We start from the raw sequence: 72,089 nt of genomic DNA, 5'->3' as shown, positions 1-72,089 counted from the left end.
ACGATCCTTACCTTAGGAATCTGTCCGTTCTGTTAAATTCTCAGATTACTCTCCTTCAGCGTTTTGCCGTAAGTGTACAAACATCTAACTGCGGAAATATTAAACAAGTCTAACATTTCAAATTGTTTTTTTTAATTCTAATTGCACAATGTCGTTTGATTTTACTAAAGACCAGCACTCACGTTTGCCGCTCTTAATCGACGTTTTATTCTCCAGATATACTTCCAGTCTTTTAGATTCCCTTGTTGAATCTACCGTAATTATGGCCTACGTATTTTCATATTCATTAATTTTCCCTCATAAAACTTTCAATATGTTTTAATTTACGATCAAATTTACATTTTCCTTGTATTTTCTGATAGATCTCATTGAAGAAAATTAAATTACACCTCAGTCGTCTCTGCGTGACATCTACATGCCAAGTTACAACGCGCGGTAATTGACTTTCGACCGTCAAAAATATAGGGTTACCTTAAATGGGCGGCCATCATGTGATGACGTCATTCACATTACATCAGCTACATTGGTCACGTCACGTCTTGTGCATACATCTTTCTACTTTAAAATAAGACACAAACAATTCTCGCAAATATAATACTTTTTGAGCTATGATCATTTCTTCATTTTACATGAAACTTATCATATCAATTTTTCACCAGTTTAAATGACCTTTCACTTCATAAGGGTTCAGAACAACTACACTGCTCGTCTTTCCTTCTCTTTACTGTGTCGTAAATCTGGTCAGTCTTCATCTTAAAGGCTGGTTGATCCTCAAATAGTAGCTCTAAATGTTGTCCTGTGTTAGGGAAAGCATATAAACTGATGATGGCACCATCATAAACCGTACAAGACATAATGAGGAGTAAGGTAGTTTACCATTGTCTTCCTATTTGGCCAAAAAGAAGTGTTATTTTAGCATCGCCGGCCGCACAAGTAGCGCCTTTCATAACTTCCAGACGCACCAGTCGTGTTCCGAATGACTACACCACTCATACCCAGTGCTGCCAACTTATATTTTCAAGTTCCGCTAAATACTACTAAAAATCCGCTAAAATTCCGTCAAGAAATCCGATATCAAATAATGAGCAATAAAAATGAGCAATAATAATAATAATAATAATAATAATAATAATAATAATAATAATAATAATAATAATAATAATAATAATAATAATAATAATAATAATAATAATAATAATAATAAAAGTAAATGTCTGCACTCACCTGATCTGTGAGTTTCACTGGGATTAACCCCCTGCCTGCGAGCAGTGTTGCCAACTTATATTTTCAAGTTCCGCTCAATACTACTAAAAATCCGCTAAAATTCCGCCAAGAAATGCGATCTCAAATAATGAGCAATAAAAATGAGCAATAATAATAATAATAATAATAATAATAATAATAATAATAATAATAATAATAATAATAATAATAATAATAATAAAAGTAAATGTCTGCACTCACCTGATCTGTGAGTGTCACTGGGATTAACCCCCTGTCTGCGAGCCGGCGAGCTAAAACTTGTAGGCGTTTTACTGCCGGGTGCAAACTAGGTGAATCCCCTACCGCAAGGGCCACACACAGAACAGACCAGTTCATTACGGTCTTCCTTCATAGCATAAATATAAATGCTACTCTCTCTTTTTCTCACACTTTCATTATTTGTCGTCATTCGTCAAACTTAGATAAGTACCCTTTCCCCACACATTACAAATTTATAATACCGTGGTCTCATAACATCACATCCGAATAACATATTTTCTTTATGTGACCGCTAGCTCCTGAAAAGAAATACGGAATAGCTCGGAGACAGAATGGAGTTCAAATTTAAAAAACGTAAAATGGATAACAACACTAAATTCCGCTATAATAAATCTAGAACTCCACCAAAAAATCTGCTGTCCGCTAAATGATATATTTCTCCGCCGACAGTCTTGTAAGAAAACCTACAACCTGTTTTCCAGTCATTGACCGGGTCAGGGATGTAATGAATGAAACATATATAGGCTGTTATTACAATGGGGTCACCACTCCCAAGGTGATTTTTATTAATGAGTGACAAATGCGATGAAATGATAATGGAGAGTGTTGCTGGAATGAAATATGACAGGGAAAACCGGAGTATCCGGAGAAAAACCTGTCCCACCTCCGCTTTGTCCAGCACAAATCTCACATGGTGTCACCGGGATTTGAACCACGGTATCCAGCGGTGAGAGGCCGACGCGCCGACAGTCTTGTAATTCCGCCAAATTTAGCGGAAAATCCGCCAAGTTGGCAACACTGCTCATACCTGACCAACTTCCATATTGTCACAGCCATAAATAGGACTGAGACTTCGGTGGAAGCTACATTTTGCTGTGGGTTGAACCCAGAAACATAGACCCCTATACAAAAAATACCGAATTCATCAAGAAACGGCCACACTGCACATATTGACCTGAATTGTAAATTTGAAACGTGTAACATACGTTTCCTCTACAATGAACTTGAGTGTGAAAACTCTTGTCTTTCGTAGTGTTGCAATTTTAATGACCGCCTGTGTATTTTAGCAAGTTCGCATACCATTGTTGAGTTAACTGGAAGTTCGCCATTGAAGCAAGGTAAAAATCTGTGAAAGGTTGCTCTGTGTTCGAATCCTGGCTTGGAACCTCGTGAGGAGCAATGACCGCAGCCCAGCGGACGATGCATCTCAATGTATGCTGCACGAAGTTTCGTGATCACCTGGCAACATCTGACTTACTTTTCTGTTGAACGCTCTTCCTTCAAACTCTCTTCAAGAATCCGTGAGGTGATTCGATAATACGATGCATTTTAAGAAAGTTTCTTTGAGCGGTGAAAACGGAACGAAGAAAAGGAAGCTCGTAAAACAACTCATGTTAAGAAACGCAGGAAATAGGTAAACTTAGTTTTATTCGCCTACTTCTTCAAATACCAAAAATATTAAGGATGAGATCTTTATTAAAGGCCTTGCTAGTCTGTGTTCCACTTCAGGCGCGTCCGATATCTACTCACATTTCAAGTCTGTCTCATCACGTGTTACTGCTATTATTATTATTATTATTATTATTATTATTATTATTATTATTATTATTATCATTATTATTACTATTATCATTATTATTATTACTACGACTACGACGCGCAGGTCGCCTGTGGGAGTCAAATTAAAAGACCTGCACCTGGCGAGCCGAAGTCCTCGGACACCTCCTGGCACTAAAATCCATACGTCATTTCATTTCGTTATTTCATTATTATTATTATTATTATTATTATTATTATTATTATTATTATTATTATTATTATTATTATGGACTTATCCGTAGTTCAGAGAGGGAAGGAACGTGACGGGTGAATGGCTGAGCAAAGCATACATCAAAGTTTGAGAAAACCTTATAAAATTTGAGAAATTTGCTTTTTCTTCTCAACAGGATAAAATATTTAAAACCAATATAGCAATCTAATAGACTATAATAGTGTGAGAGCAGGACCCTCAGACAACAAGCTGAGTATAAATACTCAATAATCTTTACAAACTGTAACTCATAAACACCAAAAGGAAAGCTCGTCAACTCTGAGCCAATTTACACAAAAGAAGCTCGAAATCTAGTGGAGATTATTTACAACATAGAGCTCAGGAGCTCAAGGTAAATTATATTTGATGAGCGCAGAAGCTCAGAATAATTTATTACAGATGAACACGAAAGCCCGGACCCTTACAGTTTGACAGTCACAGTTTTCTGACCCTTACAAAGTCGTCACATATTTGGGGTTAGGCTAGCCTGTACAGCTTTTCATTGTTAAGCCTAATACCACACAAGACAGAAGCCGTAGCTTCTGGAACCTATTACATCTCGCGTCACGTATCCTGGAGTTCAGTCATAAAAGTTTACAAAATGGGCTGGTAGTTTATATTAATACGGGTAAAGCAATAACACATTGCATGAAAAGTAGCACACCGAGCTCGATAGCTGCAGTCGCTTAATTGCGGCCAGTATCCAGTATTCGGGAGATAGTAGGTTCGAACCCCACTATCGGCAGCCCTGAAAATGGTTTTCCGTGGTTTCCCATTTTCACACCAAGCAAATGCTGGGGCTGTACCTTAATTAAGGCCACGGCCGATTCCTTCCCACTCCTAGCCCTATCCTGTCCCATCGTCGCCATAAGGCCTATCTGAGTCGGTGCGACGTAAAGCAACTAGCAAGAAAAGTAGCACGTACCTTCAATATTCATAAGTATAGGGGAGCACACTAGAATAAGGATCTATTGATTCATAATTAACAGAGGCAGAAAGCCCACGCTACACGGCCTTAAAAGTTCAGAAAGAATAAACAAATGTTACATTTATAAGGTCGTAAACAAAAATGGAATGGAGGAAAAACACAAGAACTCCAAAATAAATTTACATCCTACCTAACTGGGCATAAGGCCCGCGGAAACAGAGATAGCCATGCTACGAGGTGACTAAGTGATGAATGAATTAAAGGCCAAACAGGTGAAATGTAACTGTAATGTTTATAAAACTTAGTCAGCAATAAACGAAGTTGAAAGGAACTTTAACGGGAGTACCCACTCGTGCTTCCTTATATGTTACAAGTTCCCATTGGGGAAATAAATTTGTAAGTCCGAAGACAGGGAAGGCCTACATTAATTAAATTTACAGGAGAAAGCCCTATATTTAAAATTTTAAAGAGACTTGAAACTGACAATTACATTGTAAAAGGGGTGGATTGTAGAAATCTTCCGTAAGTACACACGCAGATATTTTACATAATTAGTATTCTGCCCTACTTCATAACTGCCTCGTTACACCTGCCGCTCGCACATCTTCAGCATTTCCTCTTTCAGAGGTACTCTCCTTCCCGTAGCACTATCAAGATTTCATTGCCGCAAGACATTAGTTTCAGAAAAAGACACCCCTTAAATAATAAATAGGTGCCGATGACCTCAGTGTTAGGCCCCTTTAAACAACAAGCATCACCATCAAGCATCATCAAATAATAAATAGACAGAGTTTTCCAGAAGGAATAAGAATAGACGTTGGAGGATAGGGATTTAAGAGAGAAGCGATATGATTGAAGGATCAGTCTAATAATAGGGACGGTAACAGACAAACACATGAAGGCACACATGACCACCTTGAAAACAAAAACTATTTCCACGGTCGACTGGATCCCTCGTTACGCTCATAGTAGTTAAAGTCTTTATATATGTACACTAGGCTACGCTAGTAATTAGATACTAGAGACCTGTGGTCTCCATCGATGAAACTTCTTCAATCTGATAGTTCATTTGGTATGACAGAGATTACATCGCCGTAGAGCTGGCGGAATCTTTGAACAGCCGGGGAGGCCTAACGTATCTTCTATTATTATTATTATTGTTATTATTATTAACATTAATATATCGTTTAATGAATGATAGCGTGCTTAATATATTTAAGGAATAAGAAGTAGTAGGATTTCGTATGGCTATTGCTAGCCTAGTGCTTAATTGAATTGAATTGAATTTATTGATAATGATGATATACATGCCACTGAGGCTGAAAAGCCCCTTTATGTAGCGTCTACTTATAACACAATACAAGTTTATGAATATACTAACTACATTTTAGAATATTAAAATATCAAATTAAACATTAAACTTAAAATTAAACCTAAAATTAAAATACAGATACCAATTCCAATAAAGTTAAAATATAAATCATATAAGAAGTAGAAAAGCATATCATTCGATTTTTTAATATTTTTTAATATTTTAGGCTACAAGAATCTCAGGAATATAAAAAAACAGAAACAATTTTCTTAGAAATATACATATTTCTTATTATTGAACACAAGAATACCTGATCTCAGCCCCTTGCGTACTCCTCCAGGAAGATAGATGTTAAGGACTGCTTTAGTTGGGTGCAGTTCCTGTCATTTGCGAAACGGTGAAGGTTAAAGACATTGAAGATACGGGATGCAGTGCAAACAAAAGATTTGTTAAATTTAGTGGTACGATGAAGGGGAATTTGAAGGGTAGTTTTTTGTAAACCTATTATCTCTGTTATGTACTGACTCCATAGATTTAAATGCATTATATAGGTAGGGTGGGGTCTTCAGTTTGAGAATTTTGTGCGTAGCAACGGCTACTGAGATTTCCCGTCGTTCATGGAGTTTCAACCATTGCAGCTGAATGTAATAGGGTGTTATGTGTTCATCACGCCTGGCATTTGTCACGTAACGAACACATGCGTTTTGCACCCTCTGTAGTTGTATGTTCAAAGTTTCGGATAAGTCGTTGTATACGACTGATCCATAGTCAATTATGGGGAATATAAGACTTTGAACAAGTAGTTTCCGCATAAAAGGTGGTGTACATGACACGTTACGTTTCAAAATATGCATGGATGACACAACTTTTCTGATCACATTTGACGTACGATCAGACCAGGATAGGGTTCTGTCGAAAATGAGTCCTAGATTGTTAACGGTGTCACTATAATGGATATCTGAATCTAGAATTTTTATTGGTGGGAGGGATTTGAGGTCAACAGTTTTCAGGAGTTTTGAGTAACCTATGCAAATAAGCTGGGTCTTAGCCACATTTAATTGGAGATTATGATTTGCGCTCCATTCGATCAATCGAGAGATATCATGGTTGAAATGCATTATACAAGAAGGTGCGTTAGTGGGACTGAAGTGGAAGTAAGCTTGTAAGTCATCAGCATACATATGGAAAGTACTACTTTTAAAGACTTCAGAAATGTCATTAATATAAATAGAAAAGCATAAAGGACCGAGGACTGATCCTTGTGGTACGCCACAGTTTACTGATTCCCAGATAGAGGATCGTCCGTCAACAAATGTAACTCTTTGTGATCTACTTAATAGATATGATTCAAACCAAGATAGAGCACTCTGCGAGAAACCAATTGACTTCAACTTTGCAAGAAACAACTCATGATTAACAGAGTCAAATGCCTTAGAGAAATCAAAGAGACATAAGATAGTAAGCTGTCTCTTATCGATGGCCGCGCGTATATCGTCCGTAACTCTCAGCAGAGCCGTAGTAGTACTATGGCCTTTCTTGAAGCCAGATTGGTAGGGATTTAGGATGTGATATTTAGACATATATTCACATATCTGCTCATGAACAATTCTTTCTAATGCCTTACTAAGTGCACAGAGGATATTGATAGGCCTAAAATCACTACAGACTGTTGGGATTTTCTTTTTGGGCAGAGGACGTACATTGGCACGCTTCCATTCTGAGGGATACACTCCATTCTGTAGAGAGAAGTTAAATAAATGCACAAGGGCAGGAAGAAATATGTCAATGCAATTAGAAATCATGGATATTGAGATATTATCTGGACCTTTAGCTTTAGTTCGAATTGATCTGACTGCTTTTTCTACTTGTGAAGGGTGTACGTACATGAAATAGAATTTATCTCTGTTACTTGGAGTGACAGATCTATAATGTTTGGTAGTTTCTGATACTTTCGGAGAGTTGAAGTTAGAGACTGATGCCATATAATATTCACTTAATTCGGATGGAGTAACAGGCATCTGGCTATCTTGAGATTGACTGGCTCCAATACCAAGTGATTTTGCAGCACGCCAAGAAGCTGAGGTGCTCTTACAGTTACGGAAGATGTTGTACGTATACTTCACTTTAGCGTTTCTAATGACTTGTTTTGTCTCATTACGCAAGACCCTGAATTGCTCGTAATCATCTGGAAGTTTTGTTTTAATAAATTTCTTCCTAGCTCTGTCCCGTTTACTTATCAATTCCTTAATACGCTTATTGAACCATGGTGTTGACTGGTGTTTTACGAGAATTCTTTTTGGGGGCGCATGCTTGTCATAAAGAAAAAGTACAAAGCTGTTGAAGAGAGAGACTTTTGATCTATGTCATTAGACTGGAAAAACACATTCCAGGGTAGTAATTCAGCGTCAGCACGAAACTTGTTTACGTCAAATTTACTGAAGTCTCGAACAAGAATTGTTTTCGGAATCTGTTTTGGCGTGGATAAATTGAATACAGCATATAGCAAATCATGACCAGAAAAACCGGCAGCTGGTTCCTGTCCGTATTCTACTACCAACTCATTGCAGTTGGATGAGATTATGTCAAGAGTGCTATCGGAAGTGGCAGTATGAAAGGTTGGATTGAATGGAAGGCAGTCGAGGTTACAAGCGTTGAGCACATCGCGTATGTTATTGCTTTCAAACGTCCCAGTGCCGAAACGAGCATTAACATCTCCCACAACGAATACATATTTATAATTCATAACATGAGAATACATATCGTTCAAGAATGTATCCATGAACCCTACTTTTGGTGGACGATATATACAAGCGAAAAGAATTTTAGTGTCTGAAAGGGCTATATCAAGGATTATGTACTCAGGTTTCTTATTGTACTCTCCAGGAGATTTGCTAAGTACACTGCATTTTATGCTGTTCTTCAAGTAAACTGCAACACCACCAGCGGCTCTGTTTATTCTGTCATTACGGAAAATATTATACCCATCGAGACAGACGGCAGAATCTGGTACTGAAGGTTTGAGAAATGTTTCACTTACTGCAATAATATCAAACGAACTCTTGCCAAAAATGTGCCGGAACTCAGATATATGGGAGGAGTCAACAAGAGACTGAGAATTGATATGAATGACCTTAAGATTTCTTGTGTTTCTCACACTAACACCGTGCAGTAAGTCAGATAAGACACACTCATTACTTGTCATGAGTACAATATATTACAAAAGGTTAAACACAATAGATAAATAACAGATCGTTCAAGAAGTATGATGTTGTTAGTAGCCTATATCAATATAAGAATAATTTAAGAATTTGGAAATTATGTGATGAAGTGAAATAAAAAAGTGTAGAAAATGTGTATAAAATCAATCGCGTTAGCAATTATTTCTAAATGTAAAAGAAATTATAACTAATATACTACACTAAATAGAATGGTTGCGAAAGAGAAACTTTTGAATTGTTAGCCTCACCAGAATTATCTTTACTTCTCGTCCAAGGTAATTCCAGTAATCAAGTGATGCACAGGAATACGAATTATCGCGCCGCATCATTTCAGTGGAGCTGGGTAGCGTTTTTTCAGTTCCTCGAGGTCCCGTTCCGTCTTCACTCGATGTTTCACATCACCAACGCGCACCATTATGACACCATCCATAGTCCACACTGAATTTAGTCCGAAATGGCTTACAGCACGTTTGAGAATGTCAGTACGGGTCTTAGTTAGGTCCTCCCGTATGGTTATACCACTATTCTTTAACAGCCTCTTTGATTTGAAGACTGCATTTCGGTAGGCGTATGAAACAAATTTCACAATGATGGGCCTGGTTTTGTTGTGACTTCTGGTACCAACTCTGTGCGAACGGTCGATCATCGCGGGATCAAGTGGAACATTGATCCGAGTGGCAATCTCCTGAATGCGCTTGTCCGTGTCTTCTCCTGAAGTTTCAGGTACTCCAAATATACGTAAACTGTTCCGACGTTGATAACTTTCCAGCTCATCTGTCCTATCGTCTAACTGCCGTTGAAGATCAGTTATTGCCTCGTCACGTTTGGTGAGTTCACATTTTAATTCTCTGATTACATCAGTATTAAAATCAATACTTTCTTTAAGTTTCTGTATGACCTTATCGGCTACTCTGTCTACAAGTTCGTCGAGGAGTGAACTGTTCTTAATGAGGTTATCCACCGTTAGTGACACCGTAGTATCTATAACCTCCCTGCTTACGCTGGTTTGCAAAGTGTCCGATCGGGTGCACTGGTCATCGCAGGTCAAGATGTTGGCAGCGCTGTTCTGTGAATTTAGAGGACGGTTGATGCACTTCACTTGTTCTCGCGTAGTTTCAGTAGTTGCCACATGAGAGCGTGGGCTGTCACTGTTTATGTCCTTCCCTTTAGAGAGTGGGGTGGCACTACTGCTCGCGGGCTGGGCGATACGGGCTTTAGCCTTCACTTGTTTACGTGAGTTACCCATTGTAATTCAAAAAACTTTTACAAATTACTTACGAATCACGATACCTTCTTCCAAGTGAAGTACTTCTGCACATGCACAAGTTAAAGCACCACTGAATGCACACTTGATATATACTTAACACCGTCTTATATCACCTTCACAAAGATAAATACTGGAGAGGCTCACAACTTGTTACAGTTTTTGTTATTCGTGAATATCTATTGTTACAGTCTAATGCAGGGCCTCTCAAACGCCCAAAATCTCACGCATGCTGATAGAGGCGCAAGAGCTCTGTGCACTGTGCATCGCTGCCGCTCGGCATGGCTCGGATCAACGATTCGTCTCTGGGCTACTCGGCTAAGCTCGGCTCAACTCGCCTATACTCAGCTCAAGTCAGCCCGGATTTGAAGCGCTACGGCGCAAGTGGGGCAGAGGGAGACAGGCGGAGCGAGCGAGACAGGCGTGGGTAAAGAGAGAGTAAGCGCTATTGCTCCAAATCGAGGAGTGGGGGGTCTGCACTCTGGTCAACCAAGCCAAGTCGTCTTTTGCACCGTGCACAGTGCATGCACGACGCGCATGCACCCTGAGAGGCCCTGGTCTAATGAGAGCTGCTCGTTGAGGGAGACCTGGAATTCACCCTCTGAGCCAGAATATTCCTCTGGCCGTGGTGAAAAACATTATTTTAAAGAACGAATACTTCAAATACAATGTGTGAAAGATTTGAATCTGTTGTTGTTCCTTGCCACAATGTTTATACCTTTCTGTTTTCATGGTAAGGCGACTCGACATTGCTCCAACATCCACCTATACAATGAGAACTATAACATAGTTGAGAAATGATTCGTTCGGACATCTCCAATCCAGAGAAGTAGCACAGGGAGAAGAGTTGGTCCAAGGAGGGATATCAGCTCAGGAAGAAAAGAGGAATAAAACGGAAGGTAGCGTTAAACATAAAAGATATTTGGGCTAAAAAGGGCTGACGTGTAGTACTGAAGAAACCAAGGCTGTGGAAGAGATAATCATTAGTTCCCCAAGCGGATCTATTATTCAGTTAGAAAAATCAAGAATTACGTGGAGTTCAGCAGATATACCCTCATATAAATAACGGGACTGGGTTGTGGATGTAATAATTACAGAGGGTATACTGAGTAATCTGGGAAGTCAAGGATTTGATGCGGGATAATGAGGTTACGGGGATGATTGAAACATGGATGCCTGTAGGATGTAAGTTACAAACACTGCAATGTAATTTGGAGTAAAACAAAACAAACAAGGAGTATGAAAGGGCGCTATCCTGGAGCGATATCAGTGTTTATAAAAGAAAACTTATGTAACCAGATAGAGCTATGCGAATCAGGAATTGATTAAATGATTTGGGTAAAAATAGCTAAACAAAAGCGGGAGGAAAGAGAAATGTTCATAGGTTTCTGATACAACCATCCATTGGAGTCCCCTTTGATAAAAACACGTCTTTGATGATATTACTAGAAAAATAATCCAGATCAAATTAAATAAATGCTTCGTTCATGATAAAGAGAGATTTACCCTTTGACATTATGGTAAATTGTTTACTATAGGGGGTATAAAAGGGAGGTTAGAAATCCAACACGACGCTTCTCGCTCGATGTCCCAATAACGATGCACAAGGTTTGTTAACATCGACATGACATGAAACGCAACCCGCATACATGTGCCGTTCCATGCTCAGATGCAAGAGTGTACAACAACTATCTCCCCATTTCACACGTGAAATATCGTGCAACTCTCGTGCGCCTTCTACGGTTCTGTCTACTCGTTTGTTCTGGCACTACGATACCTGTTTACTGCAAGTGTTTTCTGACTTTACGAGAATGATGGACTGGTCTAATGAAAATAATACAGATTTTGTTGTAGATTTACCTTTCGTTTTCTTGCTTATTCATGGCCAGACAGTGTGAAAAGCAGTGACTGTCTGCAGTTAACAAAACGCAAATATGAACTGGGAACAAAGAAGCCCTGACAACCTGAAAAGCCTTTGATCGTACTTGCGATGGGTGCACAATGAATATCAGTCCGGGCTCATGATGTTCTTAAACAGCCTTGGACCCTGTACACGTTATTTTCTTAATTTTAAATGGGGAAGTACAAGACGTTAAAGAAAAAGTTCCACTCCAGAAATCGTAGAGTCAGAGATAGTATTGTGGCCACACTGTATTTTGTATTACAAGAGAACTCGAGTCAAAGTTAAACCAATGGCTCCTTAGTTCTGAAATTAAGTGGGTAGATATTGTTTATATTAAAAAACCACTGGCTAGTGGTTAAATATAAAGGCGTTGATTTTCTATAAAGTTGAAATTGGTGAATATCTTCTTCCTTTCTCCTGAAATAAGTATTATTTCATATTATGAACATTTTCTAACAGAAACATTATTTGATAATGATTTAGGACCGATTTCTCCAGCTGAAAATAGGTAAACGACACTCAAAAGTACCATTAACTCTTCTTTTAAATATATCCTTCAGGGTAGATTCTCTTCTGCTTAATGCCGTCCAAATCATACCAGCTGCTAAGTTCAAAGTATTTTGACTGAATGTAGCGCGCATGCTTTTATCAAGGCGTGAATAGAAAGAGGTGCGTGCTTCGATGAAGGAACAGGAAAGTGGCTAGATATACACATGAGCATACGTGTTGTATGCTTGGAGGCATAGGCAGACGCTCGGCTACTAGGTGCAAGGAGTAGAGGCCTAAATGCACCTTTAGATCATTTATTGAATACAACAGAAAAAATCAACTTCACATGTTACATCATTTTATATATATATTATTACGTATACGTTTAGCCCGCCTCTGTGGTATAGTGGATAGTGTGATTAGCTGCCACGCCCGGAGGCCCTGGTTCGATTCCCGGCTCTGTTAAAATATTTTATAACTGGAACGGGGTCCACTCAGCCCTGGTAGGTCAGTTGAGTAGAGGGAGTTCGATTCTCACCTCAGCCATCCTCGAAGTGGTTTCTCGTGGTTTCCTACTCCTTCTCCAGGCAAATGCTGGTATGGTACCTAACTTAAGGCTATGACCACTTCCTTCTCTCTTCCTTGCCTATCCCTTTCAATATTCCCATCCCCTACAATGCCCCTGTTCAGCATAGCAGGGGAGGCCACCTGAACGAGGTACTGTTCCTCCACCCCAGTTGTATCCCGATCAAAAATATGATGCTCCAGGACACTGTCCTTGAGGCGAAAGAGATGTAATCCCTCACTCAGTCCGAGGGGGAAACCAACACTGGACGGTAAACTGATTATATAATATTATTACACGTTTAGATAACTCCAGTGATAGTATTAATTAGAACAATTTGCATATTAAAGTATGTTCACATGATGGACCATTTTATGGATATAATTTCCCTCAAAGCAGCTGAGCATCTTATTCTAGCATCGCATTTTGTTCTTCCGTACGTTGATAATGATAATTATTATGATAAAATTATAATCGTATGCCCTCAACTTCTGTATGCCATGCAGACATTTTCATTTAAGGCCATTCGGGCTGCATACTCGTCAATTTCGATGTTTTATTTCACTTTACCAGATAGGAGAGTAAATCGGATCTCTGTTGTGTGATTTATGGCTGAGCTTTAATATAATTTTGTTGGGTAAACACTAAATATGTAAGCAGAAATCTTTTGCATACTGACGTCGTACGACATGAAATGTCGATAGACATCTTATTCCATACTATCAAGAAATTTGCTTCTTTCCAGACTTAGAAGTGTACGGAAAACGACATGGTACAGTGGGTACTTTCCGGACACTTTGGTTAGAAATCGTCTCTAATTGGCTGAACTTCGGTTCACAATAATGTAAACACGAATAGACAGAGAGTTAATGAATCAGCGAACACTAAACTTACCTGATAGAATTGTTTCTCCGCCTGATTGCAGCACTGTGGTTCCACACCCATCCATACCCAAAATGGCGTCTCAGCATTCCCAGCTCGAGTAATCCTTCCGCTGTTCAAACATCCGTCTACGTCTGTGGGGTTTGAACCCGCTATCGTGGGATCTTTAAACCGAAATTCTTACTATTATTGGACCATAATCCTCCAAATCGAAAACCATTAAAATCCATAGCGAGATCACTGTACGTCAAAATAGCGACTAGCCACATCACATTACTCTTATTTGTTTTTAAGTGGTTATTCATCTTATCCCGGATTATGGTAGTCGATTGGTGTTTAACCTATATGTGTCGTTCCTATGTGTGTCTAAAAACTAAATCACTTGGGCAAGCAAGCTTGTAGTTCTACTTGGTTTTTAATTTCATTAACTTAGCCACGAATTTTCCAGTTTTACGTGGAATTCGAATCACAGGGATGCGACTTTTTCATTGGCTGGAATTCGAACCACAATCCGAGTAGTAAGGAACCAGTGACGATGCTACTCGACTATCAAGCCCATGAATCTACGAACTACTTTAATATTAATGGGAAAATTTTAAAAATCGAGATGGTGTTCATTATGTCTGACAGATTTCATACAATTGGTCTTGTTGTTGCTCATTCTGTAGAAGAAATCTACTTTTTAGTCGGTTTACCACCTTATGGATGTAGAAGACTAGGTTAATTGTTCGTGTACTTCAACAGCCAAGCACGACGTTTAACGCCCTGGGCACGGAAATAATGCTGTTGCTACAGCACCTCACACTTCCGACTGCTGCCAGGCACGAACCACGTAGAAGAACCAGTTCGCCAGGATTGCGCTGTTGGGTGAAAATGATTAACGTCTGGTGAGGAAATGTTTCCACCAGGACTGTTCTGATAACAGTAGGTGGTCTCTCGAATCAGTTAAGAGTTCTCCGGGTTTTCTGACCCGAAATACGATTAGCGATCCAAAGTGGAATAATTATAAAATTGTAGTGGTTAGTGAGATTAGCTGCCACCCCCAGAGGCCCGGGTTCGATTCCCGACTTTACCACGACATTTGAAAAGTAGTACGAGGGCTGTAACGGGGTCCGCTCAGCCTTGGAAGGTCAGCTGAGTAGAGGTGGGTTCGTTTCCCACCTCATCCGTCCTCGAAGTGGTTTTCCGTGGTTTCCCACTTCTCCTCCAGGCAAATGCAGAGATGGTACCTAACGGCCTCTTCCTTCCCTCGTCATTGTCTATCTCTTCCCATCTTCCCATCCCCCAACAAGACCCTTGTTCAGTATAGCAGGTGAGGCTGCCTGGGCGAGGTACTCGTCCTCCTCTCCAGGTGTACATCCGACCCAAAGTCTCACGTTCCAGGACACTGCCCTTGTGGCAGTAGAGGTGAGAGGTGTCTTCCTGATTGCGAACAAGTGGGTACCTGGAGGGGATGATTTGGGTTTGACACACATTAATGAGTCCAGATTGCGAAAAAGTGGGAAATACCAAATTGCCCAACCCCCTTGACTAGAAATGTTGACTTGGATATGAACAAAATAATAATAATAATAATAATAATAATAATAATAATAATAATAATAATAATAATAATAATAATAATAATAATAATAATAATAATAATATCCTACGAGAAAACCAAGTACATGGAAAATCTACGTCAAAATAGCAAAAGAACTCCGCTAGAGATGGAAAACGGCACAATTTCACAGGTGCCCTCCTTCAAATACCTTGGAGAAATTATACTACCATCAGGATTAGACAGTAGTGCCAATGTAGAAAGAAACACCAAACTACATAAGGCATACAGACTGACGTGGAATTACTACAACAAAAGAGTCATATCGCGTAATGCAAAATTACGACACTACAAGACAGTTGTATTGCCCGAAGCTTTATATGCCTCAGAAACCATATGCTTAGGTGGTCACTCTAAAATTACAGAAATTGAAAAGCAGGAGCGGAAAATTCTCAGGAAAATTTATGGTCCTACGAGAAAAAATGGAATGTGGATTAAGAGGAAAACAGCGGACCTCTACTCCTTCACCGACAGGTTTACTGATGCTGTACGGAAAAGGCGCCTTAATTTCTATGGCCATATCTACAGAATGAACAGCGACAGACTAACTAAAAGATTATTCAAAGTAATCAACTCAAAGAAGGTCAAAATAAAATGGCTAGAAGAAACTAAGGCGGACCTCCAAGAAATAAATATTACAGACGACATCATGGAAAATCGTGGAGCTTTTAGAACCAAAGTAGCTAATCATAAATTTAGGGAGAAACCAAAAAAGACAACTGGTAGGAAGTGGTCGACAGAACGCAAGATGCAACACAGTGCATTCATGAAGAGATTTTGGGAGGATAAGAAGGCACAAACCATCAAACCAACTAACAAGTTCAAACGCGCTCTATGAATGGGCATAACGAAGGAAGAAGAAGAATAATAATAATCAATATTCTAAAGGCTAATGCCTTGTCGATGCAACCACTCACTTCTTTCATTGGCATAATAATAACACTGGGTGAGTTGGCCGTGCGGTTAGGGGCGCGCGGTTGTGAGCTTTAATCCGGGAGATAGTGGATTCGAATCCCACTGCCGGAAGCCCTGAAAATGGTTTCCCGTGGTTTCCCATTTTCACACCAGGCAAATGCTGGGGCTGTACCTTAATTAAGGCCACGGCCACTTACTTCCAACTCCTAGGCCTTTCCTATCCCATCGTCGCCATAAGACCTATCTGTATCGGTGCGACGTAAAGTCACTAGCAAAAAAGAAATAATAATAATAATAATAATAATAATAATAAAGTAAATTAATACAACTCTCACTAATCCACCATAAACAATTACCCCTCTAGTTATGTTATACAACAAAAAAGATACTCTTATAAATGGTAAGATTACCCCAAACTAAATTATTAAAAATTTTCAGTAAGAAAAATATTTTTAAAAATATGGTTAGGTTATCTAAAACATCCCAATGTACCAGTTAATGTTAATACTACTAGAAGAAAAATGACATACGAGGCTGTTTTGAAAATTGTATCTGTTTTATGTATCTCACGTCAACACTAATCTCTTGTTCGCAGTCTGGACAGGGTATAATTTAGTTGTTCGGAATCTGGACGGTTTTTGCCTTGTTCGCTGGACTGTTCGCAATAAAGACACAACTGAGGTGATATCCCTCGCTGAGTCCAAGGGTAAAACCAATCCAGGAGGTAAAGCTAAAGAAAGAAAGAAAGAAAGAAAGAAAGAAAGTATGGTAAAAAGACTTGATCCTAACTTCTTCATCGATCTATTTGATTTTGTTTTCTGTTAGCACAGGCTGCAACCAGCCTGATGGCTATGATTTTAAGATGTCAAGTCTTTGCGGTCTGACACTCTGGTTGACCTGTTCGAGTTCTGTTGGTGAGGAAAATTTTCCCCATCGGAATGTCGGTCGGCAGGGTGGTGTGGTTTGCAATTTCTAATCACTAGATAGTGTGCCAAAATTCTAGATTCAACTCCAAACCTTCCCAGTCTGTTCATCTGGAGTGAGGGAATATGATGCTGCTGACAGTGATTCGTTAGTCGATGAGGACGTTAAGCCTTTAGCAGACCTCTCGGTGTTATTCGACAGGAGAAGGCTATGTGACAACACCGGGTTTCACACTCTCCCTACCTCATTTTCAACACCTCACACCCGGGGGCGTAGATCGCCCATGGGCATCAAATAGAAAGATCTGCACCAGCCCCCTCCGGAGACTATACGCAGTCACTAAAGCACAGGTTACAGCAAAATGTAGAGTTCAATGATGTCTTGAATTCATTTTGAACTGTAAGAGACTGAATGTTTCTTAGTCCCTTGACTGAATGGTCAGCGCAGCAATGGGTCCCGGGTTCAATTCCCGACTAGGATGGGGATTTTAGCCTCAGTTGGTTAATTTCCCTGGCTCGGAAACTGAGTTTTGTGTTCATCTCACTTGTTCTACAACAAACAGCATATCGCACTGGCAACTACCACGGAGCCACGCGTTAGTGAATATGTCCCTCTACAAATCGTTGGCACCATGATAGGAATCTGGTTGTAAAAGTGGGCCACATCCCATGTAACTCCGTTCCAACTAACTGAGGAAGAAGAAGAAGACGAGATGAATGATGATGATTTATGACATTCAGTGATAAAGATGGTCTTAGTTTGGGTAGGAAGCGACCGTGGCCTTAATAAAGGTGTTTCTGGCATTTGTCTGGTATGAAAATAAGAAACCACGGAAGAAGATCTTCAGAACAGTCGACAGAGGGGCTCATACCTATCATCTCCCAAATGTAAGCTTCTATCTACCTTACCCGTACATTTACTTTCAATGAGGCTTAGAGAGACTTACATTAAGAATGCAAGAAACACTAATCGGGAAGAGAGAAAGGAAGACCTCTAACCATCAAAGAAAGAATAGGATAAAGAAAGAGGTCATTAGATATAACACCCCGTGGTTGTTGCGGGATGGTGGTTGAATATATCGACGGTATCTCGTGCCAATCGTAAGAGGTGACTGAAAGATTTCAAAGTTTCGGTTAAAGTTGCGGGGTCTCGTAAATTCGGTCCCGAGTACCACTATCGTACATGAATTCGCCCCCAAGATTTCTAACGCATTCGCATTTTAATACATGAATTCGCCCTTTGACATCCAGCTAGAAATATTTTCTTACCTGTTCCAAACAGACTTAAAATTTTTAGTACGGTATTTCTGGTACGGTTAAAATGTGTGTGTAGAAATGGCGTACCGAGAGCTGTGATGCCTGACAAGAGGAATAAATAATAATTCGTTTTCCGTGTGATAAGTTTTTAATGAATGTATCACAGACCGGATGTAGCTTTGCGTATAATTTGCCCACAATTTGGGCGGGAGCGGGGTTGTTTTGACACCTGTAGGCGTACTGCGCGTCGTGATGAGGACGAAATGATGATGAAGACGACACATGCACCCAGCCCCCAAGCCAGCAAAATTAACCAATTAAGGTTAAAATTACTGACCCTGCCGGGAATCGAACCCGGAACCCTGTAGCCAAAGGTCGGCCCGCTAACAATGTAGCCATGGAGCCGGACCTCACGGTGGTGAATTCATACATTTCTTCCTTTCAACCCCTCAGCGGGACCTAGATCTAATTCGTTAGAAGCCGATGAGACCAGCATCATCTCTTCAATGGCACGCTTTGTAAGCAGGATCCCATTAAAAAGTCACGTGTTGTTTTTCACTCACTCATTTGTAATAGTACTGAAGGTCTTCCCTGAAGGTCTTATTGGAATTCCAAGAATGTATTTCCTGAATCAGTCGATAACCACCGGTTTAATATAAATCAACGTGTTCTCGTAATAGCATCAGCGGTAGCCGAGACCTTACCGGTTGTTAGTGGTTTGAGGCCACAATAGGAGGAACAGTTCTATGAAGCGTAACGTCTCAACGTTCGTTAGTGCTCTTTGAACAGGCTGAGTATATAAAAAGGGGCACTTTTATCAGTAACTCGTACAATTTAATGGAAAGGAAGACATATTTACGCATTTGAATAATTCAGGGCTGTTATATCTCCTGGGTACTAGTGCGTTCGTGAAAATTTCAGTGGACAATGAGAAAATATTAGTCCGTGCGTTATGGGAGGCTGTGCAGTGATCGTGGATCATAATGGTTCCTAACTTTATCGGTGTATTGTGGAGTCGAATGCCACGACGCATCGCCGCCATTATCAGGGCAAAAGAGGTACTACACGCAACTACCTAGGACCTCTAATTCAATTGCACATGAGTGTACAATATCCAATCAGAGGAGTTTCTTCATTGTAACGAATTCTAACGGATTCACCTTCGTCAATTATATGAATTATCTTAAATCTAAGAGGATACTTAAACTAATGAAATATTCCAGACCGAGCGAGTTGACCGTACGGTTAGGGGTGAGCAGCTGTGCGCTTGCATTGGGGAGGTAATGGGTTCGAATCTCACTGCTTTGTCTTTGCCTCTCCCATCGTCACCATAAAACCTATCTGTGTCGGTGCGACCTAAGCTAATTGCAAATTTTAAAAAAATTCGAAATTCATATTGTAAATAAGTTTGATTCTACAAACTAGAGGAGGAACGATAGGCTAACTATACTTACTGTAATACTTCCGCTGGAGATAGGTTACATAATACGTTACCATAGGTTAGATATTGCAGTGTATAAAGTAATCGGCGGATGGAGTTGGTCGGATGGTAGAAAACTGGCTTTCAGAGTCCAATATCGCGGGTTCAGTCTCAGCTTACTCCATTCATTTTCTATTAATAGCACTGTTATTTTGTATAATTGTTCATATCAGACATCCTTCTCCACTGATCACACCCTATAACTTTGGATCACTAGCGGGGATACGATGACGTTTCCATTACATATTCCATGTTTGATGAAGGAATCCGCATTCAGAATTTAGTAATTTTTAGATAAATGGTAATGTGTATTGTTTATTTTTTATGATATGTTTTAATGATGTCATAACTTAGTAATCTGTAAAGAAAACCTACCAGACTGCTGTTATGCCTATAAACATAAATTTTCAATAGTCAGGTGAATGAAGGTAAGTTATTTTGGAAACCCATGTTTTCTTCCAATTTTATTTTATGTGAATCAGTTTGATATATTCCATAACTGGTATCTCTCTAGCTAGCATCCACTTTCCCTGTCGCATAACTTTTGTCTCCTCTTTGATGATTAGTTTATACATTTCCCTGATTCATAATAAAAATAAGAATTCCCAAGAAAATAAATTAATAATATACTAGCAGTTGTACCCGCACGGGAATTTGCAATTGGCTACTTGTTTCCTTCATGACCGAGCTCGGTAGCTCCAGTCGTTTAAGTGCGGCCAGTACCCAGTAATCAGGAGATAGTGGGTTCGAGCCCCACTGTCGGTAGCCCTGAAGATGGTTTTCCGTGGTTTCCTATTTTCACACCAGGCAAATACCGGGGCTGTACCTTAATGAAGGCGACGGCCGCTTCCTTCCAATTCCTAGGCCTTTCCTATCCCATCGTCGCCATAAGGCATATCTGTGTCGGTGCGACGTAAAGCAAATAGCAAAAAAGAAAAAAGAAAACAAAAAAAACAGTTTCCTTCTTGAACTCCATGAAGTTATGGAAACGTCATCGTATTCCCTCCAGTGATCTAAAGTAATAGGGTCTATATGGGTGTGATCAGTGGAGAAGGATGTCTGAAATGAACAATTATACAAAATAAGAGTGTAGTAAGCTGAGATTGAAGTTACAGGATTGGACAAGCAAGAAGTATGTTCAATACCATGAGTACCTTATTCACCAGCCGAGAACTCAACCTCCAGCTCAGAGTTCGAATGCTACGTTGTTATGTCTTTCCTGTCCTTCTGTATGGTTTCGAAGGGTGGACGCTTAGCCCTTTATTGGAGAAGCGTATTGAATCTTTTGAAATGTACTTATACAGAAGAATACTCAGAATATCTTGGGTAGAAAAGAAGACAAATGAAGAAGTCCTCAACATCTTGAATAAGAAGAAAGAGCTTCTCATAACCATCAAGGAGCGTAAGCTCAGCTACCTCGGGCACATCATGAGAGGTGAACGATACGAACTTCTCCGACTGATCATTCAAGGGAAGATTGATGGGAAAAGATCTGTGGGAAGACGTAGAAATTCCTGGCTGAAAGACTTGCGGCGGTGGTATGGACATACGTCGATAGAAATCTTCCGTGCTGCCGTTTCGCGTGTAATCATAATCAATTGGATCGCCAACCTTCGGAGGGAGACGGCGTCATAAGAAGATTCAAGCGTTTAACACTGCATGTTAAACTAATATTTTTTTCTACAAAAGCACGTGACAGTAACGTGAAGTACAATAAGGATGAACAAAATAGAGACAGAATAAGGACGATTAGAGAGTTATGCGACATTCTCGGTTACATATTGTTGTTTCTCTGACCACTGAAGGGGGCTGTAGCTGAAGACTCATGAAACCCATAAACTCCCTTATTATATGTTCTATGGAAAAGAAAAAAATGTCTCTTTAGTTCTTCCCGTTAACCCACCTTGAAGTGACATGCACCAAGTATTCCAAGGGACGTGGACTAAGTATACAATTTTTTGAAAGCATCTCCGTTATTTACAGTCGTACAATAAATACGAATACGACATAAAATAATGGAAATAACATGTACTGAAACGTTCGTTATATAACGCCTTTTGCTAGAGGTAATTCAACATATATGTACTGAGATTGGTGATGTAGGCCTATACCTTGTGGGAATGTAAAATCAGTTTTTATCCTCCTATAAATCCTGAGTATATTCAGGTATTTAGGAATAAATTTGGCCCCGAGAATGAAATGTATGGCTTTTAGTGCCGGGATATCCCAGGACGGGTTTGGCTCGCCAGGTGCAGGTCTTTCTATTTGACTCCCATAGGCGACCTGCGCGTCATGATGAGGATGGATTGATGATAAAGACAACACATACACCCAGTCCCCGTGCCATTGGAATTAACCAATTAAGGTTAAAATCCCCGACCCGACCGAGAATCGAACCCGGGACCCTCTGAACTGAAGGCCAGTATGTTGACCTTTCAGCCAACGAGTCGGACAATTTGGCTCTAAAACCTACCTAAGAACAGGTAGATACTAAATATGAAGTTTGGTAGAAATATATCCAGTAGTTTTCTAGTTATAAGAACTCAGAGAAACCGTCGACAAACGGACACCGAAGCTAAAAAATATACAGATGGTCGTTATTAGATCTGAAACGGAAAACTGTACGAAAATTTCTCCAAAATACTCAATATAAAGACACACGGCTGTTACGATTTTATTTACATAAATAAAAATATGCACTGATGAGGAACTGAAGTAGGGATAGCTGCGATTTGGCGGAATGGCACTGCGGTGGACCAGGTGAGTGTAATAGTGTGGGGTCCGTTCACGTAGAATGAAAGGAGATCTCTGGTACATCTGAAACACGTTTCTCATCGGCGACTGGTATAAGAATTCGCTGCCAGAATATGTCTACCCATTTGTTCACCTGCAACACATTGCAGAACACGTGTACCTATAGCAAACCAATGCACCGCCCCATCACCCCCGAATTGTGGCTAACTGGTCCCATGGACGGCCACAGACCTGAGGATGTTACCGTGACTCCCAAAGTCACCCAATTCAATCCTAGCGAGTAAACTTGGGATGCTGTAGAGAGGGATCTGCGCATCTAGACCCTGCTCCGACCAATCTCCGTGCGTTATGGGAGGCTGTGCAGTGGTCGTGGATCATAATGGTTCCTAACTTTATCGGTGTCTTGTGGAGTTGAATGCCACGCCGCATCGCCGCCATCATCAGGGGAAAAGGAGGTACTACACGCAACTAGCTAGGTGCCGCTAATTCAATTGCTCATGAGTGTACATCATCCAATCAGAGGTATTTCTTCATTGAAATGAAATGAAATGGCGTATGGCTTTTAGTGCCGGGAGTGTCCGAGGACAAGTTCGACTCGCCAGATGCAGGTCTTTTGATTTGACACCCGTAGGTGACCTGCGCGTCGTGATGAGGATGAAGTGATGATGAAGACGACACATACACCCAGCCCCCGTGCCAGGGAAATTAACCAATTAAGGTTAAAATTTCCGACCCTGCCGGGAATCGAACCCGGGACCCCTCTGGCCAAAAGCCAGCACGCTGGCCATGGAGCCGGACATTTCTTCATTGACTCTAACGAAGTATAACAACTATTCTATAAATCTTCGTTAGTATGCACTAGTGGAACTGTATCGTATAATATCATTGAATATCTTATACTCGTGCTTCCATGAAATTGAATCGAAGTGTAAAAGAACTAGTGCAGTGAGTTCTTAGTCAACAGTGTTCTGTAAGATTTTATTTTATTTTATTACAATTTGCTTTACGTCGCACCGATATAAATAAGTCTTATGGCGATGGGAAAGGAAAGGGCCAGGAGTGGGCAGGATGCAGCCATGGCCCCAGTATTTGCCTGGTGTAAAAATGGGAAATCATGAAATCCATCTTCAAGGCTGCCGAATGAAAGCTGTGTAACCCAAACCGCATAGCCACCTGTTCTGTATAGTCTATTCTGTAAGAAAGAAGGGAGTTCTGGGAGAAATGATCTCTATATGGGTTTGTTTTCTGACTAACCTTTCTGTACGGTAGTGAAAGATAGGTGGGCTGAGGATGCCCTATTCATAAGCCCGAAGAAACACACGAAGGTGGCGGAATGATTACTGGCGTAAACAGATAGCAAGCGCAATGACGACAGGTTAAGTTAGGAATGGACTCGGTGGATGAAGCTGTTCAAGTTTCAGTGTTTGGGTCATGCGAGGTGAATGGACGGGGACCACAACTACAATGGTTCGACTCAGTTTTAATTATTTAAAAGGTAAGTGATATTCAACTTAGCGAGGCCACTAAGTTGCTATGAATAGAGGATTTTGGAGGCGCAGAGCTAAAAACAGAGCGTTGTAGACTGAACGCTGAAGAACATAACAGTCTGTAAGGAAGTTACACGCATGTATGTTTTCCTTTTTTTTGCCGTTTATTCCCATTACATGACAGTAATATTTCATGCTTTGAGTAATCATATTACAAATGTAAATTTTCTAATCATATGTGAGACACATTCCTAATTCGACGGCTGTTATAATGCACATAGGTAAAGAGAATGTAAACAAAACTAATATCTTTTGTCATAGTTGTTCAAATACATTTTATTGTTTTTACCTCCCACTAACTACTTTTTGACTATTTTCGGATATGCCGAGGTGCAGGAATTTTGTCCCGCAGTTCTTTTAGATGCTAGTAAATCTACCGACACGGGGCTGACGTATTTGAGCACCTTCAAATACCACCGAAATGGACCAGAATCGAACCTGCCAGCTTGGGCTCAGAAAGCCAACACCTTAACTGTCTGAGCCACGCAGCCCTGCTATTCATTATCTGAGTATGACATCATGTGTTACCTCACGAAGAATCTAATGCATATACCGTATGTCGGGTGGATCAACTGTGCCTATCTTTTCTTGAATAAATGCAACCTGCTAGGAATTAAATGTCTCTCAGTAGTATCTTGCCCAATACTTTACAGCAATTTTATGTACACATTCGCTTCCACATACTATGCCAATACCGCACAAAATAGAGTAAGTAAGCAAAAATCAAAATCAAAGTCATCTCCGTACAAACCATGAAGGTCTTGGAGGGGTGGAAGGTAAAGGCTTCCACTATCCGTAACCTCGGCACTTGATGGGGTAGAGTGGTTAGCTCTATGCCCGGCCGCCTTTGCCCCCAGGGATTAACCTTGTACTAATTTTTGTTGTAATCTGAGTGAACCCTAGGACCATATGCACCTCCGGCAGTGGAAATCTCGTTTCTTAAATTTTTCGACTTCCTGACGGGGAATCGGACCCACGTCCTTCCAGGTGAACCGAGCACGCCTTTACCGCCTTGGCCAGGCAGCCCCTACAGTAAGTAAGGCCCATATTAAGAACACTATAACTGTTTTTGCAGAGTAGAGTCTACTTATCTAAGAACTTCCATGAAATGTCACTATACTGTCCAAACTCCATCCGCCCAACGAGAATTGAGTATCTGATTGGCCCGAGAGGCCATTTATAATTTTGATAGCAATCGGCGGACGTGGTATCATAGAAGATGCGATAGGTTGCGACCAATTACGGACATGTAAATTCACCAAAATGTTGTACAGTCTCGTCATATCAAAATTGATACAAAAGGTTTTCTTCCAAATTATGGTGTAAACTGTGGCACGTTAATGATATGTACCAGACGTGATAGCTTAGGCCATTTATTTACTAATGTTGGAGCTTTCAATCAAGGTTAAAGAAACGGCATATAAAAAATTTATTACACAAGCAAATTTCCAAGTTGAAGGCTTCGGTCTCGTAGTGAATACAGCGTTATAATGCACGAGTTTGTACGTATGAAGTAGCCGCGTGGAATAATGTATAATAGATTACTTACTCTTCGGAGTAGTGAGGGTTCAGACCCTCCTTCAACTATGCATTCTTTTATTATTTTTGTCCTCATGTAGGTATCTTGTATGAAGATTTAACTTTTCTGAAGTCTCAGATATCCTTATTATCTGCCATATCTTCCCCACATTTACCAGTCACCTTTCGTATCCTTCAGTTCTATTTCCAACTCTCGCACTGAAATTGTCCATTAGCACTATCCTATCCTTGCTCTTGACCCTGACTACGATGTCGCTCAATACTTTACAAAACTTGTCAACTTTATCCTCATCTTCACCCTCATATGGTTAATACACTGAGACTATTCTCGTCCAAATTCCTCCTACTGCCAAATCTACCCCCCATCATTTCGCTCATTTACGTGCCTAACAGAAACTATGTTGCATGCAATAGTATTTCTGATGAACGGCGCTCCACCACACTCTGGCCTTCCCTTTTTGACACCGGTCAAGTATATTTTATAATCTCCTGTATCTTCCTCGTTATCTCCCCTTACCCGAATATCATTTATTCCTACCACGTCTAGATTCACCCTCTTTGCTGACTCGGCCAGTTCTTAGCCCCATTAATATTGATAGCTCCCCAGCGAATTCCATTTTGTTCGCCAAGTAGTTTCCAAGGTGTCCCTTGCGTGTCGAATGGAAGTGGGACTCCGCTACTCCCACAGTTCCAACGCTTGCTTAAAACGTTCTGAGCGCGCTGGGTGAAAACTCTGTGAAGCAGATTACACGTAGTTCAAGTAAGGATCTCTCCTCTAACAGGTTAGGGACCACCGGTAGATTGTATAGTCGTAGCTGCCTGAGCACAAGGAAGGTCATGACTCAGAATATGTCCGAGATGCCCACTCTCCTTCCATAGCAACTGGTATCACCACTCTCAGGACCACTTACTAGGCCACTCAACCGTTGCCCGTGGTTCACGAACTCGGACGTGACTACAGTAACACACACCATGACCCATTTACGTACAGTAGGTTAATTCGTCGTCCTTTTCTGTATGTCAAGTCGAGGCTGTAAAGGTAAGATCGGTTTATCAGGAAGAGCATTGTTCGATTCCCCATCAAAAAGATGAAAAATTTTGCAAGAATAATTTCACTTTGGGAGAGGCACATACATCAGAAATTCACTCAATGTACATCAGGAATGAATACCAGGTTAATTTCTGAGGACAACGTCGGCTGGGCATAGTACTATGCTCTATAAACTTACTTTCGGTACGTCGCTCTTATTAATAACAATTGTACATTAATTTCATTAAGTTTACGCCATTGTCTCTCAGACGAGAGTCCAATAAATTTTTCATATAAACATGAAGTACGTCTTTTGTTTGTAACATGGTCACACCGAATCATGAGCATCAACTCAAGCTACTTTGTAAGAAACCATGAGAATTAATTTAAGACCTCCTATAGTAAAACCACAGATCGTTCGTCTGCTCAAATCCCACGTCCATTGAGAAGAAACTCCATCCCTCTTAGAGCCGAGATTACGAATATTTGAAGTCATTAAATTCAATTCCTCCAAGGGCCTCCATGAACCCTGATGGTTTTCCTCTTACTTCTTTTATAAGGAGAGGGGAGGGGTTTACAATTTTCATTATCTGAGAATGATTTCAAGTAGAGCTGCTGTGGCTGAATGATCAACTTCGTGGCCTTTGGTTCAGAGAGTCCCGGTTTCGATTCTCGACCGGGTCGGAGGTTTTAACTGTGTATGGTTAATTCCTTTTGCTTTGGAACTGGGTGTTTGTTTTAATATTTTTTCTTTTTAAATGTTATTTGTTCGGGGAATCGACCTACAGAAATCTTTTGCCCCTACTTGCACCATGTGATATGAACCTGCGTGTAATCGGAATGGAGGAAGTGTAGAGTGTTGAATGTGAGGAAAGGATCGTTAAGGACGACACAAATACCCACTCCCCAGGCCAGTGATATTAATCATTTACAATTAAAATCCCCTGAACCAACCGGGAATCGAACCCGGGGCCGCCGGATGACAGGCGGACGCGTTGCCCTCTACACTGTGGGGCCGGACTTGTTTTCATCTTAATACATACTTCCTCACTTACAATTCAACACACCATACTAACAATCACCACATAAACATGCAACAGTGAATACAGTATAACCCTCCATACATGGTTGGTGTCACGAACGGCATCCGACCGTACAACTGTGATAAATTCACACGAAGTGCTGGCCGATATAAATTAGAGAAAGGAGCAGTATAAAGAGGAAGTAGTCCTCCCCTGTGGTGTAGTAGTTAGTGTGATTAGCTGCCACTCCTGGAGGTACAAAATTTGAAAAAGTGGTACGAGGGCTGGAGCGAGGTCCACTCAACCTCGGGAGGTCAAATGAGTAGAGGTGGGTTCGATTCCCACCTCAGCCATCCTGGAAGTAGTTTTCCGTGGTTTCCCACTTCTCCGCCAGGCAAATGCCGGAATGGTACCTAACTTAAGGCCACGGCCGCTTCCTTCCCTCTTCCTTGACTATCCCTTCCAATCTTCCCATCTCCCCGCAAGGCATAGCAGGTGAGGCAGTTTGGGCGAGGTACTGGTCATTCTCCCCAGTTGTATCCCCGACCCAGAGTCTGAAGCTCCAGGACACTACCCTTGAGGCGGTAGAGGTGGGATCCCTCCCTGAGTCCGAGGGAAAAACCGACACTGGAGGGTAAACAGATAAATAAGAAAATCAATATAAAGAGGAAGTAGAAGAAGATAAAAATTCGCACACGTATATTTTCTCCCCTACACCAAAAAGCATGGAGTCATGGATATGTTCTTGGGCTTACAAGACGAGAAAGCGAGTACAGAGTTTTTTATTGTTCCCCTCATAGTAACCTCTTACAGCCTCTTACGACATGCAAGTGGTACAGTTAATGTATCATTTGATTCCACCTGCAGGGAAGTACACCTCCGCAGCGTAACGGTTAGTGTCATTAGCTGCCGTCCTCGGGGGCCCGGGTTCGATTCCCGGAATTGCCAGAAATTTAAAATTGCAGGAGGGCTGGTATGTGGTTAAAATGGTACATGCAGCTCACCTCCAATGGGGGTGTGCCTGAAAAGAGCTGTACCACCTCGGGATGAGGACACGAGTTTACTATTAACCTACAGGGAAGTTAATAAGTTCCGATTTATCGAAAGGAAACGAAGTGCATCCACAAAAGAATCGTAAGCCTCATGAATTGCGAGATAATAAAATACATTTCAGACCTCATAATGATATTATTATTATTATTATTATTAGCCAGCAGTGTGGTATAGAGGTAAGCGTGCCTGTCTCTTATTCCAAGGCCCTGGGTTCATTTTTCGGCCAGTTCAAGGATTTTAATTCGGGATTGAGGAGTAGAACGGAGTTCACATGATGCAAATTTTCTCAAGCTCTCCGTTACAGGAAGAAAGCACACAGTGAAAGATGACGCTATTGACCTAGCATACATAGACTGGTTGCCATGGTTACCATGGTGTGGAGATATTGATGATGCTAATTGCATATAGACTTGCAGCCCATACACATATCCATGTAAAAAAAAAAAGGACTGTGTCAGGTGCAGCCGCATCCAGAAATACAGTAAATGTACGCATATAATGCTATTTGCTTTACGTCGCACCGACACAGATATGTCTTATGGCGACGATGGGATAGGAAAGACCTAGGAACTGAAAGGAAGCGGCCGTGGCCTTAATTAAGGTACAGCCCCGGCATTTGCATGGTGTGAAAATGGGAAACCACGGAAAACCATCTTCAGGGCTGCCGACAGTGGGGCTCGAACCCACTATCTCCCGATTACTGGATACTGGCCGCACTTAAGCGACTGAAGCTATCAAGCTCGGTACGCATATAATGCACATGCTGTCATTTTTTATAAAGAAAGAAAAGGGACATAAATTGGATTCTCTTCCATGAAGTCGAAAAGATTAGAAACGAGACTTCCACTTATGGAGAGGTTTAGGCAGTAGGGTTCATTCAGCCTTGAACAGAAATGAGTTGCAAGTCTTTCCTTGGGACAAGGGCCTTCACGACCTCTATGTAGACAGCCCTCTACCTTTCAGTCTGTCGAACACATGGTTAGAATTTACGAGTTTATTTGATTTGTTTTCACCTATTCACTAGCGTTTTATAAATTTACACCTTGTGTTCGATAGACTGAAACAATTCAAGTTTATTTTAACTGAATCTACATTGAAAAGTATAGCTTTCATCTGGAAAAATCGTAGGCACATTAGATGTTTCTTTTATTGTGATTTAGACTGTGATTAACAGTAGTTTCCGCTTTGCACTGAGGTTTTCTATAATCAGTTTAGGACGATGTCTCAAATGAAAATGTTAATTAAATTTCAAGCTTTAAATGTTTCTTTTAATAAGATAAATGTGTGAAGGAGGTATAAAAAGGGCTACATATCATGTTTTGGGAGACTTGCGCCTGTCTTACGCTGTAACGTGTGATCCTAGGTAACAGAACCTGACCAATCCTGTGTCTTGAAGCTCGTTAATTACAGCATACGTGCCAGCGTGTGACGCACGTTATAGCCTACGTCTCGTTTCCTGGTGATTGAGGCCCGCCCTTGCTCTCGGCAAGGTGTGGTCATGTTAACAGTGTTCTTTTATCACGGTCAGCCACTGTATGTGATCTCGTCATGTTTCCGATCCTGTGTACAACCCTCAAGTGGAAGTGGAACAGGAGAATCAACCGCTGGATGAAACATGTTCGGTAGACATTAGAATAACGGCAACTAGGAAAGTTTGCTCGTGACTATTCTCGAGGCGGAGCCAGGAAGATGTGGCATGCGTGCTGTAACCTCAAGGTGAAATGTAGAAAGCGAAAGTGACATTTGGTTTTCAGGCGACAGCAGGAAGTAAACCGTTATAAATGTATGGTGCGTTTTTCTCAATTACCTTCTCTTTCGCTGTGAGAATAAACGTGTTGTTACCGCCGTAAGACCGAGACTACGTCACCATTCTTTCTCGGATGACACAGTCGGATTCTAAAAAACTGTGAAATGTTACTCTTTGTGGACTTATTTTATATGCTCTTGCGTTCTTAGTTCCCATCTTTGTATAATTGTAATCGTAATAATAATAATATAAGTTTGACGATCAGACGTTTTAAAGAAATCGAACATTTCATCTTGTGTATAAAACTTGCAGCAGATGAAATAAATAGCTATCTAAAGGCTGCTGCAGTGGTTATACATTGTATTGAAGGTTAATGCATGTGCAGCGCACCTTACTACAATACTGGTGGTCGTCTTTTCTCTCTAGCCACATTCCATTCTCCGTTGTTCAAGGCTGCTCGGTCTTGCAGCAATACTTACGTGGAATAGACTTGGATTATGTATCTTTGACTTTTATTTTTCCGTTACACTGAGTCGATTGATACCTTCTGATTTGCGGCTCCCTCTCAATGTTCGTATTTACAAGGTGAAGCGATTTTCTGACAACAGGTTTTGGTGATAATTAACCACTAACTATCCCCATTCCTCAATCCTTTTGAGGGTTCTTCCCATCCTCTTAAAAGTTTTGTGATCAGAAGCCAACAGAAAATACGTTATTCTCTCATTCATTTAGAACGCAGAAATTCACTGTCAGTATGTTTATTTTACTTTCTGAAATAATAGTTCAGGATAGTAGAGAATGCAAGAGAGCATTATATGTTTCAAAATTTATAGTCTACTTCGTCATTCTGGCTTGTTCTCAGTTATCTGGGGGCTCGGCACTAATGTGTACTAAGACAAGTTTTACAACTACGTACCCTTCCTGACGCCAATCGTACATGAATTAATGTATTCATTTTGCATGTTTCTGTGGTGATTGTTATTGCGATGTGTTGTGTATTCATTAAGACAGCAAAACAAATATTGAGGGACTGTAGTAAATAGGCTTTAGAAGTCTTTCACAACCTGAAGCTGAATAAATTGACCTACATCTTACGGTAAGTAACTGGGTAGGAATCGAGTAGGTGGCGAAGGAATGGTAAGAATGCTAAAATTGTTTTGTACAGGGATTAGAAACTTCGCATAGAGTTGAAATCATGTACGCCACTGCCTTCTGAAAACCTGCTACTTATATCTTCCATCGGAAGTTTTAGGGAATTATGGAAAAGATTACGATGCTAGTGGCTTTACGTCGCACCGATACAGATAGGTCTTATGGCGACGATGGGATAGGAAAGGCCTGGGAGTTGGAAAGAAGCGGCCGTGGCCTTAATTAACGTACAGCCCCAGCATTTGCCTGGTGTGAAAATGAGAAACCACGGAATACCATCTTCAGGGCTGCCGACAGTGGGATTGGAACCCACTATCTCCCGGATTCGAGCACACAGCCGTGCGCCCCTAACCACACGACCAACTCGCCGGGGAAGATTATGATGACGACGACGATTATGAGGATGATGATGATGAGAGAAGAATGAAGTGCTTGTAGGAGGAGGTGGAAATATAGGGTGAAATATTGGGGAAAATAATATAATTATGGGTCATTGAATAACACTAAATTGTAATACTTTTAGGTTTGCTATTCTATATACAAACCTTCATATTATATAGATTGATAACTGAGAAAACGATGCAACATGAATTCGTCGTCTATCTACGATAAACTTCATGAATGTTTAAGTTGGACTCTTTCATTTACCATTCCTGAGCATTAATCTTGATACGAAATATTGAGGGAGGGATTATTTTCAAGGTATTTGATTCTCAAAAAACTTCATTGGACAAATACATTAATTTATTTCAGTTCGTACTTTAAAAATACATACATCCCACAAAAATGTAGAACATTCAGGTAACAACAAAACAAATATATAGATTTGTAAAGCATATTTTATTAAACTTTTTTTCAGAACAGTTGTTTATACAATATTTTAAGTTGCCTACTCTATTATTAGGTACTGTAGGCTCTGCTTTTCACACAGAGGCCCTTCGATGTCATTGGCACCTAAAAATCACAATGCTGTTTCAAATAGTCCAAGCGACAGCCTAATTTTTTTCCACAAACGGAATCCACACACAACAACTAGAACTTACCTTCATTGTCACAAAGGATTAAAATTTTATTATCAATTATTTATTTAAAAAACAAAACTCCTGCCCATTTTCGTACAACGGCTAGCCCTTTAGTATTTACATTCTCCTTTTATGAGTATCTTTTCCCACCAAAGTAAAACGCACATGGACAAAATCATGTGCTCTTTTACTTTACTACCAAATTGGGTACAAAATAACCTTCTCTGCTCCTGGCCATTCGCTCTTCCCGTTTGACAGAACAGGAATCAGGAACTTCGTCTAGAGATGAAAACACGAACGCCACTGCCCTCCGAAGACCTGCTCCCTTAGATATTCCAAATGGAGTGATAAAAATTGTAGTCTTACAACCCACAATTTTGTACAACCGCTACATTAATGTTTTATTATATAATGAAGTAGAACAGTCTATGCATTACGCGCAAAGAGCCAGGGTTTAGGAAGGGGAGGACACGGCGTGTTGGTGATAATGTGCTATAGTAGATGAGATCGTTGACTTAGAAGAACCCGTCTCCTGTAGGATCGTTAACCCATGGGTAGTTGTTAGGGCAACGCACGCAAGTCTGGAGGTTGACAGTTTCTCCAGGCAGCTCCTTGCTGGTCAGCTTACATGAGTGTGGTACCCAGCAGGCGGGTTTTCCTTCTACTACACACTTCTCCCTCCAGGGTTCAAAATTTTTCACTTCTGATATCGTGACTGGGTTTTGGATCCACTGGATCACTTGTGTCATAGTCACGAAATATACATCCTTATGATTATCTAGTACTTCGTCAACCCAATATAGGAAAGCATCAAGAAATTCTGGGTTGTTCTTCAACCATGCAGCATGGAAATAAAGTCCAAGTGGAGCACGGTTCTTGTTGTAATGACGGTTGAAGTTGTGGTTGAGGAAGTTGTAGAATTGATCTCCAGTGAGGATATTAGAACAAGAGTCAACCATAGCACAACCTGGCAGGTATTCATCGAATTGGGGATCTTCTCTTCGGTCTAACTCGTTCATTACCATCTCCCAGACAGCATGACTACGAGTGGGGCAGTGTTGAAGATTGCCATGACAACGATGGGGCATGCGGAAGTACATGGTATAGGGCCATAGAGGGGGGTTGGACAATGGAGCGGTGATGGTGGAGTCATACAAAAAGGCCTGTTCTTCCATCATGGTGAACTGGTTATTACCGCCTACACGAAGATAGGGAGCACGGACGCCTACAATGCTGTTGTCAGTGATGTTGGCAAATTTCTCGATGATGATCCTGGTACCAGCCATTTCCTTGGCCCAGTCATCCACTGTGGCATTGCTCCAGAATTGTTCGTCGTCGTTATGACTGTAAAGAGAGACAAACAAAATTGTTATTAAACATGAATAGGCGAAAGCTTATAATCCTGTTTAATGTTTGCGTGAAACTGTTTTCAACTCACGTTATAGAGTGGACGGCGATCTCGTGCCCCTTACGGTGAGTCTCCTGGACAGCGGAATAGTTAGAGTACTTGTGTGAGACGAAGAAAGTGGCCTTGATGTCACAACCATTAGGATTTCTGCGCCTTCCATTGAAAATTTCCTTGTACAGCTCGATGTTGTTGTTGTTGATAGCATCATCGAAGGTAATGGTGATCATCTGTGGAACCTCAGAAGCGGGGAGATCTCCAGGAATGGTCGTACCATCTTCCGAGCAGAAGCAGTCGGGCAGCACGCAGACAGCCGGATCGCAGGGCGGGGCGCGGTTCGGGTCGTTGTCGTTGTCTGTAGGACAGAGAGAGAGAGAGCGAGAGTTATACGTGGCCCACATCCAAAAACAGTGAACACTGGGTGGGGCTCATAAGCAAAGTAAGCACGCTTTCCCTCTCCGTGAAATGTGTCAAACACGGATATGATGTACCCGGGCAAAGACATTCCTTTCAACTTAGAGATTCTTATACAACACTCATGTACGTAATATAAAGCAACACATATTTTAAAACGTGTCTCACCACGTGAACCCTGTCTGTTGTTGGAAAGTGGATCATGCACATTGGCACTTGCCAAGATCCGCCCAGCCACACCCTCGCATATTTCAGCTAGCTCAGGACAACGCCACTTCTTCACAGCCCTCACCCGAGAAAGTACACATCATGAAACTTGCCCGTGATTTCACCTCATGGAACTGTAATCTTACAACGGGTCGGAAGAGTAGTTAAAAGCAGCCTCCATAATGGTCTGATAGCCGGAAGAACTTGATTCATATTCATTTCTGACAACTTGCATAAATTAAAATACTGAGATGTAAGGCGTCTGAATGCGTCATTTAAAAAGAGCAAAGCAATGTGGACAATACCTGTGCTAAAAGCAGACCTTCTCATGTCTTAGACCATGAAATATACGATACTTTGACCCATCAATGTACTTGATTTTACAGTTTCATCCCTAACTAACCTGTCATCATTTAATATGCTTTGATAGACAGCTAATGTTGGGTTTCTGCAACGACAGTTAACGTTTATTAATAAGAAATGACGTACCGAATTCACGAATTCACTCAAAATGGAACATTTAATTGGCTACTGCAATCAGAACATGAAAGTAAATTTATAATAGTGCTTAAGAGATGAAAATTGATTTCCTTCTTTCTTTCTTTCTTTCTTTCTTTCTTTCTTTCTTTTTCTTTCTTTCTTCCACAAATGCTACATTTTTAACCAACAGGTATTCAGTTAACTTAAGCACTTCTAGTTGGGTGATTACACAGACTGATTGAAATAGTAAAACTGACAAAAAATGGAGACATTTTATTTCACGTTGTAGCATAAATTTCTCATGAATTGACCCAAAAATGTATAGCACAGCACTAAATTCCCGACGTCACTCAAGTCCAGCGGCAATAAGCGAGGTAGATATGTCGTTAATATATTATATATTTCTTTTAAATGGAAATATGACAATTTAATTATTGATATCCACTTGTTGTATGTTGTGGAGTTGTGTAATTTATTCCTGTTTTTTCCTAATTTTTAATACGGAGAGAGTTATTTTCTGTACATTTACTCAATCAGAATAGATTTTACTCACCACAAGTGTTCTCGTCGGAGCCATCATTACAGTCCTTCTCGCCGTTACAGAAAAGACCTCTCTCAATACAAGCACCATCACCACAAGCCAAGAAACCGTCCTAGAAAGACAACGAAATTTTAATAACAAGCATAAACATACATTGTCCGTCACGGCTACTCCTAGTTCATAAAATTTTCTGATGAAACATGATCTTAATAGCTTACCTGGCAGAGAGGCTCGTCCGTATAGAGCAGAGGTTTCACCTTCCGTTCTTTGTTCTTCAGCTTACAGTTCTTGACAGCGTCCTTCCAATCACAGGTCTGCTTTTCAATGTCGAAGAACAAACCTGCTGGACATCTGATGGCTTGAAGTCCCTGAAGAACAGAAAGGAAGAGATTATACATCCAGTTCATTATTTATCTTGATTACGTAAGTCCAGATTGTACTGAAATCCTCTCACTATAGACGTCTAGCCTTATCTCGTATCTAAATTATATGAATTTAATTTATTCTAGAACCTAATGTTGGATAATGTGAATATAATTGCCCTCTATTTAATCAATGTCATGCTAAAAGTACATTTTCAGTTGAACTTCATTTCTACCTAATTTTAATTTTCAGAAGTTATGTTCCTGATTTTGGTAAATTTTAATTAATAACTAAATGGGAGATTTTGTACTGCTTTGGTGAACAACATTAAAGTGTTAACATTCCCAGCTCAAATATTGAAGTCACCATCAAATTTTTCCATATACAAGTTCTTTGCCGGATCTTCTAATCTACAGGCACAAAGCTACATACCTACCATATAAAAAGTTTACATGTATTTTTGTACTTAAAAATAACATATTTTGACAGCACAGGGGTACGTGTCAACATGTTAAATGTTGAAATTGTTTTGATCTGTTAAGGGATCCATTTCCTTTGTTTCTACTGAGTTCCTTATTAATGTGCGTGTAGTTTATTTAGCAAACAGGCTTCTCTAATTATGAGTGCCATAATGCCCAAAAGTTGAAGATATTCATGAAAATTTGAAGTACATAAAATTACTGCGGCCCCTTATTGGACTGACTGATGAGAAATAGGACAACAATTTCTATTCCGGGTGATATGCAGGGAAATTTACTCAGGCTGAGGGATATTTTGTCCTCTCCACGATGTCCGGTCGGATATTTAGTTCCACCATTAAGGTTTTGGATATTTGGACCTGCCTACAATTTCTGTTGACCTTGTCGAAAAGGTCCTGGACAATTGGTCCTGGTCATAATGTCCAGTCTTCGTAGAGAATGAATCACGGAGGAAACATGGCACAGTAAATTCCATGCATTGCTATACGTACTTGTCCACTTGAACCAGGATTGTATTTGTGAATACTGGCTCCAGCTTCAATAATGCCTATATTTTTTTTTCAAAGTTGACATGAGTAAAGCATCTTCGTTCCTTGCAGTCTAGTTTATTCCTTATTGAATTAACTGTGGTAGTAACTCAGAATTTATTTTTGGGAGTAAATCATTTCTGCCATTACTGAACAAACTTTAGGGCTATGTTTTAAAAATATTACATAATTATAATTTTAAATTTCCTACGTAACGAGGACAACATGCATCATTTTCAGTAATATGTAAGACACAGGGGACAGCCTATGATTGAACATTTTTGATGAGTGGACATCCTGGTTTGAACATTCTGGAAAGGACCAATTCGATGGGACAAAATGTCCTGCAGGATGTTATTGACAGGAACAATATACTACAAGATTTACTCAGTGGACCAGCGTTCTTATAAAAATAAGTGGCTGAAAAATGTGAATATAATAAGAATCTTGGAATATGATAGCACTAAAATGCTCCTCGTATACCTGTTTTTAAGTAATTTTTCGGCATTAAATTGGTACCTATAGATAGTATTGAAGAAAGCTTAAAACATCTGAATCCCGGAGAGAAAGCAACAGTTATTGTTTCCTGTAGTTCGCACTGTAATAACCTAAGTCCAATCAGACTTACATATAGGGTATTTCGTCGTTCAGCCTAGACAAACCGCTATGTGAGAATATTTTCGCTTAGAACTCTGATCTGAAAGGTTCTGTCATCTAAGGTTTATTATTTCTTATCAACGAATTTTCGTTGTAAGTGGTACATGGACTGCGGGTCAGTAATTCTCCCCTCAACATTGTCACACAACGATATTTTGAGGCGCAACGACGATTTTCATTCATTCTTTGTGAAACAGTCATTAAAAGGTTTCTATAGTAGATGTGTGGCATCATTTTAAAGATAAAGAAGATCAAAGTACATTCCATTAGAGTATTTGGTCCAAAGACGAACGAAATTTCTTTCTAAAAGTCTTTATAAATATTCTGCCAAGAAAGATCGTCTCGTTATGTGAGGTGTTAAGCCACTCATCAATGCCAAATGTTTCAAAACATTTGAGAACAGCATTTTGCTTAACTCTGAAGGAGGAGAAAGCAGCATATCATTTGTGGTGTTATTATTGATGTATCTGAGTTCTTCACACGCTGGGATGTTCAAAGCCACTTAATAAATAGAGCACATAACAATGGTAACTGCAACAAAATGACTGTAGCAACTACTTAAGGGATACATGATTTGGGTGAATGCTGTAACTTCGGATAAAAACAAAGTACATTATTTGTGCGAGTCTTCGGCACATCAGCTGTGCGAGTTATAAGAAACAAAGGAAACAGGTTTAAGAAACGATTTTATTTTTCACATCCTAGTATACACTATATCCTAATGTTATTAAAGATTCTCAGATAGATACATTTGTACAGTAAAAATCAATTCCGTAATCGATGGAGATGAAACTACTATCTCAAGAAAGAGTAGAATCATATTATTCAAATTGTGGAAAAAATACGAAGCTGATGAATTTCGCCGTGTAGGATGACTATCATCCGAAATAAGAATTTAGTGGTATATGTCTATCATCCAAAATAATACTTATTGACAAGACTCTTATATCGAATCTTTAAGATTATTTTATAAAGATATAGTCTCTCCATCACTAAATATATATACCTGCATATAGGCTTACTGCATATGATATTTGTACCCATGGTATATACAGACAATCCCAAGTCAGAAAAAATGTGGGAGGGAAAATGTACTGTATTTAGTGATTATATCTTCTATTCACATAAACTGGATCTGGATCAGGTAAGTAGACTACTAAAATCTCGCCCAAATGATAGACGGATATATTTTCCACCTCACCAAAATGAAATTTCATATGTACCGTATCTGTTGCTTAAGAAAGTATTACTCCGTGGCTAAATGGTTAGCGTGCTGGCCTTTGGTCACTGGGGTTCCGGGTTCGGTTCCAGGCATGGTCGGGAATTGTAACCATAATTGGTTAATTCCGCTGACACGGGGGCTGAGTGTGTGTGTCTTCATCATCATTTCATGTTCAACACGTCGCGCAGGTTGCCTACGGGGGTCAAATCAAGAGACCTGAACCTGGCGAGCCGAACCTGTCCTCGGATACTCCCAGCACTCCCAGCACTAACAGCCATACGTCATATCACTTAATATTACTACGAAGAACATGACATTGGTTTTTTTTTTTTCTGCGTCGTCTCTATGATATTTATATCATTCGCAGATGTGAGTTGTTTCGTTTATTAAAATAAGTCATTTTTGTGTACGGAGTGAAATTTGACCATTATAATTTCACAGCCAATGCAGTATGTTTATATGTACTAATTAGCACATTTCTGAGTAAGAGATAGCTTTCAGAGTTGTCCCAGTCTCGTCTCATTCATAACCGAGATTGTAAGAAAGTTGCTGACGTATCGGTAGGTCTGAGAAATAGCATTCAAGACACAGCCAGTGTGGAACTATGATAGTGCTTACTGGTTTATTGAAAAGATAATAGTTAACTGCATCATACTCCCCCTTATCTACAGTCTGAATTTTGACTTCTCTAGAACGGTTATGAACAGAATATTTGAGCCATCTTGCCTCAGGGCTAATTTTTCAACAAATGATCATTATCTCAAAATTTAATTATGATTAAGGCTTGAATTTCTATGACGCCATATTTTTATCTTGGTATATTTTTTACAAACATATACACTTTTGTGATAACACGGTTTTTATATTTCATGAAATGCATATTTCTATAAGTCATATTTGACCACAAATGGTATAAAGGCATATTTTTGGCCATATTATCATATATATACCCGTTTTCCAATATTTTTTCCGGTTATGATTTGTTTGTGTTTGGTTAATTTCTTTTCCTTAGCAATGTGGTATTTGGTTCTTAGATGCCGTTTTATAAGTAATAAGTAGTCAAAATAGAAAGGACAAAATAATATAATGAATGTTACCAGTTTTCTGCTGGTCTTTTAAGTAAAATTTTCATCATATTTAAATAATTTCGCGTGACATTTCCGAGTCTTTGATATTTTTAGTACATGACTGCCTGCATATTTCCACATATTTCAAGTCATAGAAATCCAAGCCAAACGGTTCGTTACAGAGAATGTCACCTATATACATAGCAGTTTCGTGTGATACAGAGTTTAAATCATTATCTACTTACTGAAGATGTACACTGGATGACGTCACGGCAGTTGTCGCCCTCTCCTGCCACCAATCTGAACCATTCTCCAGCGTCTTTGTCCTTACATAGCTCAACCTCAAAGCTCTCCTCCTTCTTGCTGGTTGATTCCTCTTGCCTTCTGACTCGCGAATGGGCCTGGCCAGCAGCTGTACGGCAGAGACACTCTCATTATTTTCATTAATTAAAACAAGAGTTACTAACATTGAAATAGGGTGAAACCACAGGCATAGAATCATATTTGTGAAAGAGATTGTCAATATTCTAGGAAATCTAAATCGTGGACTTGTCAAAACAATCCGCGTTATATATATATAAAACTATTTTAAATATGATATTAAATTTTCTCTATCATAAAAACTGGAATGATCGCCAAAGGGATGTAATGTGAAGTGTATTTTCATTTTTAATATAACTGTAAATTGGTATGTCCACCTTAGTAGGACCTGAAGGAAGATTGGCAACCGACGGTGAAGTTCAGTGAAGTGTCATGTCCGATGCCGGATGTTCGACCCTGATTTCTTCCATGAATAATATATACTGTAGAATACGTTTAAGAAAATAATTCTGAGAGAAGTGCAAGGACGATTAATATGTACCAAGTATATACTCTGCATTGTATGTATATGTGTAAACTAGTGTAAAGAAGTCATTTCTAACGAACTTGTTGCTTTATTTATTGAATTACCCTCGTACACCAAGGATTGTAGTAAGAGAGATTGAAACTCGATCATCTACTGAATTCAGATCTGCCCATGTGACAGCTCAAAGGAATTAAAATTCTACAATCTACGGAACTATATATTAGTACAGAATGGAATATCATCGACTGGCTAAACACGTTACCACTAATATATAAAAAAGTAAATTCTTTTTATTTGTAAAAGTCGATAAGTTATTCATTCCTTGGCCTTATTGGAATAAAACGAGGTTAATTTTTACACTATTTGCAATAAGTAGGTTACGTTGCTGAGAAATGTAATACGAGTTATGCAATCATTATGGGTATAAGTCGTATGTCTTTCTGTCAATATATGATTGAAGTAGTTCACGAATCATATTTATTAACATGATTTCAATGGCAAATTAATTTTAAGTTACAATCGACCTTCGTCTAAGAGATCATAACCGAGCTCGATAGCTGCAGTCGCTTAGGTGCGGCCAGTATCCAGTATTCGGGAGATAGTAGGTTCGAACCCCACTGTCGGCAGCTCTGAAGATGGTTTTCCGTGGTTTCCCATTTTCACACCAGGTAAATGCTGGGGCTGTACCTTCAATAAGGCCACGGCCGCTTCCTTCCCACTCCTAGCCCTTTTCTGTCCCATCGTCGCCATAAGACCTATCTGTGTCTGTGCGACGTAAAACAACTAGCAAAAAAAAAAAAAAAGATCATAAGCTAGAGTAACGAAATCATTTCTAACAGACTTGTAATTTTTCGAAGTAGATTTCGCAAGCAGCCTCTGCCAATATCTTAGCTAATTGTGGAGATCACTGTAAGAACTCTGGATTCTTTCATTTTGGCCGGAGACTTTGGGCAAGATGCCCTTCCTTCACCGCGTTAATCATATTTCTCAATGGCACTATTTTGTAAACCATTCAAAGGTTCTTTCAAAACTCTTCGAATGGGGAATACAGAAAATTTTAACAGAATCGATAACAAAACGTGTAAAAATATAAAGTGATGGTTAATTTGATCATTTTGTGACAAGATATGATGACGAAGGAGAAGAAGAAGAAGAAGAAGAATAAAGCAATATATTTTAAAGCAGATTCTAGTCGGAGGGTCATCGAGACATATTACCCATGCAGTGAATAACGCTAGAATACGTAATTATAATGATAATATACGGTATGTATACACAAAGTGGCATCAAATTAATATACCCACTAATTTCCAAGTACTGTGTTTATAATGTTTAATGAACTATAGGAGTTAGAATCCGTTAGTTGGTTTGCTGAAATTTTCACTGTCAACAGTCTTTGTTCTTCCCAAAGTGCAAAGCAGTTCTAATTATACTAGAAAGGTTAAAGTTCAGTACTCTGTACTAAAGGGTGTTCTACGCAGTAAATGTGTGCCTCTGCAACCGAATACGAAGCCTATTACAGGCCTTCTTTCTAGACGGATATTATCTTACTTCTATGTAGCAAGATTCATTCGAATACTCCTATAATGAGAAGACAAATAATTTCAAATTGGTTGCTAAATATCCCATCAAATCATTAATTATATCAATTAACAACACCTCGAGCGACCTTCAAAACTTTTGTCGCATATGGTTTAGTTCACAGAATGATAGATAAATGTACGGTATATCTCTCAGATTTTGGTATTGTTATTGGTTGTACACAGGGCGTACATTTTAAGGACAGTAATCTTGATCTCGGCTGAGCGGAATATCGCCTCTTCAAATATAAGAGAATCTGTAAATCTAAACTCATTGTCTTTCATGGCGCAAAACAAGTGACGTGACCTTGAACCATAGACTTAGTTGTTACAAGTTCATTAGCCCAAGCCAGTCTGGCCATAAAGTTAACCTTGACACTTTTCTCACAGCATTTGGTGTAGAAATTGTAAGCTGTGAAATGGATCCAGTCTTATGAAGTAATATGAGTTACTGTCCCAACAAGACTTTTGAACCATTGTCTCAATTTCTGTTCCGGATATTGTTTTTTCGTGAACAGCTTTCGTAGTGCACTCTATCTGACTGCTGCACATACAGTATAGCTAAAATGTGTATTCAATTTTATTATTTTAAAACCCGAGCGAGTGGCCGTGTGGTCAGGGTCGCTCAGCTGTGAACTTACAGTCGGGGGATAATGGGTTTGAATCCCACCTTCGGCAGCCCTGGTTTCCAAATTCACACCAGGTAAATGCTGGGTCGGTACCTTAATTAAGGCCACGGCTGCTACTTTCCCATCCTTCCGTTGCCGAAAGCCTTCGATATGTTAGTGCGACGTTAAACAAGTAGCAAAAAGAATCTAATCTAATCCAATTGTTTAATCGTTAATATATTATTTGCCAAACAGCAAACTTTTAACAATGTATGTCATTCTTGTATTCCCATAATTTCCAAACCTATTACAGGTCTTCTTCCTAGACGGATGTTATCTTACTTCTATGTAGCAAGATTCATTCGAATGCCGTCTATGAGAAGACTGTATGTTTAGTCCTCAGCCCGAAGGCTGGTTGGATCCTCAACAGCTCTGCCATCAGCTGTCATAGATGGCCTAGGCATCACTGAAGAGGCGTACTAGGGAAATGAGGAGTGAGGTAGTTTCCCGTTGCTTTCCTCAATGAGAAGACTACTAATTTCAAATTGGTTGCCAAATATCCCATCAACTCATTAATGATATCAATTAACAACACCTCGATTGCCCTTCAAAACATTTGTCCGATATAGTTCACAGAATAATAGATAAATGTACGATCCTTATACCTGATTAATCAGCGACATCGCCGTGTGTTCTAGGTCTCATATTGACTAAACCAGTTTCTAAGAATTCCTCGTTATTTATATCTGACGCTCCATTTTTAATGAATGTTGTCTTTAGATATGAATAATTCGGCTACGATTGCATGGTAAATGAGTTCGTTTACCGTTTCTACATTAATAGTTTTCATTTTCTTGGAGTAGTATGGCATACATTAATTTGACATCCGACATATTTATTGTGGTATCCTATATACATTCCTGTTTCTATGCATGTTCTTTAGAAACGAATACGAAATTTCTTCCTATCAATTATGAATTTAATCGCAGATTATTTTCTTACTTAAATGATACTCATTTCCACTTTCCCTCTTTCTGTTTCTGATGGTTCTTTTTCTAAAGACATGAGCTAGGATTCCAGCAAGATTTAGCAGATATTTTGGATTCAGTAGATCAACTGGTCTGTATCGCTATTGACCTATACAAGGCTTTGGATAGGGTGTGTCATGGAAGACTACTGACGAAAAGGTGGGATATTGGACTACGGCAGACAATAGAGTGTTTGAAGGGTGCCTAAATTTCTATAAAATAAATCTCTGAGAATTAGAGTAGGTGAAGCATTGGCTGTTCCTGTAATGATTGAGGGGTATCTCACAAGGCAGTGTTATTTGATATTTATGTCTCCTTATGTCCATAAATGATATGAGCAAAGAACTGAAGTCACATACGAGGTCATTTGCGGATTATTCTATACTGTGTGGAGTAGTAAATAAGTTACAGGTTTGTGAGCGACTGCAAATGATATGATGGTTAACGCGATGAAAAGTCAGGTTGTGTGTTTCCCCAAGAGGAAAAATCCTCTCAGTTCTTATTTCTTTGGTGATGTGGTAAAAGTACTTCATGGGTCACCTAGGGGTTAATATAAGTAAAGATGTTCAATGGGGTAATCACATTAACTAGATTGTAAGTCTAGGTTACATATCTCTTCATATGATGATGGTGGTATTTATGCGTTGTAATAAGGATCTAAAGGAGAGGGCGTTTAAGTCTCTGGTAAGACACCAATTAGAGTATAATTCCAGTGTATGGGAACCACATCAGGATTACTCGATACGAGACTTGGAAGACATCAAAATGAAAGAAGCACTCTTTGTTCTGAATGTGATTCCGGAAACATTGCAGTGTTAGGAAAATGTTGCAAAATTTGGACTGGAAAGACTTGGGAGTAAGGAGATGAGGTGCTAAATGAAGCGGTATGTTCCAAGCTGTCATTGGAGAGATGGCATGGAATGAATTTAGTAGATGGTAAGCTTCAGTGGAGATTTTGAATGTAGGAAAGATCATAATATGATGATAAAATCGGAAATTAAGAGGACACATTGTGAAAATGTTAATTTCTATGAAAAGGAATTAGGAATTGGAATAATTTTTCAAAGGAAATGTTCGATAAATTTGCAAGTTCTTTCCTGCATATAAATATGTCAGTCCACCACACTGCTCTCTTGCAACGCCAGAGACAAAAGATTCATGTCACTTCTTAACTTACCGAGCTCGATAGCTGCAGTCGCTTAAGTGCGGCCAGTATCCAGTAATCGGGAGATAGTGGGTTCGAGCCCCGCTGTCGGCAGCCCTGAAGATGGTTTTCCGTGGTTTCCCATTTTCACACCAGGAAAATGCCGGGGCTGTACCTTAATTAAAGCCACGGCCGCTTCCTTCCACTTCCTAGGCCTTTCCTATCCCATCGTCGCCATAAGACCTATCTGTGTCGGTGCGACGTACGACGTAAAGCAAATAGCAAAAAAAAAAAAAGTCTTAACTTGGAGTTCTGCTGACCACTGCTGGGCAACAAAATTTAACAGTATTTTGAGTGCCCATTGCTTCTCTTGGCTTAATGGTAGAAATGTTTTAAGGTCGTTTCTTAGTGTGTGTTATGCCCAGGATTATTATTTAAATTTCACTCCCATGACATAAGGTTCCTTCTCGATCCCTATACCTAATTAGTTACGGGTTTACTCACCAACACAGACTTTAGAACACCACTGACTACCATATTAGATGATTGGACATTTCTACCAAACATGGCCATCGCCCAGGTGGCAGATTCCCAATTAATTGTTTACCTAGCTTTTTCTGCAGAAACCTACTCCATTAGATGTTTGTGTCTGTTGATGATTGAAAACCATCACTATCGAGAATAAGTAACCAAATGAAACGAATTCGTCACTCGCATTAGGCAAATAAGAACACCAAGACGAATTCTAATAAGCTACACGTACTTTTGCCAAGAAGGATAAAAAGTTCACTGAAATTGATGGTGGGATTTTTGAACATGCATTCTGAACTATTCGTAAACGCAACTATAAGTTGTTCGGGTTGAAATTTTGCACATTATATAAGGCTTTTGCATTAGTAAATTGTTTGGGTCGAACTGTTGCATCTTTGTGTCATTAATAATATTTTTAAGATTGGCCTGATGCGAACCATACAAACAGATGTACATCAACATAATTCGTTCTTTGGGCATTTATGTTACCTTTCGTCTTTGAAATAACCACTATTGGCTCCCGAAATATTTACTATTTTCTCAGAATATGCTGTAAAATTAAAAGTCTGCATTTGGCTTTGTTGCATGCTGTATATTTGGCATTGGGTTCCAATGAAATAAATAAAGTTGAGTAATGAAAACTACCTTCAGATTCATGAGAGAAGGGATTCCTTTTTGTGCGACCAATGGCGGAGCAAATAAACAGAGGATTCGTTGCGAAATAATAGTGATCTGACACTTTTACACTCCGAAGCTAAGTTAATAAAAATGGGTCTTTAACTTGCCTTGCTATCTCATCTTATAAGCCCTGTATTCATTCCTCGGGGCAGACAGATTTCTTGCTCCATTCTGCTCACGTGACCGAAGTTTCATCATGCATAGTAACATTTCCACCAAGATTGTTGTAACCATTAAGAAATACCTGTCCTGCACACATTGTAGTTGCAATCGAAGGGGAAGCTGCATTCCAGTTGCCCAGGTTACTTGATTAACATCTGTTTTGACGAACAATATGGGAGTGTCGTAATATCAGTCTGCTTTTCAGGCTATACTGAAAATTCTTAGTAACTCAGTTGTTGATCAATGGTAGTAGAAAGTTTGAAGCACATGACTTGTAATCATTATCATGGGATATTTTTCAAAATGATATTCTTATTAATTAATACTTGCTGTCGTCGTAAATTAACAAAACAATCCTCTTCTATGCTCTGTACCTTTAACGAGATTTATTCAATACTGAATGTAGGTAAGATATCTACGAGTATTTAGATAATTGTTAATTCTTTTAGTACTTTCATTTTTTCATTCATCTTTTCCTTTCTCTCATTCCTTCCCTTTCTCCTCTGATGGGTATTTTTTATGCAGAACTGGAATTAACCAAAATGCAAACAAACACGAATAACTAGTTTAATGCGCTTAATAAGTATAGCATAGGGGAAAATATTTGTAAAATTGTTTTCTGAAATTTAAGTACCACAGATTTTAATTTACCCCATATTGTAGCTCTTGTTCCTAACAGAGCGTTGACAGATACATATTTTATAGATAGAATTTAATCGTGTTTAATCTCTCCTGGTAGGTATTCATAACTTCTGCGATCTAACATTGCGTTTCTAGTGCTATACAGTCATCAATTCTGTGCATTTCATTGTGCATCGAAGTACATCTACTGGTGGACACACTGCAATTACGAAATGTCCTTTTTAGCTTAGAACTAGCATGCAATCCAAGTATTGTCATTGAATTACTGTAAAAATATCTATATGAAAATGTAATTTAAATTAAAGTATTTAACGTGGTTTCCTAATTTTCTCTTTATGCATGACTCAAAAGGAAGAAGTTAGTTTTTTATCGGTGGTAAACTGAAGCCAATGCTTCAAATAGAGTAAGGGTAGAGAAAGAAGAGAGAAAAATATTGAGGAAAATACTAGGCCCTAAGAGAGGAGGTGAGAGATGGATGAGGAGACCCAGGGAAGAACTATACCGGAACATGAGGACAATCTCAGAAGAAATCAGACTGAAAAGAGCACGGTTTGCGGGACATGTAATCAGGATGAATATGGATAGAATGACGAAAAGAGTATGGAAAACAACAGCGAGGACACGAGGAAAGACAGGAACCAAGTGGGTAGTTGAACTCCGGAAAGATTGGTCAGAATTGGGGATCAAGGTGGAAGAAAAGGAAAATTGGAAAAGGAAGTACATACCGACTAATATGCCAGAGATCAACGATAGGGATGGATACAGGAAAGGGATTGAGAGTCACCAGTGGAGTAGACAAGAGAAGAGGATACTGAATATCTCGGAAGAAGAGCGGGAGAGAAGAAGAGAAAGGATGAAGAGGTTCTGGGAGGAGAAGAAGAAAATGCAATCCATGAAGGAGCTGTCCGTGGTCCTACAGAGGCCGTAACGCAAGAAGAAGAAGAATAAGAAGAGTAAGGGTAACTACCATTCCTCTAAAATAGATCATTCTTCATTCCGTATTAAAATTTAACTTATAATTTGTGCCAGAACTTTCACAATATTGCAAGAAAAGTTATTGAATTGCCGTCTCTCTGAAGGGATGGAGCACGAAGGGAAACCAAGGAGGTAATTCCTGGCAGAGAAAGCGAAGTAATTGCTAACGTAATCAGATCCTTAAATGAGGAAAAGAAGAGAAAATGTTCCGTAGAGCTCATTGACAGTAAACGACGAATAATGGTTCATTATTTTATTCCTTACTGAATTTTGTTGTGGAATATTGTCTTTAAATGTTATTAATGCAATTTTCTAGGGAATTAAGAAGTACATATGTTAAATAATTTAAATAATATGTGTTTGTTTTCTGTTGGCTCTTCCGTTACATAAACATAAAAAAGGAACATATTTCCTGTTCCTCCATTCTATATAATACTACTGACACTTCTCTGTTCATATTATATTGACCGCAGTATACTATTCTGCAACTAAGAAATATCCGTCGATCTCCACCACCACAGTTTAAGACTTGTTTTATCTTGAAAGCCTGTCAGACAGCGTGCAGTGTGATGCAGCTTGTTTCTACGTCACAAGAGAAAGTATTGAGAGAAGCCTGAGGCTTCCTAGTTTATGTGTGGTATTACACAGGCCTCCTGTCTAGATGTGCATTACATGAATTTATTGCGATCATATTTTGTAATAAACTTAGATTGATCTAACTACAACATTTTTACACGTTACAAATGAGGTAATTAGCTTAAATTTTGGTCTCTAGAACAAAGAGTGGTATTAGTTCGTGATTTTATGTGATAGAAAGGGTGATCTCATCGACTGCGTTGACTGACAAGGAAAAAAGATTTTCTGTACTGACCACCGTGAAGACTTCTACGAAGTTGTAGGTAGCAAGTAAGCTCTAAGAGGAATGAATTGCTCCACAACCTATCGAGTTGCTTCTACGACTTAAACTGGTATTCATTTCTGCGATTTGAATCGAACCCACTCCTTTATTAGCCTTGTCTGACAGTTCTAAGGAGGTTATTACTACATGTTCAAATTGCGTTAGACTTGTAACTTCACAAGAAGTATGGTCTTCTATAAGCCAATAATAATAATTAAGTAAACGACGCATCTTTGAAATGTATCGATGTATTAAGTAGAGAACATAATTCAACTCGAAAATAAGAGGACGATTTAGAAAAGAATATATTTCTATAGTACAGTATTTAGTTATACAATGATAAGTTAAATGATTTTATTGACAATTTATTTTTTTTAATTTGTGCGAATAACAATAAAATCTAATTAATAATTTTTCGAATTTAATGTTGTATCCATGTTCCTATCTTTATAGCGATAACCGAGAAATTTGGCCTTGCAGCTCGGGTGGCGTAGCTGTGAGCTTGCATTCGGGAGATGGTGGGTTCGAATACCACGATCGGTAGCCCTGAAGATGATTTTCCGTGGTCTCCAATTTGCGCACCAAGCAAATGTTAGGGATGTACATTAATTAAGGCCACAGCTCCTACACTCCCAATCTTATCCCTTTCCCATCCTTTCACATCCTTTAATATATTAGTGTAGCGGTATATCATCTGCACACATCACCTGTTGTGAATGTAAGTTGGAAGGCAAGAAAATAATTTGCACAGTTTACTCTCACTTTGGTGTGCAACCCAATCTTGCTTTCCGCTTTCACTTTTCACGAAAGTTGGACTAAGAATAGTTACGGCCATGGAGGTGAATAACCTATGGTAATGATAAATCTCAAAATCTGCAGTGGGTGATCATTTTAATGGAATCAAACAACACCTTAGTTCAAGTTTTTTGAAAAGGCGTATTATTCTATTAAGTTTATAAGCTCGTTTCAAACCAATACGAATGCTAAGGGGTAATTTCAGAACTACGAGCATGACCAGAAAATTTAGGAGAGGAACATTATCATCACCATTTAATCTCTTCATTATATATTTTATAGACTTTCAGTGTGCAAGCCTCAACGAATGAACTCAGCGCCACCACAAGCCTGTATTTGCAACTCGCTCTGTGGCATCGTTTAGGTTCACCCCTATTATTGTTAAATAATCAAAAACTGAGTCTAACTATCGACGCCTTAGTCTCCCCTTCTTCTCTTACCCTTCATTGCTGAGTTCATTATTCTCACTCCATTCGTTTCACATTAAGCTACCACCGAAGCCGGTTTATACGTATAGCTTCATCACGGTGTTTATACCTAACTTAGCATGTAACTCCTCATTGCGAGTACCCTCCTGCCATTGTTTCTATTTACTTGTACAAGCAATCGTTCTCACTGCTTTCATGTCTGTTACGTACAGGAAAATAAAACGAGAAATCAGAAAGTGCATTATTTATATATAAGTAAATATTACAAAGACATAAGTTAACCTAGACATAGCTAATACTTTAATTCTTACATAGAACAATCTCAAACGTCACGATTTATTCTCATAATCATTTATTTTTCCTTAGCTTGTCATTTATCACAGATTGATTTCCGTAGCTGGATTCTTGTGTTATCATTAGTAGTCGTTTAAGTATTTATGAATCAATTCCAAAGACTTTCGAAGTTCAAACAAAGCACTGAACCTTGAAATGTTTCTACGTTCCGTATTTCTGCACCTAAAGATCCATAAAATGCTCATATTTCTCTTTTTTACTTCCTTCAATAGAGTAAGCTTTACTTAATATATCATGAACATATGCATACTTCTGAAACGAAGGAGTATTTCAAAAGGCTAATATTCCGATCCCATTGCTTACTACCCTCTCAGCCGTCAGCTAGCATAAAGTTTCTGAAAGCGAAATTTTAAAATATTTATGTACGGTCTTCTCAGAAACCATCAGGGCTGGAGCAATCAAATTCAGCTATTACACAAAAGTTGCAAGGAAGACTTGAAATAATATTTTAAATATATATATTACGGTGTTAAACCTAGACCGTGGGACCAGAAATATAGCAACAACTACTCGAATTTTTTTAGGGAAGAATATTTTCCTTCTTAGATACCATTTTGTATGGTAACATAAGTTTAGGTGCAATTTTTGTCTTTATTGTAGGTATTAGTTATAGAACTGCATAGAAACAATAACGACTCATGAAGTGATACCTACCGTGAAAATTTTACCTGAAGTACTGGCAGAAGTTTGAAATATACTTTTTTACTATTTGAATCCCTGTTGGTCAACTGTCGTTTATCGTTAACATATTGTATTTATTTTGCCTTAGTTAATGTTAAAAGGCGAGCAAAGTTTTCTAGTTTTGGAACAAGTATTTTCTTAAATATGTACCTATAGAACGGGCCTCAAAAGCATGCAAATTTTATGTCCTGGTGCTCTTAAAGACTTTAGAAATATTTAGAGGTACAAATGTACAAACATTTATTAATCACTTCAATATTGCACCATATAACGTTCGAACTATTCTAGTGTCTACTTAACATTATTTATTTGTAAGTGTGCAAATCTTTTTCAAACTTCCAGGTGAATGATCTTTCCATATGTCTCAAAACCTACAAATCAAAAGTTGTTTAGAGACTATTCCAAGTTCCCTTACACAAAGAATTTATTACCACGTCTTAATAAATGCAACAATGCCGCATTATGCTTAGTATGAATAGCTTTTTAAAAACTTATATTCTCGTATCATTTTAGACTAATACTGTAATATATATTTTCACGTTAAATATTGCGTAACCTTCGTAGATATTTTTTGATTGAGTTCGGGAAGTTGAGAAGATTTTTTCTTACGTATTCAGTGTGGTTGATGAGGGTTGTCAAGTTCCAGAGTAGTGAGCTTTTTCGATATAACTTGTGGACCAGAAACACTCTTGAATAGGTTGAATCTCTTTATCAATTACTTCAATTTGAACTGTATGTATGCATGCATGTGCGTGTGTACATTTATTTTGTATACAGCAGAGGCTATAAGTTGAATACGATTAATAATCCTATTAACAACCACTGACCTAAGCTGATTTGTATCAATTTCCATTTCAGTGAATTTTCGACACCATTACGCGAATGCGTAATTTGTAACGATATTTCTAATCCATTAGAAGCCTTATAGAACAACATTAAAAAATCGAAATCATATACAACCTCGGCACTTTGTGGGGGCAAAGTGGACTTAGCTCTACGCCCGGCCGCTTTTGCCCCCCAGGAATTAACCTGGTACTCATTCTTTGTGTGGCTGTGTAAACCTTAGGGTCACGTACATCTCCTCAAGTCGAAATCTCGTTTCTCACATTTTTCGATTTCCTGACGTTGAATCGGACCCACGTCCATTTGGATGGACCGAACACGTCTTTACCGCCTCAGCCAAGCAGCCCTTGTTACAGAAAAATGTGAAAATTTTATATTTATTTATATCATATTTATATTATTTATGTATTTATTTATATTACAATGTGCAGGGCAGGGTGTGAAATTTACGGTCGTCAGGGTACCAGGTCACCATTGGCAACAAAGAGTTTGAAACATGCGACCAAGTTTAAATATCTATAAAATATTGGTGCTTCACTATTATGACAACAGATAACAGATATGGGTTTACGTTTCTTATACTTTTGTATGGTATAAGAAATATTTTTCGGTTTCCAATATTTAGAAATGCTTTAATCTTTGTTAACGTTACCTAATTTTCAGGAGTTTAGTGCTCAGTAAAATCTACAATTATGATAAATAGTTCAAATTGCTTTCATATTCTATGAGAATGAAGTAACTGTCATGGAGAAGAAACAAATTAATCGCCTGTTTTGTATAGAAGAGCTAATATTAATAATGAAGACAGTAGTTATGACCGGAATGTATACCACGTAGAAAAGCGTCACCACAACCAATCAGGAGTGAATCAACCTGTAACAGTGTATAAGTCAATTCACCTTTGTTTTCTTGAAAAGAAAACGTGAATCGTCAAAACATACAGCGCTATACAGCCATATGCTAAGTACTGTATGTATTTTAAGATTTTTATGTCATAGTAATGTGTTTGTATGCAACATGTAAACATGTTGTGTTTTTTAATAAGCTTTTTGTGTGAAAGAAACTAAAATAAGGAACAGTAATTTTATATAAACTCGATTACATTTGTGAGGAATAAACATAGTGGTACACAAAGTATTTAAAGTAGCTGCTGCGTTCAGATTTCAAATTCCATGACGTAGTGGAGAGTATGAATTGATGTCTACTTGACATTTTCGGAAGAGATGGGATTGACTGTAAAGGTTCTCAAGACTGTCAGGTTGGAGACTTTCATTTGTGTGGGTTGTACTGCAGCCTGTCCTCGATTACTCGCCCTCCCTCTCTCCTTTCCTCTTGCAGGTTCTTCCTGTTTCGACACAAATACCAACAAGATCCACTGGAGGGGGAGCAACAGGTTCTCTAATACCCTGGAGCTTTGAAGGGACATTCCATCTTCCAAACCAACAAGATTATAACACCGTGAAGATGAGTAGATTAAATCCAGACTGCCCTTGTACACTTGTCAAGATGCAGGATGGTTACATGAAGAACTTCAATTGTATTTTTATTAGGTTCTCTGAAGAAAGCTACTTTAATCTCAGTTTCCAATGCAGTTCCTTTTCCTACTATGCTTCAATGCACGGATTCTATATATATAGTGTAATTGTTTCCTCTATGATTAATACAATACAAGAACTGCTTATAATCAAATCAGCATTTTCATTACTTACCCGCACATTTTGAATACCGTAAGAAGAGTATAAATATAATTAATTTATATGATCTACGGAAAAATCCGCGGTCATTTCCATCTTCCTCATCACTAGGAACGCTTCCTTTCCAGTTTAGCAATTCTATTTATTTACCTATATTATTCAGATGGGATTACATGATGGAAGCAACAATTGAGGACCAAGTTACTGTATTTATCTGAATTCGTGGTAATTTATTTTGATTGTAGTATAGATGTCAGTCTAAGATTGATGGTCTTGGGTTATACGATTCGAATAGTTGTATGAAAAATACAGCATACACCAAATATCATACGATTTGATTACAATAAATCAGTCTTGCCTTTTATTTTTGCAAATATGGAAGTAATTAAATTTGTCACTCGTCAGAACACACCATAAGGACAATGGTTCCATATTAGATCGATACAACCAGCACAACGAATGTTGAGGAAGGACCATGTGCGAAACAAATTACGTGCCATGCATCGCATCATACAAAATTTAATATATATTATTATCCGCATGGCATAGTCCTTCACCTTCTGGGCTGCCTTGCAGGAAAGGCGTGTATTCTTCACCCCGGAAAACAGGGGTTCATCTATCCTTTAGAAGTTGATAAATTTGGAAAAGAGACATCCACTTCAAGAGAGGTACATAGCTTTGGGATTCACTCAATTTAAATCAGACATTAGTACGAGGTTAATTATTGGGGGGCAAAGGCCACGGTGTATCGAGTTAACCACTCTATCCTTCTTACCAGCGAACTATTTGGGTTAGATCAAGCCCATCGCAATGAAACATGGAACGAAAATCAAAGAATATATCATGAAATTAATGACAATATTGATTCTACCTTAAAATAACATTTACGTACTTAAAAATTATAATTCTTTGCTGTAGTTTTAAACCGAACACACCGTATCGAAGGCAATAAACTTGGCACGATGTTCAATTAAGACATAAAACATTGCTGAATGCCTGCCCTTGTTACATACACTGTCCAAAGCATGACAAAATAGGTGTTAATAGAATATGATATTGGCAATTCTGTTAGAGTTGTCAAAATCATATTTCCGTAATAAATTATTTTATGTAATTTGAAATTATAACTTCGATATATTTCTGCAGTCCATATGCGAGATCATTCCACCTCATGATCAGCTAACTGCACCGAGCCACTTGCTACTTTTCTGGAATTAATTATAACACTACCGTTAATTTTACAGCATTCCGATTATTACATCACGTTTAGTAATCTTCAATTGATCATTCACACATATTTAATCCTGTCTGGTCCAACCCAAGCAGTTTCCTTGCTAGTGATGGTGCAGTTACCTTCCACTGCACCAGGCCTGTACGAAGACGGCTTTGCTTTCCATCCACCTTCCACCAGATTTCTCCACATGTTGACGACAGCGCTTAAATTTGCTATTTATTTTATCAAGACATAATTATTAGCACAACTTCGCATATCAAGAAATGGCATTTATTTCCAGAATAGTTAATTTCAAAATTTATTTCATAGATATGAGCATAAATTTTTAGGTCCATTTCCTGCACGAACTTGTAGAAAGTAACTGAAGGGAACGCAAAATGCCGGAAATATTGTACCATCATTTCATAAAACATGGAATGGTGAATTTCTGCTGGCCGCTCCAGTTTCGTTTTTTATTTCTGCCCTGAAATTCAGAAGTAAATTCTCAACTAACCTTAGGATAAACATACAAATTAACTATTCCATTGTTCGTTCATATTCTGTCTTTACTCTATTTAAGATTCAGTTTGGAGTAAACAGCTGTGGCCTCAATATATTGTCGGTTGGCTAACTCAGCAAGAATTACAAGAGAATTCTCATTGCGATCGTGAAATTAATTATTCGGTTACACTCTTCGCAACTGATAACGAAACTTTAGGCTGTTGAAAGTTAATTTCTTACAAGATAATTTCTTTCCGTCTGGTGTATTTGAAACGCTAGTCAACCAAAGTGAATGGCATACTTCTTCTACTAGTCATTGAATTTGCACTGGTTTAAAGTAATTCCAAATGTCAGAATTAAACCAGTCGTAGAAACGATTTTAAAAGGGTTTAAAATTAATTGTATATACTTTATAGCATAACTACCTTGTTTTATTCAACTTCCATCCCATATGTTCCCCTATCACTCAGCGTTCATTAAAACGTTGTAATCCTTGACCATTGTATCCCAACATATAACTCATATATAGTCCCACGTTAATATCTATGTGGTGTCATGGAAATGATCTATTGTGCATTATTTTATTGGTAATCTGCACAGTGATGTTTTTCTTCTTGAACAGAAACTCTTCAAGTTGATAAAATTGACGCTGTCAAAGCGATCATTTGTTTTTTCTAGTTGCTTTACGTCGCACCGACACAGATAGGTCTTATGGCGACGATGGGACAGGGAAGGGCTGGGAGTGGGAAGGAAGCGGCCGTGGCCTTACTTAAGGTACAGCCCCAGCATTTGCCTGGTGTGAAAATGGGAAACCACGGAAAACCATCTTCAGGGCTGCCGACAGTGGGGTTCGAACCTACTATCTCCCGAATACTAGATACTGGCCGCACTTAAGCGACTGCAGCTATCGAGCTCGGTAAAGCGATCATTAAGGAAGTTTTGGACTGATATAACGCTCTTATTGTACATTCCTTTTTAGTTATACTCCTCAGATCTTGGATTCTATTAACTTTCTGGATGGTGTTCTTCGAAGGCGATGTATTCAAAATAATGTACGGTACGCTGAAGCGCTTATACGATAAGCACAGGTTTAATATGAGTTAATTTAAAAGTGATAACTTCGGGCAATAACACCTGTAAATCTTAACATTCTTAATTCAATTCTAACTTTAGAAGATTTTACTGCACAAGTGATTACGTTTAATACAGTCTATATGTCTACACAACTATTGATCTCATAGAGATCAAGCAGCTCTTCCTTATAGTTCACAGAATCGTTTAATTACGTCTATACAAAATATTTGCTCATGTGAGGAAGAGAAACGACTCGTTTACTGGTCGTTTTCGTCAGTTCACACGAATATTCTGTGTCGTATAACTATAAACCGTAACAGCAATGCTGTTCATAATACTGAACAGCCTGCTCCCTTACAGTTTCTAGATTTCTGGTGAAAATATTGCTTAACAGGTATTTTAGGAAGACTTCAGGCTCCTTCATTCACTGCCGGTGATAGATCCTTGTACTTCCAAACACATTGGACCAGAGAACCGTGTTAACTATACAAATGACGACATACATACTGCATGTCGTGGCGGCAATAGTCGTACAACGCTTACATCATTTTAACAACTCTACTGACCTTAATTACAGCTGCAGCAACCATTATAAATTTGTACGTCATATAAAGGAGAGAATAACTTCAAATAAATAACGTTAATATGAATGTGGATGACGGCAATAAATGCTGCATTAAGCAAGTTGTTTTGAAAATGAGCATAAAATAAAATCATAGTAAAAATAAGCAAAATTACAAGTATTCTTCTTCAGGTACATCACAGCGAGATTTGTAATATTGTTTGACCATATGAATTAATGTCCAAGGAGGTAATTTCACAGGCATTTTAAGTAGAAGTGACTTAAGTTTATATTTTAGGTAGGTTAGTTTGATAACTGGACTCACGAAGATAATACAATATTCTGTCCTGTTCTTTGTAATTTAAAGTTATATTTGCTTTCTTAAATGGTGAATCTGTAAATAAACAACTATGAAGAACTGTAAACTAGCTGCAGCACTGTAAACAAACAGAAAGGAGTGACAATGTGTTTGGTAATAAGATGGTGAAGTAAGGAAGTTGAAGTAATCTTTGTCACATTTTTGCCAAAATGATGTCCAATATTAAAACCAATTCTTATTTATTTTTATACTTGGATGTTAATGCTGTTACTGGGAAAGGAATTGTAAAACCCCGAGAATACGAAGGTGTTAGTCAATTTGCTAACGAGCTGTACTCATTTTCCTCATACATGTGTCACAATTTGACTTTTTTATGCACCACGAAGTTAATTATTTTTTAATACTTAATTAGTTCGAATTTATTTCTTTATTTACATCATATTCACAAGTTATCCTAGACATATTATATTGTAAATTCGTAAATATGTTCCAGGTAGAAAAAATATTGTGGGATGTAGTAATTTATGATGATTATCGATACCCAAGACTGACACTTCGATTAAACTTAATTGTGTTTTAGAAAATGAAGGTAAACAAATTAGATTTTTTAAAGAAATTATGGCCACGAATTTGAAAAGAAAATAGTTTGTGAGCGATCAGTCCACCAGAACAAATCTTAGTAGAAAAAATATATTAAAACTATGTTATGAAATTTAGGCGTGTAATGTAACAGATTACACTGAGATTTTGAGGTAATAATTTATCAATACGAAATAGGACCTCCTTTTTTGTAAATTAATTCAATGGTCATAGTTACCATGAGAGGACTACAAAGCTAAAAATTAATGGTTTTAATTCGGGCCGCGATATCAAAGTCTTTATTACAGTTTTACGTAGATTTATCCACATTTTTCCAAGTTAAATGAAAAAACGCTACAGTTTTTGGAACAATTTTTCCAGCCCCATGGACTGATAAATACATGGGCGTACACGTTGTTACAGACATGACAACAACTTCAAAGATACACTGTAAATACGTAGAGGGTGACCGCGATATTCTTAGGCATAACATAGTTATTAACCTTCAATATTTTAATTGGATATAGATTAGCTTGGAGGATACAATGAGTGTAGTATGATCAGTTCTGTTGCCTGAACTAACACCGTTATTCCTCTAATGAAATGACCTTGCAAGCGGTAAACAGTTTTCTCTGCAAGAAACCGTAATTTGACAAGATGCCAAGATACGGTAAAAGGTTGTTCTTGGGAGATAGAAGAATCCCATGCATACTCGTGGAAGACAGCTGTTATAATGAACCGTATTGACATTTTAGAGGGAGTGTGAAAAATATGACTCGTACGTGCTTGGGGTAGTATGGCGATGAACGTTACATCATCTTAGGAACAAAGTAAGAAAATTAAACCAATTCCATTTCAAGTAAAGAGTATTGATTCGAAACGTGATATTGCGGCTGACAGAGCCGCGCACAAACTTTGGAACTAATTTCAAGTCAAGAACACATTTAGCATTTAATGGCTTTTGAAGTAGGGCTTACACTTGGCTGTTCCTGTTATGGTTTTTTGTATATTCTACAGTCTACATTCGTGGTAATTATCCATTGTATATTGAAATAAGTGTTTGTTACTAGTTAATTTCCATTACAATTGAGAAGGAAGTGCAGTAATCTGCCTTATCTAATAATATCCCCGTTATTTCCTGAAGTGGGAAACTCATCTCAACAATCACAGAAGGTGGAATTGGAAACCAATTCTTTACTCAATGGCGCTCATGAAGCTGAATTCCCCGCAATACAACACCCATATTAGGAATTAAATAATTCCTTGAAAGGTTCGGGGATCGATTTCAGGTCTGAAAGATTCAAAACTCATGCCCTGGACGTGGGTACTGGTGTGATGGAGATATGACTTGAGTCGACATGAGGCATTCGATATCATCGTCTTCCTAATCTGATGGAATCGAAGACCAAAGCTGGAACGTAATGATCAGTGCGTGACTAGAACCTGTCACATCTGACCAAGGATTTGACATGCGACGTTAAAATTTCTTTTGGTGGTACCTTATGGATTCAAAGTTAAATATCGATACTCTGTCTCTTCTTAAAACTGCTAGGCTACGTTATCATTCCTATCCTCTAATATACACTTTCAAAGATGGAAATCCATTTCATTTAAATAAACGGGAGAAGAAATTGAGTACGATATTGACAAAGGAAGTTGTCTATGGAGATATCTGTCAAGTTATTACTTAAATGGATTAGAAAAGGCAATTTCCATTATGTATATTTTCGAAGAGTTCTGGTTGCATGCAGATAAACAGCATTTCCGATTGTCTTTTGTTTGCTATCTCCTTTAAATTGAGTTAATGTGATAAGGGTATTTCTCCAGCTGAAGAAAAATAAGATGATTATTGAATATTTAGAGGTAAACGAAATAGTCCTGCCAAGTTTCATGCGCTTCTCCTTTGTTAATCTATGTTAATATGCTGACTTTATTTTTACATTTTCTCCGAAACGACCTCATTTATGCGCTTGTTCATTTATTATCGGACAGACTGATTATTTTCCATTGCATTAAGGATAACGATATCTAAATCAGAAAATTGGGTAGATCGGAACCAAGGAGTATTGGTGAAACACTCCGAACAAGGTTTTATCCGAGACACTACTGTGAATAGTGACTGTAAAGGAAGGACCTAAACAGAAATCAACCATGCGACTATTCTTGGTCCATTAACTTGTTTCTTTAAACTACAGATACGTGTAATTCTGTGCTTAAAGACAATCGTCGTGTAACAATGGACATTCACTTTAACATAACAAACTGCCTTTCACTTTTACAGCGTTCCGTTAAACCTTGAAACTCGCAGAACACCATCAAACTCATGAGTAATCGCCCCAAAATTTACACTTTCATTAGGAAAAATAAATCAAACTCTGAGACGTTCGGAATGACCTGAAGTGTTTGACTGATTCTGTGATTCATGTGATATTTCGTAATTAACTGCAAATGGTACTTAACTGCAAATCTAAATACGATTCAGTTGCGATCCGTACAAGCAGTATGTTCTTATTGATTTTCGACTATCGACGAACAAAATTTACTTATTAGCCTGTGTTCCTATTCTTCCAGTCTACACAAAACCTCAAAATGCAGCGCGGACGATTTAAATATTTCCGATGTATATTGAAAAAGAGAATTGGAGAATTATTACTCCCAGGGATTATTTGAGTCTTATTAACGTAAGGTAAGTTAGAATCTGTGCCTGCTGTTATTTCGAAAAGAAGTTTGTCTCACACATCAGTTCGAATTTATGCTTCGGCGAAGGTGATTGATTACATTAAAAACTCGGAAAAGAAGACCAGAACGAATCAAAAGAACTGATGTTGCATTATATCAAGACAAAACCAGGCCCAAAACATCTTTGATCTCCTGAAATAATCGGAAGGGATTCGATACCCACTATAGTGATAACATATTAAACTATCCGTCTACCAATATATTTGGAGCATGATTATTTCTTGTGATTGCAGTGCTATCACAAAACTAAAATATGAAATTTCCGCCTCCAAATCATCGCAGTTACATGTAATTGTAACTTTAAAGTTGACAGGGGAGTAGAAATATTGTGCAGATATGAAGGATTCTTTGATGTTTCTTTTAAATTCTTAAATTTGTTTCACTTCTACTTAACAAAGCGCTGGGACATTCTGATACACTTTAGAATTAATTTTTTTAAAACAAGTTTTACTTCATTAAATTTACTGCGAATATTCCTGTTGAGTATTTTGCGTATTGTTCAAGAAAAATAAGATGATTATTGATTATTTAAAGGTAAACGAAATAGTCCTACCAAGTTTCATGCGCATCTCCTTTGTTAATCTATGTTAATATGCTGAGTTTATTTTTACATTTTCTCCGAAACGACCTCATTTATGTGCTTGTTCATTTATTATCAGACAGAGAATTATTTGCAGTAATTTCTAAGATAATATTCTCTTGATTTAAAAACTTGGAAATATTGATAAACACACAGATATTCCCAACACAAGGCAACATCTTTAAGGAAAATGTGATATTCGGTTCAGTATTAAATATTGTTTGTCTTAGATAAATCTTCTGTTATGTCATGTTGCGACTTTTGCAATAAAATTGTTTGAAATTATGTTTTTCATTTCTCATTAATTTAATTAAATATTAACGCCCACATCACTTTATCTTTCTACACTCATGGCGTAATAATCAGTGCTGTAATACGTAATTTGAATAAATGGAATGGTAATAACTGTCCCCATTCAGTGTTATTCATTTATGCTTAGAGCTGAAAACCAAACCATGCCAGTGGGAATGAAGCTAATTAAAGTGATGAACAGGAAAGAAGGGAGATATATGGATGTTAGGTGATTTGAGTAATTTTTGAAAGATAATTTGAGATTTGTTGGGGAATGAAGTGTCATGAATTTTTAAAATTGTAGAATCACTCATATGTTGTCTGTTTTGTCTGTGACAAATTCGATGTGTGTGTGTTTATGAATGACTGAGTGTGTGCTGAAGAAGGCATACCAAAACGAATATGTAAATAAAAATCTAAGGAAGTTAAATTATTTTGCGTACTAAGAAGACATGGTCAAAAATTCTAGGAGAGTTGAAATATCTCTAGTTCAAAATTTTTTGAGGGATTTCGTTTTGTTAAAAACAACTCTGAAGTTCGTCTAAAATATTTTCGGGCAAATTCTTATTTCATTTACAAAATTTTACAATAGTTCTACTTTTTAATTTGGATATCTTTGTTTTACAAGTTAATATTATTCTCATTCATCTAATTGATTGTCGTAGTAAATTTTACTATGTATAGTCTTACATAATGTTTGTTACAGTATAAAAAAGTCCATAACTTATCCACCCTTTTCGTTCTTACTAATACCGTATCTGTCCTGAAACTGGAAAGCAAAATTGCAGTGATCCCAACAACACATCTATAGTAGATAACCTCAGTGTTGTTTCTCACCGGTGATTTTGTACTCATTGAAGGAAAATGCTAGAATAATTCCTGATATCAAGTCCAGGTTACCTCATCCAATCCCAGCTTCTTTTAACTTGAAATATACACATTGTGACGACAGAATCTACACACAGATGTCCTTTGCGCAATAATTACACGAGACTAATTACGTTGATGATGGCTCTAAATTATGAATGGTGCGAAATAAATTACATCACTTCTCAGTTATAGTGAAAATAAAAACGGATGTATCTAATACTTGACAGTATGTTTGATAAATCCTTATAAAAATCCCGTTAATATGCTGATGTGAAATAGTTTAATTCGAAATTCATCAAGTTTAATACATCTCTTCAATCTTCTTTCAGCTGACAGCATTTTTGCATATTTCCGGTTAAAATATTTGCTTTTTACACATCATGTGAAGCAACGATTTATGCATAATTGTCATTTTTTGTATAATGACACCATTTTAAATTTAATAATTAGTACATTATTGTCTTAAAAATAACTTCTTTGCTCGAAATATATTCTAATCTAGAATTGTATATTTGTGAACGAGGGTCCGTAAAACTCACCGTGTCTTAAATTTCATAGATTACTAATAATTGTATTTTAAAAAACAGTCTTCCCCCAAATAACGTATTAATTCATGTATTACCAATTTTGATATAGGAAAGAAGAACACATCTGGAAAATTATTTTACGAGTATCTATATCCTAATTTTTCTAATCGAAAAACGTAAATATACATACTCCTTTAGTATTTATCCTTTAACATAATGCAGGCAATTAAAGTAATGGCCACGTTTATCATACAATTGTTACGGTGCAAACCACGATTGCACAAGAGCCCCAGGACGTTTGCAAAGTGTGTCGGTTGAAGAATATAACAAGAGGAAAAAGACAACCTGGTTTCTATTATAGCCTATCCAGATAGGCAGGCAGGCAAACAGCCAGGTAACCAGGCAGAGCAAGGCGGGCTACTTTCACAAGCAGGCTGGCGAGAGAAAATATTCACCACACCTTAAGGTGCACCGATCTCAGTGCTGCAAGTTGACTAACTACAGGATTCATATTTAAGTCATCTGGCATTATATAAGAGCAAGACGCATTATAAAGTTTGAAAATACATTATCATTATTACGTACTATAATTAAAATGACACCGTACCATATGAAAGTAAATTACTGATACATGTATTTAGACCAAAGATCACTAATATTTAATACCAGTAATATGTCGTCCATCTCTCAATACTTATCAGACTTTTAATTTTAGTTTTAGAGATCACTTACATTTACAGTAGTTTATTATCTGAAACTCTTTTTGTAATTCTTCGGACCCATATGACTACAAAAAATCAAGGTAATAATGTTTTATGCAAATGTTCAGTAATAATGCATTGTTATTTGCTTTACGTCCCACTAACTAATTTTACGGTTTTTCGGAGACACCGAGGTTCCGTAATTTAGTCCCACTGGAATTCTTTTACATGCAAGTAAATTTACCGACACGAGACACAAGTTCAGATGTCAGACTTTAATGCAATTATATTCAAAAAATAGATTTAGAATGTTACCGAAATGAAGCAAAAAACTAATATCTTCTTGTAAGTTGTTTCAATTTTCGTTCAGTTATTATCTTGATATTTAATATACTCGTTGTCTGAACACTTCGCGTCTCATTTGTTATTTCGATATAAACACACGCATTTTTTTAATAAATCCCTTGAAAAATATGATTCTATGCAGTACATGATACAAACAGAAGATGAACTCAGTTTCGATATCCTTTCACTACTTGCATTGGGAAAACGCAGGGATCGCTGAACAGTAACATCAGTTCCTGTCTTAATCTCGCATTGAAGTTACCGTAGGTTTTCTTACAAAACTGGATGTTTAACAGCTGTTCATGTTCCGTGAAACTTTTTTGTTCTCACTACACAACTACACAACAAAATTCATGATTAAAAAAGAAATAAAAATAAAATAAAATTAATAAAACTGTATTTTACTTCGAATTATTAACACAATTACGTGAGACTTACCCATTTCAAATACCACTGATATTTTTGCAACAGTTACTTATCACAATTATAAAGGAATATTATTTTGTTCACCTTCTGTTTGTATGTTGGTAATTTACATTATTAGCCATGCACTTCTTAATAACTAGATGAGCAATTTATGGGAGGAAGCACACTTTTTTGGGGGAGGTATCAACTACATGCTTCTTTTGCACTCTGAACTCGCGCGTAGGACTTACCTAACTGCAGACATAGCACGAGGCACACTGCGCTCCAGACAAGATTGTAGTAGCGCGTCATAATCGCGCACGGACGGACACTCACTGGTAGTGACGTTGCTCGCGCCCATCTGCGCTTTATATATGTGCCCTACATCCTCCACAGTTTTCAGTCTCCAGGGGCTGGCGATCGGGGACAACCGCGACCACTCATTGGCGGAGAAACTGTGACGTTGTCTATTATCATGGCCGCCTGCGCAAGCGCTTCTGTAATCTCGTCTTATTCTCTTTCATTATTATTATTATTATCATTCGTCTCTCTTTTCCTCTCCTTGTGTTCCGGCCAAATTTATCAACTCTTAGACACCGTGACATTGAAAGATCTTGTAACGGTTAGTCTTATGAAGACTCTACTCTGTGGTACATTTCCTCAATTCACTTTCTATGGTATGCGCAGAGTTGACGTTAGATGACAGGAAGTGTTGCTCTGGAGAATAAGGTATAAGGGTTTCGTTCGAACATATAATTTAAACTTGGCAAAATACTTTATGGTTACATATTTCATGCTTTTCCAGAACAAGGTATTCTCTCTACAGTATCAGAATGCTAAAGGCGATTCTGTCAATTGAGGGAACTTGTAATTAAGAGAGAGTAGTGGCAACGAGATGGTGAAGGTGTGTGTATCATGAGAATGATGCTCGGCTCAACCCTCCTGTATTCTCCAGTCCAATTCATTCTCGTTTGGAAAGAAGTCTCCAAAGAATAGTGTGCGTATTCCACTTCCTTCCGTAACTTTATCTGTCTACCCGTATTTCCCAGCATTATATTATTTTGTTCACCTTATGTTTGTATGTTGGTAAATTACATTATTAGCCATGCACTTCTTAATAACTAGATGAGCAATTTATGGGAGGAAGCACACTTTGTTTTGGGAGGTATCAACTACATGCTTCTTTTGCACGGAGACTGGTTTGATTTTCAATAACAGGTTAATAAAGAAACATTACTATGCACTATGCAATAAAAAGAAAAACATAATTCATGTTACTAATTTCGTTACGGTAATTTCAAATGTTCGCAGTTATATCAAAAAAAAATATTCGAAGATATTGTCCACCTTCTTAGTTTAACGGTTAGCACCATTAACTGCTGTCCTTGAAGGACAGAGTTCGATTCTCGGTACTGCTAGAAATTTAAAATTGGCAGGAGGGATCGTAAATGTCTAAAAAGGTACATGTATCTCACCTGTACTAGGGTTCCATTTCCGAGTACAATTGTGTTACTTTCATTGAACTCCCTCAGTCTTATCATTGGCTTTGACAATATGAAAGTGACTGAGGTATGAGCAATGCTAACTATGCCATTCCTTATGCAGCCAGTCCATGCTATGAATGGTGTGCAAATGTTGCTCATAGGATCGGTTGGTGCATGCATTTGAGTGACATTTCAGTGAGCTTGGTAGACTGCTATGTAATAACGACTTCTGGCTCAGTGAGGAAAGAATCGGGAAACTATCCCACTGCTCATTTCCCTAGTATGCTTCTTCAGTGATGCGTATGCCATCTATGACAGCAAATGACCGAGCTGTTGAGGATCCAAGGACGAGGACGGAAAATACACACATAAAGGGGGGGGGGAGGCAGAATAGAGCTGCCCCAACTTGAGAAGTGAATACGAATTTAGACTCGAAGAAAGTGAACGTTGAATTATAATTGTTCACCTATTACAGATTAAAATATTGTTTCTAAAATACGAATTAATATTCTATTGAAAACCAAACATTTTTTTTGCTAGTGGTTTACGTCGCACCGACACAGATAATTCTTATGGCGACGATGGGATAGGAAAGGCCTAGGAGTTTGAAAGAAGCGGCCGTGACCTTAATTAAGGTACAGCCCTAGCATTTGCCTGGTGTGAAAATGGGAAAACACGAAAAATCATCTTCAGGGCTGTCGACAGTGGGATTCGAACCCACTATCTCCCGAATGGAAGCTCACAGCCGCGCGCCCCTAACCGCACGGCCAACTCGCCCGGTACCAAACATTCGGTAGCATATAAAGAAGAGTCATTTTAAAAAGCACGTTCCAGATATTTTAAGAACCATGACTTCCTGCTCCATTGTTATCTATATACAGGTAGAATATTATCCTCCTCTGTGTCTGTGTCATGCATATTGTGCTATATTATGCATATATATTTGTTTTAGGGAACTAATTTAAAAATAATCGTTCTAAACATTGAAAAAGGCAAATTGTTTGTCTACCTGTTTAAAGGAGAAAATAAATCGATAAAATGAAATGTAATCATCAGAAAAAATCGTTGTTGCCTTAGAGTAATAAAGTAAACCTTGAGGTAGTTACCGCGATGCCTGGGACCTTGAACAGAGACGGTTGAATAACACCTCTGCGGTAGTTTGCTCTCTTTGCAGTGCTACTGGACAATGGAGTGAAAGAATTAAGCTACTGTAGTTACGTGCTGTTCAAGGAATACGATCGTATTGCTAACAATTATTTGTATCCAGCTACGATCACATTGACCTAAGGGAACAATATTAGTAACTTCAGAAAATATGGTAATTGGTGTTAATACTTACCTGATTTAAGGGGAAACGACCTACACCTCTGAACATATAAAAATGGAATGTATTAAACTTCTTTCCCCTACAGCAATGGAAATGAATACTAAAAGGGAACCTAGTATGACAAACACATTATTCCTTAATGATATGCCTACTAAAACCTACGTTGTTGTATATAGTGTATCATGGCCAATATTTTGTGTTTCCCTGATAATTTCCAGACGCATTAATATTTTTCTATGATTCTTTCTTTATTATGATTAGTAATGTTATATCTGTAGTCCGCCTCTGTGGTGTAGTGGTTAGTGTGATTAGCTGCCACACCCAGAGACCCGGGTTCGATTCCCGGCTCTGCCACGAAATTTTTGAAAAGTGGTACGAGGGCTGGAACGGGGTCGACTCAGTCTCGGGAGGTAAAATGAGTAGAGGTGGGTTCGATTCCCACCACAGCCATCCTCGAAGTGGTTTTCCGTGGTTTTCCACTTCTCCTTCAGGCAAATGCCGGGATGGTACCTAACTTAAGGCCATGGCCGCTTCCTTCCCTCTTCCTTGCCTATCCCTTCCAATCTTCCCACCCCCCCGCAAGGCCCCTGTTCAGCATAGCAGGTGAGGCCGCCTGGGCGAGGTACTGGTCGTCCTCCCCAGTTGTATCCCCCGGCCCAGAGTCTGAGCTCCAGGACACTGCCCTTGAGGCGGTAGAGGTGGGATCCCTCGCTGAGTCTGAGGGGAAAAACCAACCCTGGAGGGTAAACAGATTAAGAAAGAAAGAAAGAAAGAAAGAAAGAAAGAAAGAAAATGTTATATCTACAACATGTACAAGAATCAGTGAAATCCGTCAACTATAAACTTTCTCATTAATTTTCATTGGAAAATATATTTTTTACACTTAACCAATGAAGTTAGCTGAATATTTATAGTGTACATTCTTCTTCTCTCTGAAATACACAGGCATGCATGATTTCATCTTAATATCTTAAACACTTTCAGAGTTATCGTGGAAAACGTTGTGAAAAACAAACCTTAGGGGAAGCGAGCAACCAGCTTACCGATAAAGGCCTTACTTGGGTAACAGGGCTTCACGTTTATGGTCATAACTCCGAATATATTGGAGGTATTAATGAAAACGTTGCGCTGCTATTTAGTAAAACGTTCACTTTTAAATGAAAAAGTAAAAGGAAGCATCGCACATTTGGTCGGTCAAAGGTGTTGGTCCCCCCTGATATAAGTGCATTTTATATCTTCAGCACGCGTACTTCAATACTGATGCAGACTTACCCTTACAATCTGTCATTTTCCGGTGTAAAAATGGGAAACCACGGAAATCCATCTTCATGGCTGCCGACAGTGGGGCTCGAATCCATTATCTCCCAAATGCAAACTCACATCTAAGCGCCTCTAACCGCACGGCCAACTCGTTCGATATTATTATTATTATTATTATTATTATTATTATTATTATTATTATTATTATTATTATTATTATTATTATTATTATTATTATTATTATTATTATTATTATTATTATTAATTCTACTGTCGTATTCTAGTTCATGAATAATGAACAATGGCTCAGAGGCCCAGTAACTGGTCATGAGTGTCGGAGTACCAGTTGGCGTGGAATGAGAGTGAGAATTTAGGGCATATTCCGAATCGTGGCCCTTCTTTTGTTGAGGAGGCTGGGACTACCCAATCTATCGCTAGTCCCTGAATTTTTAGAGTAAAACATCTCACTGGACTATGTGTACCCAAGGCCAACACCCTAATTCACAGTAATTTACCGAGTGCGCTCAGTATACTTTCAGCAACCTTCGGTCGTATAGGAGTGACGGAGTTACCCTTTTCTCTCACAGGTCAGCGACTATTGGAAACAACTCGGCGAACGACGTGAAATTTGAGGGGAATACGGAAGAAAAAATTTAAAATTGTCTGATTCGTCTAGATGTAAAGTTAGTCATGTTCTGGTAAGGGGAGATAGAGAGGAGATTGAAGATTAAAAGGTATTTACAACAGGTGTTAAAAGGAGGACAGAGTGTAGAGTGCGGCAGATCAAAACGAAAATCGTAGTACGCAACATAGTTTCGTTAGTCATATAAATAAATAATTTGGGTGAATTTGTGGGCTGCAATATTTAGAAATACACATAAATCATCTCAGTGCATTAACAATGTGAAGGAGTAGTCGAGAATTATGTACATAGGCTTTGTAAACCACTGAATTATATAGTAGTCAGGATCAACAGCAAGGATACTATAGGGTTCATAGATAATTTCAATGCGTTAATTGGAAGTAGAACTGAAGGATATGAAAGGATAACGGGTAAATATGGGGAAAATATGGAAGCCAAAGGGAACGGGAAATATTCACTGGACTTCTGTGCTACTATGGAAATAAAGTCACTAGTTCATTCTTCAAGCATACAGGCAATTTCTGCCTCATACATTATAGGATATTGGTACCAGATTCATAATTGACTATATCATCACCGAATTTGAATTTAAGAAATACAAGGTGATTCAAAGTAACGCCCACAGTACTTTATAAGTTGTACGGGATGAGAAACTTATCATTTTTCAAGAGATACCCTATGTCCGGAAATACATGGTTCAGAAAATGTCGGGCGTCAAAATTTTACATCTCTTCCTACCTGATGCGTTCCACGTGTCGTTTAGAAACCTCCACTAAAGATGTCTTCGTCTGGGGTACTCAAAAGGGTATAGAGTACGACACTTCTGCGTCACCAGAAGAACATCTCATCACATGAATCTACTCTGCGATTAGAATACTGAGCCCAAAGATTCATGCCTTTGTCCACTGGGTACCAATTTTTGTGCTACCGATGTAATCAAGGTCGACACAATTCTAACTTCTTATTTTTTTTACAATTTGCTTTACGTCGCACCGACACAGACAGGGATAATATAAGAAAGGGCTAGGAGTATAAAGGAAGCGTCCTTGGCCTTGATTATGGTGCAGCGCCAGCATTTACCTGGTGTGAAAAATGGAAACCACGAAACTATCTTTAGTTTTGCCGACAGTCAGGCTTCGAACCGACAATCTACTGATCCCATTTTGTAATTTAGTGCGTGGTATAATGCTATTCTTGGATTGCTTGAGATCTCATAGCGAAATCTGTAACGCACGTCCATTACCTTAGTTGAAGCGCTATCAAATTTCGGCACCCCGCAGCGTCCGAACCATGTATTTCCTTCCATGAGTCGCTTCTTGAAAATGTATCAATATGCCACCCTGCCCAGCGTACTAAGTATTGTGAGTATTGTTTTGAAACCGCCAGTATATTAGGATTATATGGGTATTACGAGGATTCTTCCATGACCAGATTGATATCTGGTCTACGGTGAGCTAAGTATCACGAGGTCTAGTGGGAGAAAATGAAGTCTGTCTGCAGAGAGGTCCAAACAAAACACCATAGCGCAACGACCCCGAAGGGCCACGGCCTACTAGGGGACCACAGCTCAGCCCGAAGGCCTGCAGATTACGAGTTGTCGTATGGTCAGCATGTCGAACATTCTCGGCCGTTATTCTTGGATTTCTAGACCGGGGCCGCCATTTCACCATCAGATAGTTCCTCAATTGTAATGACGTAGGCTGAATGGACCAAGAACCCGTCCACATTTACAATTAAAAATCCCCAACTTGGCCGAGGATCGAACCCGGCACCTCCGGGTAAAAGGCAGGAACGCTACCCCTACACGAGAGAGGGGGGGGGGGTGGCTACAGAGAGATAAGAATGGAAAATTGTAAGAATGAGAAGATATATAAACCTACTGTTCAGTAATATATATTCAGCACGCCCAAGATACAGATAGAAACTAGACGGCATACAGGAATGCTGCGACACAGAATGCCCAGGAATAACTGTGAGTAAATTTAGGAAGAAACGCATGTCATGGTGCAATGATGTAATCAGGGCAGATTATGAATGTAAAAATATCTCAAGCCAAGAATTTACGTAGATAAGGTAGAGTGGTTTCTCATTTTAGATCAGAGATCATTTTGTAACATCAGTACGTGCACTTTGTATTCGTAGAATGAAGACTGTCCTATTTCTTCCTTTCTCGCTACTGCAGTAATGCGATTATGGGAAAGAATCCCATGGTACTCCGCTGACTTTCGTTTGCAAATGGTGTGGGAGGAGAATACAGTACATTCACTTTTTTATAATGATCAATGCCGTTAGTTTATCAGAGGCAACTATAATGTGTCTCCAGTTAATGTGTTTGATAATATCAGCGTCATAATGGGAGACTGTTTTGGACACAGATACGGAATGTGAACATCAGTGCAAGGTCACCGACTCTCACAATACCTGCCAACTTACTTCTGTAATTATTAGGACATCTCAGTTCTTGTTCCCTGTTTTCTGTCTTTCTTTTACTTATTCTTATTCTTCTTAATCTGTTTACCCTCCGGGGT

The 72,089-nt window shown here is 38.6% G+C and overlaps 1 protein-coding gene across 1 annotated transcript; it reads right to left on the bottom strand.

Moving 5' to 3' along the window:
- Positions 1-32,690: 32,690 nt before the first annotated feature.
- Positions 32,691-65,199, bottom strand: serp (chitin deacetylase-like protein serp). Its single transcript, XM_067150828.2, has 6 exons — positions 65,099-65,199; positions 40,499-40,665; positions 36,157-36,306; positions 35,951-36,050; positions 34,330-34,651; positions 32,691-34,235 (listed from the first exon to the last, which is right to left on the bottom strand). Exons 1-6 carry the CDS (start codon positions 65,157-65,159, stop codon positions 33,407-33,409), a joined length of 1,629 nt encoding a protein of 542 aa, XP_067006929.1. The 5' UTR covers positions 65,160-65,199; the 3' UTR covers positions 32,691-33,406.
- Between the last annotated feature and the right edge of the window lie 6,890 nt (positions 65,200-72,089).

The sequence above is a fragment of the Anabrus simplex genome, chromosome 7 (genome assembly GCF_040414725.1).
Source record: "Anabrus simplex isolate iqAnaSimp1 chromosome 7, ASM4041472v1, whole genome shotgun sequence".
In the NCBI taxonomy this organism is placed as follows: Eukaryota; Metazoa; Arthropoda; class Insecta; order Orthoptera; family Tettigoniidae; genus Anabrus; species Anabrus simplex.
This window is presented reverse-complemented; position numbering and strand designations above follow the sequence as displayed.

Bases quoted from the DNA above. Each gene is read 5' to 3' on its own strand.
- serp (XM_067150828.2), bottom strand. From the start codon at position 65,159: ATGACGCGCTACTACAATCTTGTCTGGAGCGCAGTGTGCCTCGTGCTA. The intron at 40,666-65,098 runs GTAAGTCCTACG...TCTGCCGTACAG, and splicing joins CGTGCTATGTCTGCAGTTAG to CTGCTGGCCAGGCCCATTCG. The intron at 34,652-35,950 runs GTGAGTAAAATC...TCTGTCCTACAG, and splicing joins CTCCGACGAGAACACTTGTG to ACAACGACAACGACCCGAAC.